The 55,183-nt window shown below is 35.1% G+C and overlaps 2 protein-coding genes, 1 non-coding gene and 1 pseudogene across 4 annotated transcripts; all 4 read right to left on the bottom strand.

Moving 5' to 3' along the window:
• Nucleotides 1-4,112: 4,112 nt before the first annotated feature.
• Nucleotides 4,113-10,636, bottom strand: LOC132269633 (chaperonin CPN60-2, mitochondrial-like; annotated as a pseudogene).
• Nucleotides 10,637-13,188: 2,552 nt separating this feature from the next.
• Nucleotides 13,189-40,403, bottom strand: LOC132269107 (CLIP-associated protein-like). 2 transcript variants are annotated; one of them, XM_059770143.1, is made up of 21 exons: nt 39,815-40,398; nt 36,047-36,202; nt 35,868-35,930; nt 34,546-34,614; nt 34,183-34,348; nt 31,420-31,581; nt 28,887-28,984; nt 25,254-25,328; nt 25,110-25,178; nt 24,901-24,986; nt 24,705-24,822; nt 21,221-21,319; nt 20,717-21,068; nt 18,774-20,533; nt 17,869-17,970; nt 16,926-17,030; nt 16,709-16,783; nt 16,571-16,639; nt 16,389-16,457; nt 13,879-13,980; nt 13,189-13,639 (listed from the first exon to the last, which is right to left on the bottom strand). In XM_059770143.1, the coding sequence occupies exons 1-21, from the start codon at nt 40,145-40,147 to the stop codon at nt 13,466-13,468; spliced, it is 4,302 nt and encodes a 1,433-aa protein (XP_059626126.1). In that variant the 5' UTR covers nt 40,148-40,398; the 3' UTR covers nt 13,189-13,465. The 2 variants fall into 2 exon arrangements, with proteins under 2 accessions (XP_059626126.1, XP_059626127.1); XM_059770144.1 differs by lacking the exon at nt 17,869-17,970 and having other exon boundaries at nt 39,815-40,403.
• Nucleotides 40,404-42,924: 2,521 nt separating this feature from the next.
• On the bottom strand, nt 42,925-43,041 carry LOC132271992 (U5 spliceosomal RNA). Its single transcript, XR_009469941.1, has one exon. It is a non-coding gene; the product is annotated as a U5 spliceosomal RNA (small nuclear RNA).
• A 2,503-nt stretch (nt 43,042-45,544) lies between these two features.
• On the bottom strand, nt 45,545-49,141 carry LOC132269106 (GDSL esterase/lipase At5g33370). Its single transcript, XM_059770142.1, has 5 exons — nt 48,830-49,141; nt 48,578-48,705; nt 47,305-47,553; nt 46,098-46,350; nt 45,545-45,919 (listed from the first exon to the last, which is right to left on the bottom strand). The coding sequence occupies exons 1-5, from the start codon at nt 49,065-49,067 to the stop codon at nt 45,687-45,689; spliced, it is 1,101 nt and encodes a 366-aa protein (XP_059626125.1). The 5' UTR covers nt 49,068-49,141; the 3' UTR covers nt 45,545-45,686.
• Nucleotides 49,142-55,183: the final 6,042 nt, after the last annotated feature.

Below are 55,183 nucleotides of genomic sequence, written 5' to 3'. Positions count from 1 at the left end.
TATCGTCCGACAAAATCAACCTTATCCGTCTTTAGCAAAGAGAAATTATCTTTTGACATTCCCTATAGCATTATAAATGTATGGATAAATTACACTGTCATTCCCTATCAAATGTCTAAATAACATTGACCCCTTGTAGTTCTGGTTGGTGTAACACTGACATCCCTGTCAAAAAATCCAAGGTGTTGTCTATTGTCATGCCTGATTTTTTTTTTTTAAATTACGTTTAAAAAGATATTTACTTCCATATGTTGTAATAATAAAAGCAAAATGAATATAATTATCATATCACACCTTTAATAAACCGACATCACTAGCAACGAGGTCGGTGCACGATGACGAGTCATGTAAAAGTTAAACTAAATTGTACTACAAATTTCTATATTAATCTTTTTAAATTGAAGTAGATTCATATAAATTTGAATTCACATTTTGGTGTCATGAACTCGTGTGGTTTATGTCATAATCCAAATACAAGCCAATCCTAATGAACACAATTCATATTTAACCCATATAACTAATCCAAACAAACCTTAATATATTACCATGTGCATGGTTTAGATTGCATCTCCATTTAAAACTAATTCATTACAATTTTATGTTATGGATATTTTAATTCCCTATAATTTAGTCAACGGTAGGCTAATGTTAAAAGTTAAATATCTCATTTTATCACACACAATGAAAGCATTATCACATCAATCACACAAGCATATACAAAGATAATAATCATACATATTCACACACAACACAATATTTTATATAATTCACCCAACTTTAGAGTTACATCTATTAAGAGATATTTCACTGTTAAGTATCAAGGAAGAGAATATACAACCCATGTGTTAAAAACCCACTCACTTTCACTCATCATACTCTTGAGACTACATCTTTACACTTGTATATTACATAAACACTCTCATCTCCCCACAACATTCACCCTTACATTTTTCATCTCTTTGATCTCTACCTCTACCTCTACCTCTACCTCTACCTCTACTTCTCACACTCATCTCTATTTTAGGAGTCTTCAAATCAAATTCCTTGTTGATCAAGAATTCCATAACTTACCAACAAGAAGTTACCATAATGATCACAATTATAAAAGAGTAGCTTGACGAAATCACCGTTCTAGAGCAAAGTCCATATTCTGCATATGAATTCAAGCCACAAACCAAACAATCTCCACCTTAGTTTGAATTCGATCTTCACACGCTATCCCGTAACTCCACCTCGACTGAAGTTCTCCCACCTCAAACCAAACACTATGATGAAATCGAGAAACACTTGATTGATCAACGATCTCCCACCTCTATTTATTAGTAGGGTTTCGAATCAATCAAGCCAAGCAAAACTTTAGTCTGTTCGGGCTCGACTCGTCATGATTTTGAGAAGGTTGGGCTCAATTTTTGTAATAAAATTAAGAAGTTGTTCAAGTTAGATTTTAGCTCGTAAACATGATCTCACTTTCACGAGCCGAGCTCAATATTATTCAAGATTAGTTTGTTTACTAAATAAGTTTAGAAATTGAAATCAAACTCCACTCATTTGCACTAAGAATGAATTCGACCCGAACCCAAATTGTTAATGAACGACTCCGTAGTAAATAAGACTTAAGTTGGGTTCCAAGAGAGGTAACAAGTTATTAGGGGGTAAGTGGGTAACAAAGTGAGTATTTCATGATATGTTAACGGCAAAATTTTACATTTCCTTGTAAATAGGATTAACGAGATCACATGAAGTGCAGCACCTTGAACAATTTATATTTTATTCCCAAGAAAAAAATAGAGCAATCATATATTATTAGCAATGAGAAGAACAGGAGTCATTTAGTATGCTTCGTGTCGCGTGCGAACGTGGCAAGTGGTGAGTCGTGCCATGTTGGCCCCTTAGCCGACAATCTGGGTTCCATGCGGGGTTGGGTCCCACTTATCTTCCTCCTCACCCACTACCTTGATTTTAATGAGTGGGTGGGGCAAAACCCCGCCATTGGAATGCAACATCTTATTCGGCAGCAGACTATGTACTACATGTAATGTACTGTATCTATCAATGTATGTATTCAATAACAAAAATTATATATATTCTAATACATAGTAGAGAGTAGAGATATCACTGTTTTCTTATACAATAATATATATATTATACACATAAATTGAGTGGCTGTCATCATCTCATCAATGATTTATATATGTATGTATGTATGCATACCATACGTATATAATTATGTACTCCAGTGTCCACTACATATTTGTAGTCTTATTACTAATTTAATATTTTAAATAGATCAAACTTTATTAAATTAGATAAGTGAAATTTACCATATTAAATTTTACACAAACATTTCCTTCTTGGTTTGACATTTTTTTCACACCCATATTGGTTTAAGTTCACCCAGCATGACTGGCATAGTTTCAGTCCGAGCAATACCTGCACCTCTATTATATACATATTTATATATGCATAGAAATACAGTGTGTTATATGTGTATTATTCTATATATGGCATATTTAGTAAAATAGATTCTCCTGGATAATATATATTAAGATTAGATAGATAAAATACAAAAATACTTAATCAATAAGCCGTGTGAATGCTAAAAGAAGCAAGTCACATGTACAAGCAATCATCCAAATGTGATAACAATGGGATTTGGTACTAAAAGAATGGTAGATAATAGGTTTGGTTGTTGAACTGAATATATTATATGATAATTAGGATTAGGGAAACAGAGAGAGCATAGGTTATTGATTAAATTAAAAAACTATATATAAACGTTTTAGTATCTTAAAACTTTAATAGCTCCTTATCACTATAAAGAAAACCTGAAAGAGACTGGAGAGGATTGCATCAGGTCTTTGCTAAATAAAAAAATGGAGAGATAAAAAATTAATGGAAGAATATACTGATTAATAACAAGATCAAGAAAGTTATTCGCTTGTTTCATTTCTAGTTACAACGCAAGAGTAAATTGTTTTGTTTTCATGCGGTCAAAAAGTAAATATCACCTGAAGTAGATGGCGAATCATGATTGAGTTGGTCAAATAATGTAAAAACAAAGTTTTATTTATTTATTTATTATTATTTAATCTAGAGTCATATATGTAAAAACTACCGTTCCACTTCACAGCTGCCGTCATAACTTGTCTTACCGCCCAACAATCGCAGCTCTACTTAAGGAGGCTCACCAGATGTTTGGGATTTGGAATCCAGTACAGTACAACAAGCCGTCTAATGTAATACAACACAAATAGAGGCTCTCCAGAAGCTTGGAGTCCCGTACAATATAACGAGTCATTCAATGCAGTAAATACCTGTGTTGTGCAGCGGAGGATTCACTGAAATTGGTACTTAAGTGAACATAACCATCTAATCCCATGATCGGAAATGTCCTAACTTGCCATGCCAATGCGGTTTCAACCCGAGGGTTATGGTCCCTCTAACCCTTAAACAAAACATCTAACCTCTATTGCCAGCCTTAGGTGCATCGTGCTGTGCAGTGCTTTGAACAATTATTTTCTTTGCACTCAGACAATCGATAATATTGTGAAAACTAACCGTACTTGATTATACTCTATCACGAGAACAGTATAGAAAGGGATAGCTAAGCAAGACTCCACTTGGATACAGGCACAGACCTATTAAGGGTTCAGTGGGTGCGGCTACCACATTGAATATTTTTTTTAGTAACAAAATTATCTATAATACCCCACTATATATCCTTATTGTTCAAGGCCGTCCCTACATTTTTTTAGTCCGTGAACTCTAGTAGAATCCAAATGAGCCACCCTTGAATTATCTAAAGAATAGCATTGTTCAGCTCCCTCTTTCACTACTCATTATTTGGAGAGAGTATCATTTCCTGCACACCATCAAGTACAATCATTTTCCTTCACTAAAAGTCACACTCTATATGTAATGAACTATTTTGACCCACCTTATGCATTGCTTTAATAGGAAACCATCCAACTATGGAAACACATATTACAACCATAAATGGCAAAGACCCAAACAAATTACCCACCTTACGCATTGCTTTAATGGGAAACAACCCAACTCTTGAAACATATTACAAACCATACATTGCAAAGATCCAACGTCAAACAAATTAAAATCATTCAATGCAACAGTGTTGAATTCGACCTTGCTCGACAGATGTGTCTTGTAGTTAAGGTCCCTTTTGCTTTTACAGTCGGGGAGTATCTATATCTGACCCTACGAAGCCATTACACATCCACTAGTATTACTGATCCTTGGCCCTTATGTCCAAACGTAAGGCTAGAATTCAACCTTTTCAGGTTCCTTAAAACTGTATCCCACTCAGGTATTCTTTACCTACTCATCCATATCAATTCTAAAATACTGGACAGGAATAGAAAGCTGGAATTGATTCTTTTACACAAGTGGGCAACGGAATAAGTAACCAAACAATAATAAATAAAATAAAATAAAATAAATAATGTTAAACAACATCCTACACTGACCTCTCACTATGAACATTGGTATTTGGTTCCCAATATCGGAAGCAAATAAAATAGAACAAAAAACTTTATTTTAAAGGCAAACTAAAGAATCGGATTTCTAGAGAACTTGTTACCTTCTAACCTAATATTCTTTTCATTTTATGTAGTTTGTGATTTTAAAAAGCAATTTGCTTTTTTAATGAGACTGGTATGGTTTCACCATCTATCCCCAATAATCCATGCCACCCATGTCAGGGACTGACTTCTCATCCTTCGGTTGTTCAACCACAATAGCCTCGGTTGTAGTCCACAAAGAAGATACACTATACAATAAGAAAACCCATCAATGCTTTTTGGGAAGGCTAATAAGCAACCAAAGGGTAAAATCTTAACAGAAACTTAGATTTACCTGGCAGCATCTACAAAGGCTGTTCTAATGACCTTCAATGGATCAATGATCCCTGCCTTGATCATGTCACCTGGTAGAACAAAGTAGGAAAATACTCATCAAAATGGAAAGATACAACTAATCTACACACACACAGGACCTTTAGCCGCATCATATCCAAGGTCAGGATTATCTTGCTCCAACAGCTTGCCAACAACAACTGCCTCCTCAACTCCAGCATTGGAAGCAATTAAATGCACCAGTGCCTACAGGAAAAGAGTTAATATAATGCGAGACAATACCATCTGCTAATAATATAGAATTGAAAGTAAACAAACTGCAGACATATATTTTAATTTTTTAAAGAGAGAAAAAAAAAAAAAAACTGTTTCATAAAACTGGAAATTAATCAAACGAAAATTTTAATTAGAGAATTAGAAGTCCTGAAGAATTTAAGAGACAATTTTTTGTAACTTCAGAATAAGAATAGGGAAACCAATTTTGCATTGAATTTAGGAGGCAGAGAGAGAGAGAGTGACCCAATTTAAAATGAGATGAAATTATTAGTTTTAAAAAGTTAAATATTACGGGGAGAAGGCATGTGATAGGAAAGAATGAAAAAAAAAGAATTCATGTGGCCAACCCCATTCATATGGGATTAAGGCAAGGATGAGGATGATGATGATGTGTAAGTTCAGAATAAATTTGAAACTCAACTTAGAATTAGCACATTCAGCATTTAATTGTAAGTTAAGTTTCTTTTACATAAAATTCAGATCCCATGTTTGGACAATGACTGATTGCATTATCAAAGACGCTTGATAGAAAAAACACTAAATACTCTTAGTTTTAAACACTTAAATGGGTTACTAAACAACATGGTTTATACTGTGACAATCATCAATAAATAACCTCTTACACACATCAGCATTTTTAGACAATTTTCTAAAATTTATTTGCTTAGTTGTGCATCCTGCGCAAAAATACTCTACAGCATTAAACTCAAAAAAAAAAAAAAAAACTTTCCGAATAGGTTAAGCAGACTAAACCCAGTCAAAGAAAGCAATTACCATACAGGCTTGAGGAAGAGACAAAATTAGAGCCTTAAAAATTATAGCATGAACTTGAAGCAATTGGGCAATTATATTGATGAGCAACAAGTAGAAACCTTAAGAGCATTCTGGATAATCTGAACACCGATATTTTGTGTTAGCAGGCTTTTCCAACTCCTTTGATGCATAAAGAAGAGCGACACCATCACCTGAGCATAAAGCTCGAGAATTACTGTTTGACCAGCCATCCGAGAGCTAACAAGATAGAAAGAAGGCTTTCATAAATCGACAAGCTCACCGGGTACGATTCCTTCCTCCACAGCTGCCTTATTAGCATTTAAAGCATCCGTAACCCTATTTTTCTTCTCACCTACCTCAGCTTTGCTGGCTCCTCCAATCTAGCAACAACAGAGACAAGTGATTTCTTATTTTCACAAATACTAAGTCCCATTTCATAAAAATCGAGAGCAAATTCTTTAAGAATCTTTGATAGGCCTAGAAAAGATTTGTTGTCCTTGTCTAAGACGGGATAGGAATGCTAGACAGTCTCCTGACCTTCAAGAGGGCAACACCACCAGATAGCTTTGCTAACCTCTCTTGGAGTTTCTCCTTGTCATAATCAGAAGTGCAAGATTCAATTGAGGATCTTAGCAATAAGACAAACTTCATTCTAAGGTATTTTACCTTTTTGCATGAGCCAACTATTTCTAGTCCCACCTTCTCAAGGTTCAAACCAAGTTCATCTCTTACGACCAGCAATTTACTCAAAACAAAATATTAGATAATGGTTCATGCAGTGCCAAAAAAATATATAACTAAAACAGTGAAGCATTGTTCATGCAATGTGATAATAACAACTGGACCCACCTCGCCTCCTGTGAGGATGGCAAGATCCTGCAGATTGGTCTTCCTGCTTTCTCCAAATCCGGGGACTTTAATAGCACAAACCTTCAGATGCATAATCAAATTAGATTCATCAAGAAAACTGTACCATCCAAACCAAGCTTGCATATGGTAAGTGGTCTATAAAATGATAATAAGAATTTTTTAAAAAAAACGTTGATTCCAGCATGAAGCTTCTTTAGAATGAGAGTTGCCAGTGCTTCACTTTCCACACCTTCAGCAACAATCAGCAAGGGATCTTTGCCTCTGAAAGAAGATAATTTGGTCCCATTTTCAAATACTACAATAACAAGCATTTCAAATTTTACAAAATAAATATTTAGCTTCAAGGCCAACTCTAATACCTCCACCACGGCATTTAAGCTGGAGATTTTTGTCTCATGGATTAAAATCAGTGGATCCTCCAATTCCTGACCAAAAAAGGATCTCTGTAACACCATGTGATGCAGCAACAATGCATACAGGGGCAGAAGTACTTAAAACAATGCCCAGAAACTCGAGCAAATGTAAGCCAATAAAAATTTCTTAGTATCCCAGAGAAGGTTCATGCATGTAAAAAATTTTTTTTTTTGGGGGGGGGGTGTGTGGTGGGGAATCACTAGTTCAGAGAAAATGAATCTGCTTATTGCCTCTGTCCAGCTTCATTCCATCAACTACTTCAAATTCATTGTATAGTGTATTCCCATCCTGCAACAGTTCAAGGGACAAACTAAATCCAGACATCACTTAGCAGCTTAATTCCATAAGACTCTTTTTGCAAGAAACAACAAAAGCATACTACCCTCCTAGAAAAGAACATAAATGAACTAGCGAAGATGAAACAGGAGTGAAGATCAATGTTCATGGGAAATGTAGGTATAAAGCAAATCTAAAGAAACAAAAGCAAAACAAGAGCCACTTGCTCCACTATCCTACAAGAAATGAGCTTTTCAATTCTTTTTCCGTATAAACAAATTTGTGTATATAAAATCTGATGACAAGATCAACATGGGAAATAAAAGCTGATGAATTTTTAAGAAAACAAAAAGACCGCAAAAAAAGAACATCATAGTAAGCTAAAATATACTCAGCTAACCAAAAATCAAAATAATAACAATAGTAAATGTAAGCAGTCTGCACCTTTAGCACTAAGGCGTCAAAGATGAAAAGGTCACCTATAGAAATTATAATAACACCCTCTTTGCCAACTTTCTCCATTGCCTTGGCCCTTGGCTATAAGCTCACCAATCTCTCTTTCTTTGTTTGCCAATATTGTGCCATTCCAAAACAGGCCACTTTTTAACTCCTAATTCCCAAAAAAAAAAAATCAAAATTTCAAATCCATATACTTCTGTCATTCTAAAGAGGTACTCAATAAAACAAACCTGTGTTATTTCTTCGGATGTACTGATCATCTGTGCTCTGCTCTACAGGTTTGTCACCACCACATCCACTGCCATTGTGATCCCACGTCTCAGGTCCTTGACATTCATTCCAGCTGCCACTGACTTGCACCCTTCAGAATATATAGCACGGGTGAGGATTGCTGCACAAGCGGTACCTGAAAACATGCAAAACAACTTTCATATCACCAACTAAGTCCGCCTTCGGATAGCTCTTCCATTTTACTCAAGATCTAGTACATGTCGAAACAATTCTCCGATTTCTCTCTATCAAGATACTACTGCTTAAAAGACTAGAAATAACAATATAAATGAACAAAGCACTTCAAAAGAACAACTATATCCAACTGAAGAAAACACAATTAGGTAGCCTTCAACAAATGTATAATATCTCACCATCGCCTGCAACATCATGGGTAGCATTTGCAACCTGCTTCACAAGGCTAGCACTGATATTCTTAACTCTATCCTTAAACTCGATGCTTTTCGCCACAGTAACACCATCTTTTGTCACTTTAGGGGCACCAAAACTTAGATAACTACATGAAAAACACCCACAAACAAACAACACTAGTCAACCATCAAACTACATAGTATGGGAATCAATGATCTAAGAGAATCAATGATCTAAGAGACACAGGAAAATAGAAGTACACTAGCCTCCACAACCACAATACATTAGTAGGAAAGAATATTACAGGAAAAATACCAAAAAATGAAACATAGCATACTTAGATAACTATATGAAAAAATGAAAACAACAAGCAGAAAGAAAAGGATAGAGACTGAATGCCATGCAATCACATCGTATAAATGATGTAAGGTACTTACATTTTCACCACCATCCTCATTGATTTTATTTATATATATTTTTTAAACCTATACTACAATTTGAAATAATACTGGCGGCTTCTTTCAAGAAAGTACCCATATTCTCATGATAATATGAAAAGAGAAAAAAGAACTTTACTCCCTTACCATACTTGTCATCCAATTTCATTATCTTAGTGGATATAAGGACTTTTAATCAAATTAAAAGACACCACATGGCCATAGAGGAACAAATATTTTGAATTCAAATTTCTAACTTAAGAGAACATTCTTTTGTAATTTTCTGAAAAATCGTTTCCAAAGCTTTTGAAATCGGTTCACAGAGAATTGAACCAAACAGAAAAATTAAAGGAAAAGTCTCACTAAGGGCCATCATTAGGTTTAGTGGTAGAAGTGCAGGCATGAGTTTAGGCGGCAATCCCCATATATATATATACATATATATATGTATGTATGTATAGGTAAGGGTAATTACTTCTTGCACAAAAAGTCTTGAAATTTAACTATGCAGCACTTGGACCTCGTAAACGAGTGTGCTTATACACCCCTAGTTACAAATTCCTACTTCTAAGTTTGAACCATATAGTAATTGCAAATTTAAACACCCACTAACCCCAATTTTGCATGCTAATGGAATATAATTGGTAACAAGCAATAACCGACCATGGAATATTGACTTTGTAAACTTTTATAATTGTCCCCCCACCCCCCACCCCCCCAACACACACACACACACACCCTTTTCCTTTTTGGGGCAACATTAAGGAAAAATTGTAAAAAGAAATTTTCTCTTTTGTTTTCCTTCTATTTCCATCTCTTTAAACCTAGGAAGCACGGAAACTCCATTGGGTACATTTTATATGATTATTTTTCTTGAGACGAGCACAGCTTGAAATTTAAAATTTAATGGGGTAAAAATGTAAAAATAAAAATTAGGCTTAAAAGCCTAACAACAAATATCAAAATGTAAGTCAAATCAATGAGAGAAAAAGCGAGGAGAAGAAGAAGAAGAAAAAGAGGAGAAATAGAATAAGGGGCTGTTTGGCATCTACTTTGTTTTTGTGTTTTTGTTTCAGGTCCGCTACAGTAACCCAAATGAAGCCCAAAATATGTTTGGTTGATTTTGTTTTGTTTTGCACAGTTAAAAAGTATTTCAATAAAGAGGCCCAAAACTAAAAACACCATTTTGGTGTTTTATCTTGTTTCAGTACTGTTTGGACAATTTTTCACTGTAGCGGAGGAAGTAGCCGGCCCAACTTGTTTCACGTATATAACATTTTAGGTCATTTTTTGGGCAAATTTTCTCTCTTCTCTCCTGATACTCTCTCTCTGCGATTCAAGGGCGATATCAAATACAACATCGAAGCTAGATTTTCATCACCACCGACCCAAGCCTACCTAAATTGAAGAAGATATGAGGTAGAAAAATTGAAGCGAAGAGTGAGAAACCTCAGAGAGGGCCAAACGGAGAGAAGCGAAGAGAGTGGTGAAGCTCTCGGCAACCGCCACGGAGTCCCTCTCGACCACTTTGAGTGCTCCCAGAATCTCTTTCTGACCAAATTTTGAGGGTTTCGATTCACCAACTCCGTTATCTTCTTGATCTTCATGAGAATTCATTCTAGTGATGCGTTGTTGATTGCTAATTCGTTTCGGTATCTGAAATTAGGGTTTCTGAGGAGATCGTTGTTGTTATTTGAGCTTTGTGTGCGCCTCCTTCTTGTGCATCCATTTTCAGGTGGTTCTTCGAAGGTCACACCAGTTGGCTGCGAATTTGATCGTGAATCTGTGACCGATTAATGTTTGGGCAAGTTTTCAGTCCGAGCCCTTAACTGGATTTTCATCACCACCGATACATGTGTGTGTGTGTATATATATATATATATATTTTAATTTTAGGAATAAAGATATTACATGTGTATATAAACTAGTTTATAGCAAAAATTAAAATATATATATATATATATATATATATATATATATATATATATTACATGTGTATATAAACTAGTTTATAGCAAAAATTAAAATATATATATATATATATATATATATATATATAAATATAAAAATATTTGTGTGCCCAAACATGTTATTCATATTTTTATTTCTGACATTTTCACAAAAAAGCATAGTTCCCAAATGTACTTCCGAATTTTCTCCAAAACGCTCTACAACAAAAATACTGTTTCTGTTTTAGCCAAAAACAAAACGCCAAAAACAAAACGCATGCCAAACGGGCCCTAATAGAAGAAAAAGTGAAGACATCTCCTAAAATAGAATACGGACATGGTGTATCAGTGTCCTAGTTTTTTTGAGATCTAATGTATAGCCATTTACAAAATGTTGATTTTAATGAGTATCCTCAAACTTGCACCTACCAGCTACTCTAAGGGTGACAATTTCACATTGTTGGCTCCATAAAAGGAGCAAAGGCAGCAAACGTTGGACTGATAGTTATATGGACACCAACACCAGTGCTTCATTAAAAACAATAGATAATTGTGTCCCTCAAATGGACAAATAATCACAATGGGAGTATGCGTAATTTATTGTGCCTGAATGTTTTTGCGCCTATGATTCTGTCATGTTTTTATACTCACATTAGTGGCAAGGATTAAATTACCACGGAAGGTATCACTTATATTTAACAAATATTCACAAAAGATGCAAAAAATCTACAATTTCCAGCACTTTGGATTTGGATGATATTTAGTTCAAACTTTGAACTAAATTCTCTCCAATTCAAATTTCAATTTCAGAGCACTGATTCGGAGCTCCCAAACGCAACATTTATGTATTTTGTTTTCTTTCCACTTCACAAAAGAAGCCTTCTTGTTTTAGTAAATTATCTCATAAACAATGGCATCGTCAAAAATATATATACTGCCAACGAAACATTAATCATGACTTACCTTAGGTCCCATGGTTACTTTAACAACATCGGCCAGTTCTTCAACACCCCTAAGCAACATATTTTCTGCTCCAAGCCAACCCTACTACCAATCTTGAATCCCAATATAGTCTATTAATACCCGCTGAACACTGTTCTTAGAGACCCGACCCTATAAACAACAAAGAGAGACAAGTAAGAGAGGGAAACAGATATTCAAAACATCATTTTCCTTTGTTGTTGTTGCACTTATTGAGTTTTAGAAGCAATATTGGTGACGAAGCGATACATCTTATAGGAATGCAGAGAGTGTAGAGGCAGAGGAGAGAGACAGTTCAGGTTTCGAAGGTGGGAGAGAGAGAAATGAGGAGAGAGAAGGGTCCAGACGGAGAGGTTTTGGTGGCCAGGTCTACAAACAAAGCAGGAAGACACAAAGCAAACACACTCCCCTATTGCCCATTTGGTATGAACTATTTTGTTGGACTGGAAATATCCAATTGGGCCTACACGAATCAAAACTAAATCAAGTAATCTGGGGCATTTTTTTCTTGCCATTCTAATAAATAGTATAGAATCTCTTTGTAAGATGTTTATTTCAATAATTGCCATTATAATTTATAATAAAAACTAATCAACAAATTTAACTTCTTTTTTTTTTTTACAACTGATAATTCCAACGAGACCAGTAAGAAGCCCAAGCAGATTACATATGTAATAACAAAAGAGAAGGCCTGTTTGGCCCAACAAATAGCAAGCAATTGACCTCGGCCCAGCCCATGACAAGATGGAGAATTACCCTTGATGACAGCCGAATTAGCTGAAATCAAAAGGAATTCAGAACAGTCCCATGACCTAGGTTTGAGACGTCGATCAACCAATCCATCAAACCACCATTCATCCGTTGTCCGACAACCTCGGTGGACGTGGACGATAGGAAACCTCCAATGTCCTTATAAGTTCGTTAAATGCGCCAATATCTGGGATAATCTTATCCTTTAGGGAAAATAATAATAATAATAATAATCTTTTTCTTGTTTACCACCAGACCAAATAGTGAAACATGAGAACGCAATTATTACGGAATTTTTGCTTTTCATCTAATCTTTTAGCGAAAGCAATTGGTTTTTCTAAGATTACTTCGAGCTCCAAGCCTCATTAGTAGAAAAGTAAAACATAAATGTAAAAGAATAGAAATAATTCTAAATTATATATATATAAAAAAAAAAAAAAGGCCCAGTTTGAACGATCGATTACTGTGACATCCACTACGCCCAAGACCAGTGCAAACTATATACAATTCATCAATTACATACAAGAAATTTCACATAATGTTCACCCACGAGAGGCATTCTCCCTTAATTCACAACCCAAAAATGAAAATTGAATATATAAATATTGTTTAAAAAATAAAAAAAATAAAAACACCTTAAAGATGCGCACATACCCACATATACAAAATACAACAAACATTGAATAACTATATTGACTCTGCACGCCCACAATTTTAGTCTGATCTTGGCGCACACCCACAATATTTAGAGGGAAGAAGTGCATCTTCATTCGCTTTTCCGAGCATGGTTAGCGTCCATTGTACTACCTGTCCGAGCTTGGGAGATCCTGTTAGCATAAATAGTCACCAACCTTAATTGCGTACTGTTAAGCCCCTCCAAGTACGGCAAGAATGCTTTCCCGAGAATGATATAGATGTCCACCAGACAGAAAACGACAGTCTGCCACCCAAGGAAATAATATTTAAATTACCAACTCAAATCAACAAACTAATGTTCATAAAAAAACAACAATTTTATTAATAAGAATATTCGACTGCACAATGTAATTTTGGCGCAAATTAGGAAAATAGCATTTTCGTCACATTTAACATACATTTGTTCTGCAGAAAAGCATTTTCGTCACATTTAACATACATTTGTTCTGCAGAAAAGAACCCATCCAAAGATATTATATTTACCTTACGAACATCAGCACTCTGATTCCCAAATGCATCAAAAAGAGCAGGCAAGAATGATGGTAACTTGGCCATCAGTTCATCATGTGAGAGCCTGCCCACAAGCTAAACCAAAGAGGAAAAAGTCTTAATATAATAAAACCAATAACAATAATAAACATAAAATATTATATGTTTGGCATATGTCTAGCAAGAAAATTAATTTATTTCCATCCAACAACATTCAGGTTAAGAAATTCAAGTCATGCAGAAGACCACAAGATTATGATGAAAAAGAAACACTTATAAGCGACGATATTGAAAAATCATTGAAACCCAACTGCCCAACTTCATTCATAGTATGAATACTCTACACAACACCAAAACTGTCAAGAGAAAAAAACTACACTCCTTGCAGCACCAAAAAATTGTCTGCATTTATTATTTCTTAGATGACCCAAGATCAAAATGGCAACTTTTGTCATGGAGAAGACCATTGGAGTAATTACAGTACAAAAGACAATCATCCATAGTACTATAACAAACAGGGTATCCACAAAGAATCCAGAACAGGAGAGTTACAGAAAGCTTTCCAATGTGCAATGGACCTCCAAAGGCACTTCATGTCTAAGTTATAACTAGTACCTAAGAAGGTATCCCCTCTATCTAATTTTATATATTAATTACAAAGAAAGAATTTTTTATAAAATATGGGTAACTCGGTACCCATGATTTAAGGAAGGTGATACATCTTGTAATATTTTCGCATTTCACAACAGTTGTGTAAGTGAAAGCAACTTCGACAGGTATAATTTTCAAAATATAACATGGCACAAAAATACAACTTACAAGAAGAAAAGTGTGGTGTATATACAAACTTCCAAGAGGCACAAAATGCAAATTGGATAATGATAATGACAACAAAATAAATCAATTGAAGCTTGGCAGAGCTATTCTAGAATCTATTTAGCAGCATAGAAACATAACTAGAAGGAATTCATATTCATTGGTGTTGCTTACACAAGAATAAATAACATTCCGTTTTAAAGAGGCAAACTTCAAGCAGCTTAGTATTTATGAATCTGAAGGTAGAAGGTAATTATAGTACTTCGAAAGTGGAACTGAAATAGAATAGATGATCTTTTACGCTATAACTTGCTGTGTTTTCAGAAATTAACTAGCCCCAGTTTCTGATAGCAATAGGAAGAAGTAGAAAGAGAAGCACAAGAAGAAGATTGTCAAAATAAACTAGAATCACCAATCTTCAACAAAATAACTCTTCAAAAGTTTAATCTCAGTGCAGTCTAACTTATTTACAAACTCGAGAACTTCCTAAGAAAGTAAAAACTTATGGAAAGCCAGAGTGTCCAATAACAGTAACCAAATAGGATCCAAACATAAATTTCGTGTATGAACAGTTAGTCTTACAATCCATAGTAACTTCAATGGAAAGAATATTTTGCCAAATTTACTGTTAGATTAGAAACCGCATTAAGTTCAACATGCACAGCATATTTCAAGTTAGTTGGATAGAAATGTACAACCCATGAACTCATATTTCTCATACTAAATTTTAGAATAGAACTTTAACTTGGAGCATTAATTAATGGGACAGCTCTGAAATTTTTTTTTTTAACCTGATTTAAGCATGCAAGGCAACCATGAAAGGGACATCCAATCAATTGATTGGAATTAAAAAAGATGAATCCTACAAAGAATTATTGAGGAGTGTAAAAACAATTATTGATGGGTGGGTTGGGTTGCACCGCACTTTAGTAAAGAATTATATTGATTGTATGGTACTAATTTTCCAATTAACTTGATCATTGACATGCATTACAGCCGTGAGAGAAACGATGACTCCAACAGTTAGATTGACAAACGAAGAATCCTGTAAAAGATTACTAAAGGGGTTCAAGAATGGTTAACCATGGATCCTACTCTGTTGGTGCTTTTGAAGAAACTGTTTATCTATAAAAATAATAGCACAAAATAATTTTTGTGCCTTGCATCTAATCTTCAAAACTTTTCAAGTTGAGAGATGATGCAGTGTTGATTGAGTCAGAGTACTTGTACAAAACATTGCAGTTACTTACTAATGATTAACTGCTCTCAAATACAACCACAACACAATGTTTGTATAAGAACAATTAATTTCCCAGTTACTGCAGAAACCATATCAAATATGGAAGATCTAGCAGAAGAGAGAGAATAGGATCTCAAAACCCAGCTGTTCCTTCTAAAGATGGATTTCGTTAAACTAAAACTTTGCCCCTAATTATTAAGCTATATCAAGCTCTAACATCCTCCCTCCCTAATGTCCGTCCCCATCTCGCAACTGGGGACGCAAGCAGACAGACAGAGAAACAAGATGGGAGAAAAAATGAAGAGTTGGAGTCGTGGGGACTTGAATCAAGATCTCACAGAACCAACTCTTCAATAACATGTTAGAATACCACTTGTGCCAAAAGCCTATGCTATTAAGGAATTTCCCCAACAATGTGTATCAAGCTCAAACAGATATCTAAAATTACCTTTGTTAAACAGTTTATACATGTAACAAGACTTTTCTCGTCTTCAGTAACCAATAAGGGGACAATAACCTGCAATACCAGTAAATAAGAAAATTATAAGACACATGCACATAAGGGAAATTAAAGCCAAACACGTATTTTAGGGATCTTGAGAAGCAACTTAAAATTTCAGAATCACCTACATTTAGACATCTGAATGAATCATATTGAGATAAGACAATATTCAAGCAATATTCTGCTTCATTTGCAACCTGGGTTGGAAAATGAATATATGAGACAGGAGAAAAAATTGAATAATTAGTTCAGTTAAAAAACGTTACTTTGGGAAGAATATCCTTTGAAACATGAAGAAGTTTTTCAGTTACAATCTCCACAGAATCCTCCATGCCATCTTTCTGGAGAGAACACAGAAAAATCACGTAGACCATAAGGGAAGAATAAAAATGCTATTTTGAGAGGTAAAAAACTTGTGTAATGCTAATAGATTATCCCAGATTTTTTCTATTTGGCCTAACAATAAGATAAAAAATCCCAGACCTGATTCTTTAGCATTTCAACTGTCAATGAAAGAGCAAGTTCTCTGACTGAAGACTCAGAATCATCCAAAACATGAAGCATGGCCATCAAAATCTGATTGAAGTACTGAAAATATACCAAACATTAGATACGGATATATAATTTCAAGGGAAAATTATCGATAAAGTCCTTCTAATGACCAAGAAGTCCTACCAATTTTCAAAAAGACTATCAAGCCCTACTTTTTGATAAATGTTGCCATATTAGCTCTAAATCTCTTAAACTCCCAACTTCACCTTTTACAGTTGTAATTCTAAATTATTTTTGGATATTTATCCTCTGTTACAATGAGGAAAGGGTTACAGCAAACTAGCACTACTTTAGTAGGAACTTGATGGGGTTCTGGAAGTAGGACTACAGTTATTAGGGCAGTTACAATGGGTTCTGTATGATACCAGTCTCAATTTCTAGAAAGCTCAAAGCAGAAAGATATCAAGGAATGGATTGATGACCAAAACACCAAACGGGAGTTTATAAATTGTTTTCCCTAGTTGAAACAAAATACCCTAACGAAAATTAAAATTCTCAAGAACTCAACAACAGGTGCAACAGATTCTGAACTTATTGTCACTCAGATATCATGGACAACTCTTGAGAATACCATTGATTAGAACAATAGTAGCTGAGAGAGAAGTTGTTCAAAGATTGCCCCATCGAATCCATAAATGCATTAGAAAGTTGATGCTCATTGCCGGAGAATTACAAATTAAATCTCCATAAGGAACTCCTTGAGCAGTTATTGAAATAAAATAAAAAAGCAATCTGAGAAATTGATTACATACTTGGTAAGGAATCAACAGTAAAAATAATTAAAGAAGCTTAAAGAAGGAAAAATTTAAGATCTATTCAACCAGAACAAGAGAGACTTCCCACCACATACACGATTCAAAGAGAGTTATGATACCTTGGTCCAGATGGATTGATCATTTGCCACAGAAGCTTCAATTAACAGCTTAAGTGCATCACACTTGCTTGCAGTTGGGCTTTCATCATCCCCACTGCAAATCTAACCAAAAATAAAAGAAAATAGGGTCAGGAACCCTCATGACTTGCAATGATATCTGCATTTTCTTGTATAACACAAGTAAATACAAATTAATTCAGCTTATGAAATTTGATCAAGCATCAAGGTTGACTGCAGCTATGTTGAGATGGCCCAACCCAACCCGAAGTTCGATCGGGCCTGGACAGTCCTATTTAGACCTTGGGTCAGGCCTGGGGTGAAAGAAGAAGGAAAAAAAAAAACTGAATTTGGGTCAGGTTAGGGCAGACAAGAGACGTATACCAAGTCTATGAGCATACATATGCAATTGTGCATATGTTTCAAATATAGTACATAAATGTGCATTCCTACAATTGCATGTAAATTTAAGACTTCAAATTTTCAGGCATGGGCAAAGAATACCACTAAATGCACAAGTTAAGAAGATTAATATGGTCTGCATTGAGGGTAGTGGTAGGGGGACAGGAAGACCAAAATTAACATGCGTAGAGCTAGTAAGGAAAAAAATAGTAATGTAACGTATGCTATGATTAGGCTATGGCTTTAGATAGAGCAAAATGGAAAATATGATTCATGATTATGTAAAATGAGATTGTAGCATGCATATATGCACACACATACTCCTATCCCAAAATACTTTTCCCTCTTTCCATTTTTGGTTGTTCCAAAATTCATGTCCCATTCAAAATGTCAAAGCAAAATGATTGCATCTTTTCATAGATATCCTAAAGTTCTGAAAACTTTTCAAAATTGACATCATAAACTAAACAGAAGGAGACAATGCATTAAACACATACAAAACATACCAGATGAAGAATTTGAGGAATGCTTAGTCCTGTATCTGCAGCAGCGATGATCTTTAAAGCTGTTAGGTTTGAGTGATTAACCTCCGGTTCAGGTGGAACCTCATTATCAAGTCTAAAGCCTGAAGTAACCCCTTGGAGGTCAGAGCTCATAGGTCCATTGATATCAAAACGTGGTGTAGAAGAGGTCTCCATGTTTAAACCGCTGTCGATTGTTTCTAGGTGCCTAGTCCAGGATCCCACATTTTCACTTTTGGTATTAGCCATGTACCTCAGATCATTGGTATTGGAATTGAGAGACTCACCGTTGGAACCAGTCCCAACACTCTGATGCAAATGGTCCTGAGTTTCAACGGACACAGCTTGACCACTATAACCAGTGATCTGATTTGACACTTGTGCAGAACTCCACTTCCTGCCACCATCACTATCAAGGGAACCCGCAGAATACCTTCCAAGGAAGTGACTTCTCTTTGGCATTCCAATATATCCTTCTTCAGAAGATGTTCCCACAGCATCGGATGGGTCATAAGAGGACTTAGGACGCTGTCTCTCTTTTTTGTTCTGCAAATAGTTCATCAAGTCCACTTCTATTCGAGGTGTGTATTGCTTAAGGGCTCGTCTCAAGGAATTTTGTTCTTCAACAGATAAACTAAGAATAAAATTTAGGACTGCCACAGAATCAAAGTGGGTGTAAACTGATATAATGCATGTAATAGCTGCTTCCTTCAGTTTTGTATTCTTATCATGGACCAATGGCGTCAATTTAGCAAGCCATAACTTTAAAATGCCAATATTACCAGAGCCTTCGGAGTTCAGTGAGTGCTTGTTGAAGGAACTAATGGCAAACTCAATAACAGCCAATTTTGCCTTTGGCGACCGTTGTTCATCTAGTGAACGAAGCAAAGCTGGTAAAAGAGAATCTATACCATAAAATTTGCTAACAATTTCCAAAGTTGTTGAGCAAGGTTGCCTTACTAATTCCTTTGGATCTATTAACCTCGAGAAAACATGAGGTAAGATCCTCTCCATATAACTTTCAAAGGGCTTCTGGCAAGCTGGAATAATATCTGTAAGTGTTGAAAGAGCTGCCTGGGCAACTTTGTGGTGGGGATCATCCAGGTGCCGGAAAAACAACTTCATTACCTTCTCAAAACTCTGTGTAACTTCTTGAATACCTTTTGGACCTTGCTGCAGCAAGGAATGGAGATAATTAAATGCGGCAACTCTAGCATTCCAGTCCGAACTTGGACTGAGTCCCTCACTCAAAGCATCATTAAGAGAAGTTGGACCATCCACGTAGCAAGACATCTCCCCGACTGACAGCTGGCTGTTGTCAATACTCCTCCTGCCCACAGACATTCGTCCAGTAACATTTTTTCTCAACAGTGGCCTCTGAAAATTGGGAATGCAACTACTCTGCGAACCCCTGAAATTTGCATCCTTATATGGTGTGTCCATGTATTGCCTATCAATATGCAAGTTAACAAATCGTCTGGCCTCCCTAGCATCAGTGTTCTCTTCAACAGAACCCCTTTCTTTTAGTTTTTCAGTTCCCACATTACTATGATATGATAATTTACTGGTTTCCTTGGAAGCCTGAATCTGAGTGATGACGTCAGACAATATCGAGCCACCATTACGCTTATTGCCTCGAGACATATCAGATGTAGTTGTATCTACCGCTAAAGAGTTTGTGAGATTACTGGAAGAAGGAACGGCAAGAGGGAATGGTGGATCACGAGATGATGGAGGGTCAACTCCTGCACTAGGGAAAATAAGAGCAAATTTCACTGTTCACGAGAGTTTCAGAAGACAAATACAGTTCAATTTTTAACTCATTGATCATTCAAACGATACTTCACCATTGCATCAATGGATTACTTTAAAAGAAGATGCTCTAAATGATATCGTGGGAATAATTTAATTGAGAAAAAACTGAATACCTAGATCCAAACTAGATGATCGTAGAGTTGAAGTATTGTGTTTCTCAGATACATCCAGACCTCTAAGCATGCTTTCAATAGCTGAAACCTTCTGTTTGCTTGAATGCAGCATGCTTTCCAGACTACGCTCTGTGCCTTTACTAACTGGCTTTCCCTGTGATAAAAGTAGCCCAGAAGGGAGAGATTTCCCAGAAGATAAGTTTGCACTTCTGTCCACGGCAACTATAGCTGAAGTTCCATGTCCAGGTAGATTCGAAGCAGATGTTTGAGGGGTGAAAGGCATTGAACTTCTCTCATGAAGGGAAGGAGAAGCATGTCGTCTATGCATACTCCCATCTTCATCTTTTATTATCTACACAAACATGACAGCATTAATTTAATATTTCAACAGTGACACCAACAGATTTTTCTCCTTTCTTTTTCTATTTATTTTTTGTTGGTGTTTGTGTTTTTCAATGGGGGTGTTAAAGGAAAAGAGTTTTTGAATAAAAGAGAAATATATACCCTTTGAATGACAGGATCAAAGGATGAAAACAATCTCCGGGAACGCTCGGGCCAAGTTTTTGCAAACATTCTGTAGCACGTTCTTGCAGTTGATCGCACCTGTTGAGTTTGATGTCTCTATCAATTGTGGAAGAAATTCTAAAGACATGTCCAGCAGCAAAGGGCATGTTTCATATATATATATATATATATATATAAACAGTCGAAATATAAAAAGAAAAAAAAAAATGAGAGAATTGTGTAAAGGCTTGAATGAGATAAATCACTCATTCACACCTATACTATTTATAGATAAAAAGAGCACATGCTCATATTATAAGAAAAGAAATTAAATCAAATCTAAATCAAATCACAGCATAGAACATGCCATGATTCGTGGCTATCAAATCTCTGCTAATATAGTAAGTCAATTCATAAATCGTGGCTACCATATCTGCTAACACTCCCCCTCAAGTTAGTGCATGAATATCTGAGACGCCCAACTTGGACAATGCATCTTCAAACACGGTCTTGCTAGCACCCTTCTTCAGAATCTGCAAGTCGCAGAGTGCAAATCTAACTAGCGATGATTTTCTCTCAAATGAAGTGCCGATCAACAAATCAAAAATGTCTCCTCAAACCATAAACAATCAACAATGTCTCCTCATATTGTAAACAACCAATTATGTCTCCTCATACCGTAAATAACCAACAATGTCTCCTCGAACCATTTCCCTTCATACAAATGTTTAAAACATGTAGACGGAAGAATCAACAATGTCTACTCAGACCATTCTCCTTCATACATATGTTTAAACAATGTAGATAAAAGAATCAACAATGTCTCCTCAGACCATTTCTAAATAGGTGGTGCCAAACTCGCAACACCTTCATTGAGGTCGGACCACCCTACCTACCTAGCACCTCCCGGATGGACGATGTCACCTTAGACCATCCCTGAATGGGTGGTGCCGAACTCACACTCATTGTAATCGGACCACATTGGCTCTGATACCAAGTAGAAATATAAAAAGAAGAAAAATGAGAGAATTGTATAAAAGTTTGAATGAGATAAATCACTCAATTGGCTCTACTATTTATAGATAAAAAGACCACATGCTCATATTACAAGAAAGAAAATTAAATCAAATCACAGCATATTTTATGCCATGATTCGTGGCGATCAAATCTCCGCTAATATGGTAAGTCATTCCATATATCGTAGCTATCATATTTGCTAACAATAACGTTACTTGACAATTACCGATGAACAATACTTGTCTCCTCACTGGTGAGGAGGAACCACCTCCACACCACTGATGTAGCACAATAATAGAATGACAAACATCTTTTTTGAATTTTAAATATAGGAGATGGAAAGTTTAGATTTTTATTTATTTGTTTCTCTACATATTTTATATTTTAAAATGGACACGTGCCATTCCATCATTGTGCCACATCAATGGGGTGTGAAGGAGGTTCCTCCTCACCAGCGAGGAGGCAAGCATATATATTTATAAGACAGATGGATATAGATTAATAATAAAAAAACTCCATGATTAGTGAATGCATTAAGAACCACACTAGTCAAATTTCTCCCTAGACACAAAACCCACTTTTCTAACTCCAGGTACCTCCACAGAATTAACATGCACACTTACCTCCATTTTTCTAATGGTCACTTATTTACCATAAAGGCTAACCATGCTATATAAGATTTGATAGGAAAAAATATATATATCAAAGTTTTAAAGAACCAAACAATTGGCACAAAGTTAATAAAGAAAAAGGAAACACAAATAAAGACTTTCCACCAGGTAATAAAACCAGACCCAAAATAAATGAGAGAGAGAGAGAGAGAGCAAAGAAAAACAGATATCCTGATAGGATTTGTATGATCATTGTTGCAGAATAGCTGCAGACTAGTGACAATAAACCACAACTTTAATGTATCTTAGATAAGCTTGTGAGTGACCAGACAAATTGAAAACGACTGCAGTAGAGTATTACAACATAAAGAGAAATAAGTTCTACATCCTTTGAAACTCGTTGTGACTAGAGATGTATCTGAATAAAACCTTACTTTTATGAGAAATAGGAAGTATCATGTGGTTTAGCCTATTTGAAGGCTTTCATCTAATATTATATCTCTCATAAAAGTTAATTAAGGAAATTCCTTCATCAAGAGAGAATCCTAGATTTGTACCTGTGGTGACGACACTACACCAAAGTACTCAGTTTCTACATGCGGTGAAGCCACCACACCAGAATCCTTCAGCTCCAAATTTTTTTTTTTTTTGATAAGTTAAATAATTTATCAGCAACATATCCATTTTCTTCCCCCATTTTTCAATAAATAATTAGCACTTTTACTTACTTGGCTGTCACAAGTGTAGACAGAACCAGAAACTATGCATACTAACTCATCAGTTTGCAACTTTAATATTTATTGTCTAGCAAAAGCACACATGCATGGGCGCATGGGCACACACAAGTATGCACAGAATCATGGTTTCTTGCTAAGAATATTGATAGAATCCTTTTCAGAATAACAGTTCTGTTTCACACGGTAATAACAACATCATATAATTTAGAAATGCACATTCATTGAGAGAGATTTAAACGAGGTCAATTCTGATTATGAAAATTTTACAAATTCCATTTTGAGAACCCACCAAAGAGAATCTTAACTTCATTTTAAGAAAAGATACCAATTTCTCAGAAAATAAATGTTCAAACAAATCTGTCTACATCGTCAATCATTTGTAGCATTTTCTATAATAAAAAATTATAACAGTATATTTACTATATTAAAATTTTGATTTCAACAAATAGAATTAAGCATGAAAAGGGTTTCAGTCAACAAATCGTAAATTGTGTATAGCATCCAAATCAACATATTGAACCACTATATCAATATCAAATTCAAAATTAAACAGCCACGCTTAAAGGTGTACATACAAGCCATTATTTGCTGCTGCGATGTAATATTCAATATTGTACAGTTCACAGGGAGCTATTTAAGTGCTGAAAAGGAAGAGGCAACCCGGGATGGATCTGTGTTTAGAATCCACAATGCATTCCTATCCTAGCCTTGAGGATCGCGGTGGTACACGCAAACATACAGGATGAAACATATTTCAGCTTCATCTCAATGTTCCATTTCATATGAGGATCATAAGAGCACGCTATTTCCCCTTTTTGTGCTACCAAGAATTTAAGATCAAAGTTTCTTTCTGAGGCAAAGCTACAATGATAAGTAAAGCAAGAATCACCACTACTATGAGGTTACCCTTCTTTTAGAAGCATATCTGAAGGAGCAGAATTGGAACATTACTTGGTACTAAAAATGACAGCTAAATTGAGCTTCAGATAATTGAGAACACAAACAAATGTACATCCAAATATCTGTCCACGTAAAGAACCTCACTGTGAAAGTGGTGATTGTGATTATAACTAACATGCCAGACACAAGACAGAATCTCCAACATAAAATCATCAATACCTCACTCATTGCATCTCCAACACAACATTTTATAAGGTCTTCATAGAGATTGGCTGAACGCTGTATTTCGGGTGCATCAGCCCAATATTCTAGTATCAAAACTGCATACTCACAACACCTGCAATCCAAGAGAAGAAATAGTGATTGAAACAATGTCATGCACTCAAATGTACATAAAGAAGAAGCGTAATCATACCTTGCACGAAGAAGAGCATTGCGGTCATTCTTTGCACAATCAGCAATACGAGGTATGACACGGCCAACCTTGCAGTTACGCAACATCTGAAAATTCAAATAGGTTACAAAATGAATTAAGAGATTCAAAAGAATAAAAAAAATACACAATGAGCGACATGCAAAACAAAGAATAAAAAAATACACAATGAGCGACATGCAAAACATTACTGTTTTTATGCAATTATCTGCAGACTCTGCAATTACAAGTACAGTTATCACAACAAGCTTGAAAAGGACCTGAAAGTCAGACCATAGTCAGAAGAATATTTGAGCAAATTTAGAAAATAATAAGCAAGATAATGTTGTACTTACAGGAATGAATGTCTCAGCACATGCCTCGAAATCTGCCAAAAGCTCTTTAGATAAAAAATTTAATAAGTGGCAAGCCTAGGCCAAAAAAAAAAAAAAATACTCAATAAGCTTAGAAAGTAATTAACATTTTATGAAAGGTGCACGAAAAAACATTAGAACATGAGGCAGCAGTAGCAACTTGTTCAGTGACGATTTATATCAAAATAACCTGCTTCAAAAATAGTCACAGTTGGATAGGCATGGATGATATGTTTCCAACCGCGCTGGACTTTATAACTTTCGTGTTACGGTTAGAAAGTTATTGATGTTTTATGAAAGGTGCACGAAAAAACATCAGATGATGAGGCAGCATTAGCAACTTGTTGAGTGACGATTTATATCAAAAATAACCTGCTTGGAAAATAGTCACAGTTGGATAGGCACAGATGATAAGATTCCAACCACGCCGTTCTTTAAAAATTCTGAGTTATGTTAGAAATTTATTGACATTTTATGAAAGGTGCACGAAAAAACATCAAGAAATGAGGAAGCAGTAGCAACTTGTTGAGTAACGATTTATATCAGAAGAACCTGCTTCGAAAATAGTCACAGTTGGATAGGCAAGGACGATACGATTCTAGTTGTGCCAGCCTTTATAACTTTGTGTTACGGGTATAAAGTTGTCGACGTTTATACAAAGGTGCATGAAAAAACATTAAAAGATGAGACAACAGTAGCAACTTGTTCGCAGACAATTTATATAAGAAGAACCTGCTTAAAAATTATTACAGTTGGATAGGCACAGACGATACGATTCCAACGGCACCACCGTTTAAAAATTCCTAGTTACGATTAGAAAGTGATTGACGTTTTCAGAAGATAGCATTACCAACTTGTTCACTGACGATTTATATCAAAAGAACCTTCTTCGAAAATAGTTACGATTGGCATGAATGATACGTTTCCAACCGCGCCGGCCTTTAAAAATTACGAGTTGTGGATAGAAAGTTATTGACATTATATAAAAGGTGCACGAAGAAGCATCAGAAGATGATGCAGCATTAGCAACTTGTTCATTAACGATTTATATTAGAAGAACCTGCTTCGAAAATAGTCACAGTTGGATAGGCACGGACGATGTGATTCTAACCACGCAGGCCTTTAAAATTCCGAGCATTTTACGAAAGGTGCACGAAAAAACATCACAAGATGAGGCAGCAGTTGCAACTTGTTCAGTGACGATTTATATCAAAAGAACCTGCTTCAAAAATAGTCAAAGTTGGATAGGCACGGACAATACGATTCTAACCACGCCGGCCATTATAAATTCCATGTTACGGTTAGAAAGTTATTGACGTTTCATAAAAGGTGCACAAAAATACATCAGAACATGAAGCAGCAGTAGCAACTTGTGGAGTGACGATTTATATCAGAATAACCTCCTTCAAAAATAGTCACATGGATAGGCACGGATGATACGATTTAAAAATTCCGAGTTACATTTAAAATTTATTGAAGTTTATATAAAAGGCGCACGAAGAAACATCAGAATATGAGGCAGCATTAGCAACTTGTTCACAGATTATTTATATCAGAAGAGCCTGCTTCGAAAATAGTCAGAGTTGGATAGGCACGAACGATACTATTCCAACTGCACCAGCCCTTAAAAATTCTGAGTTATGGTTAGAAAGTTATTGACGATTTATGAAAGGTGCATGAAAAAACATTAGAAGATGAGGCAGCAGTAGCAACTTGTTCAGTGGCGATTTATATCAGAAGAGACTACTTCGAAAATAGTCATAGATGGATAGGCACGGACGATACGATTCCAACCGCGTTTACCTTTAAAAAATTCGATTTACGGTTAGAAATTTATTGACGTTCTATGGAAGGTGCATGAAAAAACATAAGAAGATGAGGCAGAAGAATCTTGACATTATTTAGTTTGTGAAAAAAAGATGAGATTGTCAAGAATTTAATGGTGTATGCATAGAAGATGCTTGTAATGGATTAAGGGAGAGTGGGCCTTGGCATAACGGTAAGGTTACTCCATTTTGACCTAGAGGTTGTCTGAAATGGGAACCAGCCTCAGAGTATCCGGAGAGAAGGCTGCGTAAAATTGATCCTCTGTAGGCCCCGCAATGGCAAGAACCTCATGCATTGGGCTAGCCATTTAAAGTAGTTACTTAAAGGATTTGCTAGTTCAACTTGGTCAATATACTATCATAGTTGAGGTACTCAGAACAGAAGCATTTATGGGTTTCCTACTAAGAAACAAAAATTTGAGGGTTCGAAGGGGGAAGATAACAAAAAAATAGAAGAAATTGCAACCATGCAAAGGAGGCGACCTTTATTTAATGGATGGTACATGTATAGCCATAAGGCTCCAAAATAGAGGATCCTCGGAACAGATGATTTCAAATTATTACTATTCTTGAGACTTGGCAAGCTTCAAATTCTAATGAGATGTTGGCATTCTATGAATCCTTGTTATGGGCTTCGTTTCAGATTATACATTTATAACTACTTCTAGGGATAAGTTTTTGTTATAATCTATTATCTTCCATTCTAAGTAACAAGATTGAACATGAAGGACATCTTTTGGTGGATATCTAACCCCACCTCTCCAGTCCCCACATGTCTCTGAAGTGGCAGCCTACAGGAGACTTTGCATCTCACCACATGGCACCATCATAAAGACATAAATATCCCCTCATCAGCTGGCTACTTGAAACTTTCCAGAAGGATGATTCTTTGTTCTTCTCCTGCACATGGACGTACCTCCATGATTTCATGCTCCTCTTAATCATAGTATGGGACACACCTTCATAACATCAGCCACACAATTGCCATGTGTTACCTTAGACTTCAACAGGTGAGCAAGGACTGTTTCCATTAAGGCTGCTTGCACCACACACGCTTTGACCACATGGTACCATATCTCCATATGTGGTTTGAATATGCAATATCCGATAGTCAATTTTCGTCAAAAATAATCTTTGCCTTGGTATATTCGACCAAAAAGTCACTTCAACAGGCACACACCCTGACATATCCTATGGTTGCTTGGGTGGTATGATGTGGAGATGCCGTCAAATTTTCAAACAATTAGGAGTTTCCATTGAAAGAATTAAACATATTGCTAGCAGATAATCCTCTGGGTTCTCTACATCCATGATCCATAAGACCAATCAGGCTTCCTTCACATATTTACTGACAGCTATAACAATAGTAAAGTGTTTGTCATATTGGTGTATACTAGTGTTTTGATATATACAATTTTGAATAAAAATCTAAGATGAATTTCCAAACTAAACAAATAAATACTTGAAACAGTATTAGACAAACTAAGAAAAAACAATTAATAAAAACATCATTGACACAATTTGGAAAAGATAAATTAAAATGTCCAAAGAAACATTTTAGCAAACCCAAAATTAAGCTGCTTAAGACATCAAAAAGGAAACAAAGTAATTAGAGAAATCAAATGGAGCTGCAATTTACCATTGGTGGATCTTATCCTCCCACCTCCACCGCCCCCCCCCCCCCCCCCCCCCCCCCCCCCCCCAAATATATATATATATATATCCAAAAGAAGAAATATCTTTCAACCAACATTCGGAATTTAAATATTAAAAATATTGCTAACCACACCTGCTTCACTATGCTAGATCTTCGGTCTGACAATTGTGTGCTAAGAGGGCCAACAAGTTGCTTCAGAAGTCCACGGAAGCATGGGTAATCAGCTGCACCTGAAAGGATGATATAGATGATGGCAGATACAATGATATCCCTTCCCATATATAGTTAGAGAGCACGTTTACAAGCCCCGTGTCATATTCTACTACTCTAAAAAGAACATGAAGTGTCACAATTGTAATTTTCCATTCTGAACACAAGCAAATACACAGCCGTGCAATGGTTAGAAAATTAAAAACAAAAGCAACTTTCACAGATCAGGCAAAGAAATTAAATTACTTCCATACTCAAGACCTTCTAGGTGTATTACTAGTACAAGGAATACAAATATAACAAAGTTTTAGTATCAAAAAAAAAATTTAGAAAACCCAGCTTTATAAGATTATTCACTAGATTGCATGGGAAGCACGAGATAAGTGAATCTTTAGTTTTTTTCTTCTTATTTTACAAAATAACCCTATGGTTCATTAGCCTTTTTCAGTTCCCGTCATCCCACAAATGGTGGCCTATCTTTTTGATGCCCAATACTATCAATCCTTTGTTCGAAACCAACAGATGAAGTTTTCTCAACTTTCCACCATACCCTTTGTCATTGAATAAACCAGTGAGCATGTAAGCGGTGTGATGGTGGGGGAAAAATTTTATTTAAGGTTTTGAGTCATCAACTGTTGTGCTTAACTGAGCCTTTGCACATAGGTAATCCTCAGAGACACGGAATATTTATACTTTCATTCGTTTCTTATTCTCTCTGCAAGAGGAGGGTTTTATGTATCAAATAAGGTAACTGGATAAAGGGTACATCAGAAGGACATATAACAGAAAATGACGCCTCAAAAGGATGCAATTAAATAATTAGGTTTGAGATCTAAGAAACTCAATGGGTCCTATCGAAAGTCCATCTATTCCTAATCTCCAATGGAAATAAATAATAAATAAATAAATTTGATCCATTTATAATTCTCCACTAGTTGGATTAATGTATCGTCTGACTGGAAATGATAACAGAATGCATAGGTTGTTAGGAGTTCTAGCATACACAAATAGTATACCACCTAATTACCCAATTTCCTCTATGGGGAAGAACGAAAATTAAAGAACCCACAGCTATTGGCAGACCTAAAATTATTGTTAACCAAGGAAACTAACTTGTGGTAAGGACAAGATAACAAGTGAGTCACTTGGAAATAGTCCATGCATGAACAGGAAAGAAGCAACCACATACAACCCAGTTTTCCCATACATGTTGAGTGAGACAGAATAACTTTCTGAGTGTATCACATTTGCTTCCTTCACCACCATGGTAAATGGAAAGCTACAGGGGTTTTCTCCAATTATCAAACCACTGCATTCTTGACTAAAATTATAATTGAGACTCTGCATGTGCTTTTTGAAAAGCAAGGGTGGGTATCTTTCTGGAGGGATTTTAACCCAGTATCAGGGCTTTAAAGCTATTTTTTAGGACCATTGTTAAGTGCTGGTCTTGGCGGGGTGCTGTGAGGGGTCCAGACCTAACGTTAGAATAGTTCGGTCAAAATGGATGCCCACAGTCTTGAACCAGCATTCTGATGCTTAACAGCCTGAAAGTTTACCACCATAACAAGCAATGACCCCTCCCAGCACCCCGCATAGGATGGAACAGCACTAGGGACAGCCATTTGCCTTTCTGAAACTACTGAGCAACATGTCCGAGATTGAAACAGGCAGCTTGTGGAGACTATGAAGTCGTGATGAGTAATTTCAGTAAGGGTATGGTAAAGGTACTTGTCTTCCTCCTCTATTAAATCCATTTCAAAAGTCATGGAGGATTCCAAAAAATGCACTGAATCAAACAAAAGGACGGATGGGGGAATTTTTTTCTAGAAACGTATTTTGGGGGGAAGAAATATTCCACAGCCTGGTAAGCTTGTACCGAACTACAACTTGGACATAGTTGTATCAAGAAAACCAGTAGTAGATAACAAACATTGGCATATAATTGTGTAAGCATAAGATAAATAATCTTGCATATAGTCTATGACAACCTTTCAATAATACAGAATGACTAAAAATGCCTAACAAGTGCCATGATCAGCACTGGCAAAAAAACTTCCACATTAGTCAGTTTCATTTTGCATTTCCCGGCTTTCTGTTGAATTTACCTTATGAAGCACAAAACCATCTATTCACCCACCACTTTAAACAACACAAAGCATGCTTGTCCCCTTCTGGTATTAAAAGCATTCTTGCCACCATTATTTCTCTAACAGATTAACACAGTCTCGGTTTTCAAATACATTTTGAAACTAAACCCATATCCATCTCGCTCTAATGCTTCATCCACATTTTACAGCTCTTTCGACTCATGATTTCCCATTTTCAAATTTTATTTTTTCCAGGAAAGCACAATGAACAAGTAAATCTTATTAAAAGATCACAAGCCACTCACACAGTATAAAAACATCAATTTCATATTATATTAAATTAAAGGAGAGGGGACAGGCAAACAAACCTCCGACAACAAGACCTTCAACTCTCTGCATGGCATCAATGCGAATAGACCAATCTTTTTCTGGTACAAGAGTTAAAGCAATTTTCTCAAACTCCCTTATTAACTCCTTTTCTGAGTACACTTTTATTGGGTCAATTGGTTTCTCAGTGACATCACTGTCTCCTGCACAGCAAAGAGAACAAAGCAAACACCAATAACAAATACAATTGCAGTATCATCAATTTTGAATGGAATTATAATAAATTTCAAACATCATTCAACGACCAAAAATGCTGAATCGAAATTCACAAAGTAACAGCCAGAGTTCATATATTTCAGGCATATTTTCAAGGAAGGGATGTAGTGAAATCGATAGTCAATAGATCCAAAATACAAGTAGTTTCTTCATTTAGGATTTGTTATTCAGGAGGAGGACATAGGAGGTGATGTTACTCATAAAAGGAATTGAAGTGTGAAGGGTTAAGTGAAGGAGTGCTGCAGACATATTTAGTGATCAACAAATACCTCTAAAATGAAGGAAAAATTATATAAAATAACTATTAGACCAGCCCTATTTTATGACACAAAATATTGGATCTAACAAATATATTCATAAATGAGTTTAATCAACGTGCGGATGAGAGATGGACAAGCAGTACGACAAGAAGGATAAAAGTAGAAACAAATACATTCATTAGGCGGTGGAAGTGGCACCCAATACCACCAAGGCCTTAGCTCAAGGAGTATCTCAATTCTAACTAGAAGGTAAAAGATTCTAGGGCTCGATGAGACAAATGAGTGTGTGCATGAGTGTGTGTGTGTAACTTACCTACCAAAGGGAAGGAAAAAAAAAAAATTCAAAGTGGCACTAACTAGAGATAAATTGAGACAGAACCAAGTGCAATGAAAACAAATAGTTATGTCAATGAGAAAGAGTGACATTGTCCACATTAAAGGGAAGGGAGGACGAAAATTGATTTGGATTAAGATAATAGGAAATAGTATGATAATGGATGACTTAATTGAAATTATGGGATCTGATATAACAGAACAGTGAAACAAGAATTCATCTAACGAACCACAAATAACAGGTAAAAGGCTTTGTTGTGTTGATTTGAGTACTCCCAACCATCATCTAAATGCATGCTTCCTTTCAACCATTATGAATGAATTCACACACACATGTTTAGAAAAAATATAAATTCACAACCACCTAGGATCATATAGGGTTATGGAAACTCTCCACTAAAATCTTTAAAATATCCTCCACAAATAACTATAAGTTTGCTATGTGAACACATAATACGGGGGAAATATGACAATTCACCACCTCATAGCTCCCATTTGATGCAATTGTACAGTTTGATCAGATATTCTTAAAAATCTAGCATTCTAATTCACTTTTTTTTCCCAAGACTTCTCAAAAGTTTTCCCTGCCATCTAACTAAGTTAATAGATTTAATCAGATGTCGAAACGATCAAACCAATTGATATCTAGTAAAAGTGGCCTGATAAACAAGGCCCGTCAAATGGTTGAGCTAAATCCTTAACCCTAATAATGAGAGAAATATTACACGTCAGAAGGCAATACTGGATGCTCGCAAGAGAAGAACAAACTCAAACTGACAACAATATAAACTATGCATTACTCAAAGAACTTCATAGACAACCCCAGGGGTTGGCTCGGGTGGGTAAGAATTTGGCCCTGGTGCCTCAGGAAGCATCACATCTAAGGTTCGACTCCTCTTGGGTGCAAACAATTCCTTGAGGGGGGGATGTGTGTGTGTGTGTGAGTATCAACTAGGAAAAAAAAAAAAAATTCAGAGACAACAATACCACAAATTCCAAAAAGCCAAAAGATAAAAGCAATACAATCTACAATTTCTAAGCAAAAATGCTTAGACAAAGTTCAGATACATCAAGTCCATTTGGCATGTAAAAATTTGAATTGCAAAAATTATAGAATAAACATTACCTAGTGTGCAAATATTATAGAATATTTAATGATAAACAGGGCGTCCAATTTCAACAACTAAAACAGACCAGTAAATAAAGTGATAGAGGCACAAGTTAAACCATTAAGTATGTAAAAAATAACTTCTAATAAAAAAAATAAAAAATTGCAGTTCCCACTCTAGTGAATTAATTAGAAAAACAAAAGAAAGCTCTGGAAACCAAATAAATAATTGAAATCATACTCTTTACGGCATCTAAGCATAAACTATAATATTATCCAAATGTCACAAAGTTTGGTGCAACATTATAGTACAGTGCAGTGACTAAACCCACCAAAATATGAAACAATAGTTATGGAACAGAATTTCAAACCATCCACAGAATTTATTGGATAAAATTTCCTTGTCATGAATAAGGCCCATCCCAAATTGACAACAAGAAAAAAATAAGGCCAACTGTATAAACATCTGACAATCCAAGGCACAGAGTCTTCCCCTTGGATGTTCATCTGTTCCTTCCAAATAGATTATAAATTCACTACAAATCTCCAACATCCTGCAGAATCATTGCTCCTAACTTCAGGATGCCAACCATAAAGAAGATCATAAATATACTTTTTGGCATAGCCTGATGCAGATTCAACAATTCACGAACTGACCCAAAGACAAGAAGCTAACTGTCTAAAGTTACCAAGATGATGAATTCAAATTATCATGCGAATGGGAAAGAGGCCAATGACATGATAGAAGATGGTGAGAAAGAACTTTTTCATATGAATTTACATTATGTGTCAAATATCCACAAAATTTGAAGTTAAAGCATGCTAACCTACAAAAAGAGACACCTCACGTGTAGAACTCTTGGCCTTTGGACTGCTCCTTTTGGGATTGGGATTGGAAGACTTTATCTCAACAGCGGCATAATTACTTGCAAGTCCATCTGAAGAGTGATTTTTTGGTTCTATACTCTCTAGCCTAGCATTTATATCATTTACCTGCAGCTCAATATCATTTAAGAAAGACAATTGAGTAATAGCATCAACTCAACAAGAGTGGAGGATTTATTATAATATTGCAAACAATCTGATACTCGTAAATATCAGAAACTCAATTCCCTTCAGTAGCAGGAAGTAGGAGATATTGGGGAGGAAATGGCAGATCGAAATATAATTATTCACAGCTATACAATTACCATTGATGTAGGAATATGATGACGCTGAAGTTCATCTCGGAACTGAGGCCCAATCTGGGTATACATCTCCTAAGAAGGGAAAAAGAGACGACATAAGCAGGTGTCAACCCCCAAATAAACAAGCCTTAATAGCTAACCAAAAATCCCAAGAGTTCTTATGCGTGGTTGGACTTCGTAAAAAGATATAATAACACACAGTTACTGATGGTATCTCAAATAGTACAATACAAGCACTGTTAAGCCATCAAAATCAGTAACAATAATCATTCAATATAATAAATCAGTAAACAAATATATTAAAAACTAAAAGTAAAGATTAAGGAATTCTAGAGAACCAGATTAAGGAAGTCTAGAGTACCATGAATCATATAAAAATAAAATAAAATCACGAATAAATCAAATATAAGTTTTTTTTTTTTCAAAACAGCACATCAAGGATAACTGCAACCAGCTGTTTTAAGATATCCCAGTTCAGGTGAAACACGAGAAACATGATCCCATTTCTTCAATCAATTAATAAGACGCATTAACTTCAACATCATAGGCTCAAAGCTGTGCATATGCTCAACTATGTTTTCAACAAATTATCAGAATAACTTATAGACCTCATCCATATATCTTAATAAGGTAAGCTCACTGACTTCTGTACAGACCTCATCTACCATTTTAGGGGCATGTCTAAATTTTAACAAGGGTTTCCAATTAATTTCATAGTTGAAATATGATAAAATTGTTATATCAGTAATTTAAAATGCCTCAAAGCTGCAACAAATCTTCCAAACAGTTCTTTTTTCAGTAAATAAGGTTTAGCTGGAGTGAACAGTATAGCATGGGCAAACTGTAATTTTAGAGCCAAGCTTTGGCCATGAATTTGGGCTGCAGTGTACCTTCTCTATACGTTACTTACTTAGGGCTACTCTGATTTTACTCCTGTGTACCTTCTATTTAAGTAACTTAACCTAGGTCTAGTCTGATGTTACTCCCTTCAATACTTCAAGCACTATGCTGGAAAGGACTAGGTAGGAGAAATCTATGAGCCTGTGAGATAAAACTGGCTCTTAAAAATTGAAAAAAGTTTCTTAGGATGAGAAGCACACCCTTCTAAAAGCTCCCACATTAGCATTCCTATCTAATTTAACTTGTTCAAGCTAAAATGAAAGCTTATAAATTTAAAATTCAGTAAAAGGACAAGAAAGTTGTAACAACGCTAACAGGGTATGAAATATAATGAATCCAGTTCAGGACTTATTAAGCTCAATGAAAAATGCAGCTAAGCTTTAGGGGAAATGCTATACAAACAACTATATTGTGAATCTACAAACCTCAATGCATAATATAGCCGCTTCCCTAACACTATAATTTGGATCATTCAACATCTGCAAAGTCTGATAATCAAAGAAATTTAAAGTAAGTATACAAATTCTTTACATAAAAGAATTGAGAGAAAAAATCATACAATAAAAAATATTCCTATAACTGAACATGCAGTAAATGAACATACAGGGGGAAGAATAGCACGTTGAAGAGGAAGCTCTGTAGATGCAAAAAGACCAATTGCTGATGTAACAGTCCGTGCAAACTCTTCTCGAACTCTCCAGCTTTTGTGTGTCCAAGCATAGGACCCTGCTCTTTCAACAATGATAGTTGGTGAAGAAACCTGTGTACACATACTATTATGTAACCCATTTTGAGTTTCTTTTCCTTACTTCTTCTCTTAAAATGGCATAAGATCTAGTACATGTTCACCCTATAATATAAAGTAGACTGACTAAGCATAAGGACAGGAAATACAATCAAAATAAAACCAAAAACAAAATTCTGCACAGTGTTATTAACACAAAATGAGCACATCTTCACCTATGAGACATTAGAAACAAACAAATATAAGCAACCTTAATTGAGGAAGAGGGCAGCACCTCCTATTAAGATATATTGCCTAAATGGTCAAAAACCAAGTGAGGACATCATAACTCCTAAGCTTAAAATGAAGCAACATGACTTTCAGTGTGTACCATTGATAAGTGCTTAAATGTTGCACATTTCAGCACCTAAGCTACGGTATTTTAGTCTTTGCATTTATCTTTTTTTTATGTTTTAGTCCTGATTTATGTTTATGTGTATTTCAGGGCAATAAAGTTCAAACGGGTTTAAATCGGTCCATTACCGCAATTTTGGAGACAAGCAGAAAGTTCCAGAACATTTCAGAAGAAATCAAAAAAACGCCAAAAGCTGCGTCCGGACGCCATGCTACTGGCAGCAGACCAATTACAGGATCGTCTTATTTTATTGGTTACGGGATTAACTTATTTGGGCTTATTTTGTAACCTATTTGGCTCTAATAGGCTTGTTACTTAAGGCCCAGTGAACCATTATTTTTAGGGTCAGTTTTTCATTATTTTAATAGTTAGTTTTTATTTATTTTTTTAAGTTTTTTTATTCTGTATCGTTTTTTTTACGCTCTCTCTGTGGAAAAACACGCGAAAGAAAGAAAAAGCAAAAACAGATTAGGGTTTTGAGAATAAGCTCAGAGATGATGAAGCAGATGATGGAACTTGTTGACACCTTGAGTCCATCAATCATGAGCGGCAAATTCTTCAACTTAGGGTTGGATAAACCCTAAGCATGTAACCTAATTCTTAACTCTTGACTATTGGGGATTTATTTATGTAATTTATATTAGAGCCTTGAAATATATAAATTAATTCTTTCATTTGATTATCTATGTCAATCTCATATTGTCTTATATTTTTTAATGATAATTAATTTCTACACTTGATATCTTTGTGAATTGAATCATGTGATGGCTATACATTGTGTTAATTAGATATAATTGTGTCTTGATTTGATGGAAATTGCTTATACTTGATGGATAGCACGACATGTTTAGGTTAATTCATTGTCTAATTAGTTTTGATTTCATGCTTAACTAGTTTAATTTAAGTTTAATTAGTTAATTGCACTTTAATTCCTAGGTAAGTAGACCATTCATACTTGTGCTTGAATTACATACTTTTTGTCTCAATTGCATTATCCTCTTGATTAATGTAGGCTAAATTGTAACTTGAATTGATGGATTATGCTTTGAATTGGCGAATTGCACTACACTTAGTTTAATTGTCATTGGGTAGGCAATTTAGGCTTGACATTGATGCTTCATACTTTTCATTGCAATTGTTAACCTCATTTAGAATTACATTTCATTTTTCGCAATTAGTTGTAAGTTAGTGAATTAGGGAATGTGCTTAGTAGTGAATCCTACACCCTAAGTCTCTTTCCCAATCTTTTGAACCCTATTCTTTTGTTGCAAGTATTTAAATTAAAATTAGTTCTAATCACAAAACAAACCTCTTTTCAGCAATCACATAAGTACTAAAGTAAAATTCAATTCTAAAAACCAACATATTTTAGATCTCTTGGGATTAGATCCCTGCTCGCTTCATACTCCATAGTATAAGTGTTTAGTGGTTTTATAAATTATAAAATATGGTGCCCACTTGACATTATTTCTAATCCTAAAGTGTTGTGCATTATTTTGTACACACGCTCGGTCGCACCAACCATGTAGATTCGTGGTTTGGTATTTGAACCTCTACAAAGGCATGATTTTACTTACCATTGGGTGCGAGGATGACATATCAGTAAACAACAATGAGGAAAAGAAAAGTAAAACACTTAAATTAGGCTTTTTTAAACAGTCGAGTATTGAGAAACGCCTGTATGAAGTGAGGTAATGCAAGCAAAAGACTATAATTTGTTCATCAACAACACCATCAAATACAATTAACTTGTTTACTTTATCAGCACCAAGCATAAAATCCTCCTACTCTTACTGGAAAGCTTAAAATCTAATACCTGACTACATGTCAAACTTCAATAAAAGGCCATTACTGTGTGGTCCCACATACACAATGCTAGAAGGAGAAGGCTATAGATAGACCTAATATTTGGCATTGTTTGCACAAAGTGACTACTCTCGTACTCAAAATTGTGTGCTCAGCCTTATCATCCCAAGCTTTTAACCCCCTACCAAAGTGCAACATAGTTTGTTATTTACGTTTAAAAAAAAAAAAATTCTTATTTATGGCATGAATAGGCAACTATGAATCACAGATACTTCCAGTCCTCTGCCAGCAATTACACCTGTATTGTATTCACATTCGATACTAACATTCCTCAAATAATCGCATGTATATTTCCTATACTTCCTTAATGAATTCAAAATGCGTCCATATTTATTGGATACTCCAAGACATGTTTTCAACGTGTCTTAAAAATTGAGGTGCAACTTCTCTAATACTTAGTTGAAATATATTGTTATGAAAAGCCAAAAAAAAAGTTTAAATACTTTAAATATTCTTAGAGAAGAAGGATTAAGGTATCATAAGGGTAAATTGGGTTGAACTTGTTCAAGTTCAATACCATGCTACATGACTTGATTTTTTTCATGCGAATTTAAATATTATATGTTTGAAGATTAGAATGTTTTATAGATTCATAAAAAGGATTGTTTGTTAAAACAACTTAACATATCATGTTAAAGAGTTATTTTCTACACACACAAACACAAAAACCGATAGATTGGCATATATATATATATCCATGTCCACAGTCCAGTTGTCCACAAAATGTCTGTGCCCAATTTTTAGAGTCTTTTGTATCGGCACATCCATCATGTTGTACCCGTATCCATCTCCATGCCATGACTTGTAGCTCCGCAACAAAAGGGGTTGCACTCATTCTAGTGTTTCATTTGCAAGCAATATATATATATATAGTTTTTATTTTTTTGATAAGTAATATATATTTATAATATATATATACAACAATTAACTCGGAAGTCATAAATTACTGACCAGTAAATTCAATTAAACAAACATGACTCGAATAAACACAACCAACATCCATCGGCATGAATTAGTAAAGCAAACAAAATCATAGGATATATATGGTTCAAGAAATTGACTGAGAAATCAGTATTCAATTCCATATCCAAAGTTTGACTGTTTTATATAGCAATAGACTTTACCAGTACTGGATTTCCTAGACTGATACTAATATAGCGATGTCCTGACAGGGGATTGCAGATTATTATCGAATATACTCTTCTAGTGGGGATGATTAAATTCAATTTCATTTACCCCGAATTCAGAAAAGAACAAATATATTAGCAACAGACAATGAAAATTTGTAAGGTTCTTCGAAAGAAAATAAAAAAGAAACAATTCAAGTGTGATCAACTTCGATACACTAAAGAGAGAATGAGAGTGACCTCCATGAGAGTGAGCAAAAGACGCCTGGCCGCGTCGCGAACAGGCTGTTTGGTGTCGCCTAACCGATCGGCGATTGCAGGAACTAAAGCATTGAAATGAAGCTTCAAGTGGTCGCCGGAGAGAGCAGCGGCGGAGGCGAGAGCCAGTAAGGCCCCCTGAGAAACCCTAAAATTGTTGTCCTTCAAGAGATCCAAGCAACAATCGACTAGCAAAGTGACCTCCGAAGACGACAGACCCTTTCTAGAAGCCTCAAGAAGTTGGTGGAGACGCTCCACGCCCGCCATTCTCACCTTCGTGTCCTTGGCACGAGCCATCTCCAGTGCCTCCTCCATATCCTGGATTAGGGGTTTTTTTTTTTTTTTTTTGTCTGTGTATTTGGATTTCGTGAATTAACGGTTAGATCGGAATAGATTTAGCGGATGGTTTGCAAAATTTTAGAGAATCTGGGTTTTACATGGCGTTCTTGGTGCAGTGACAGTGAGTGAAGAGAGAAGATGACTTGGGTGGAAAGCTTTATGAGATTGACGGGATATTTTATATTTATAGTTGTTACTTGCTTTGTTTGTTTATTTTATTGGATAGTATTAATCTAATTTATAGACCTTTGCAATATAAAATGACTGGAAGTTGCTCCTTGAAATGACTCGATTACTCTTTTATACAGACAAATAAAGTAGTAAAACTAACTTTCGAAATCGAAAAAATAGAAAAGAAAAAGAAATAAAGAAAAAAGAGGAGGGTAAAGTACACTAACACCCGTTTCAGGTTTGTCAAAAGATCATATAAATGAAACTTAGCTTGTTTCAAAACAAAGACACCCCTTGTTATATTTAACAGCCAAACAGAGCCTAAAAACGTGTGAAAAATCTAATTTGCCCTATATTATTTGATTAATTTTAATAGTAAAATATCAAAAATAATTAAATGACCTAATTGCCCTTCTCCTTTCTCTCTCTATACACCGATATATATATATTACTCGCAACAGTGAAATTGTCTGGCAAGGCTCTACTAGGCAGTGATGAACCCACCCATGGTGGAGCCGTGGAGGTGATCTGCTTGGCAGTGATGAACCCACCCATGGTGGAGATGCTCTGCTCGGCGGCGGCAAAAATTATTACGTGTGTGTGTGTATATATAATATACATAAATTTGTTGTAATGGCCAAATACCAAGTACTGTCTCGATCCACAACCAGAGAGCAGAGAGTTCACGGCGACGCAAGGATTAGGTCGATGAGGAACGACGGTGAATAGCTCGGCCATGGATGGTTCCGTTATGGAGATGGCAGCATGGGCCGGCGAACAAAGAGGCTTCGGACAGTGGTGTGAACTCAGCCGTAATGGGGTGGTTTACGGCGAGATCAGCCGGTAAAGGGCTCAGTCGTGATGGTTTGATAGGCGATGGAGGGGTCGGTTGTGGAGAGGTTGGCCGGTGAGGGGAACGGTCGACAAGCTTGGAATTGAATCGGCAGTGCTTATAATGGTTATGCCCGGCAGTGAAGTGGCGGCAGCGGCGGTGGACAAGTTTGGCTGTGAGCTTGCGGCTTCGGATGATGGCGGCCGACGGGACTGAACGGCGGGACAGTGATGGGCTCGGTACGGCTGTGGAGAAGTCGGCTGACTTGGCCGTGAATGACTCACGGCGTAGAGGCTGCGGCTTTGCTCGGAACGCGCGAGGTCGGCTGAGATGGAGCGACTGCAATGGTGGGCGACGGATTGTGGAGAGGAGTTTGATATACATATAAAGCTGCAAAAATTATTATATTACTTAAAAAATAATAATGTGTTTAAGACGAAGATGGGAGAAGGAAGAAGGACGGATTGGTTTGTGAGTAAAGGTTAGAAATGTAATTTCAACCTTCAAATTGGTCAATATAAAGGTCAAAGGGCAAAAATGTCAATTCGTTACCATTGGGGTGTCTTTGGTATCTGCATCAAACTTGAGGGGGTGCCTTTCTTTCAAAATATGCTAAATTTTATTTGGGTGTCCTTTTAGCAAACATGAGTATGTGTTAGTGTACTTTACCCAAAAAAAAAAAAAAAAAGAAAAGATGTAGTAAAATAATTTCAGACCACTTTTAACCGAATCTCAATTCTTGTTTCCGCCCCTTTGTCTAAATCCATAATTAAATGGTTAACAAATTATTTTTAAGGTAATCCATCGCATCTATAGATACTTACCCAAAAAAAACAATCCATCACATCCATAAAAGTTGTTGTAAGGGTAGTGACTTGTAAGTAAATGTCTAAATGCAAACTAGTTGAGCAAACTTCCTTTCTAACCTAAGTAATTAACATTGTTATCGTTAACTATTATAGTATTGGATTTTTTCTATATATTCACTCAGTTTCATGATTTGTTTTGAATTAAATCACAAAATTAATATCAGCAAAAGTTAACAATTTAAAATTTTGTAACAACAATCTTAAAATTCAATCACTTTACATTATATACATAAGTTTGATTTAGGATTTCATAATAAAAAACGTGATCATCCTAAAATTAATGACTCCAAATAAAAATCTATATTTATTTTGTCCTTTTGGCACACAGTTTCCCCTAATATAACTTGAGAAATTAACCTTATACTTGAGATTGATGAATAATAAGTGTTAATTATAATCAATTTGTTTTTATTTTCATTGATGCTATAAATCAATTAACAACAAGACATTGGTGGAATAAAATAGGGAATGTCTCGTTCTTTAAAGGACTCTTGGTGCCGAAGGGCTGACAAGGCCTACATATGCCCTTTTAACTTTTAAGAGGCATGTCACACCACTATTCAAAGCTCAAATTATTTGATGTGACCATGTGGTTTCACTTCCCCAACAAGAGTTAAAACAATTTGTAATTGGTAGATCACATAATCCAAAAATATATAATAATCAATGCTTCGATATGTTTTATACACATCAGGAGTTTCATTCCTTTTATAGAAGTGGTTTATAAAAGTGGTGACTATACTGTTGGGAGCAGTCAGAGCCACTTAACGGTCAGGGGGTTGCCTCCGAATTTTTGATATTATCCACCCTTGAACAGAGAAAAGATAGTGCCATCCCTTCCTCCAAATAACTAAAATAAAATTTTGACTTATAATTGTAGAGGACCTTCACAGTGAAGATCCCTCCAAAAATTGGCGTATGCCGCTGTTTGCGGCGCGCACACGGTATTCTTTAGTAAAAGGCGAAAGAATAGTTCGCTTTGTGCTCACCGCGCGGCTGCGTACTTTCCAAAACAAACTGAGCCGCTTATTAAATAGCCACACTCTCTCTCCAACCCTCCCACTCCTTATCGATGTGGGACAAACTCATCTCTGCTCCAAAACTCCAAAAACTCTCTCTGTCTCTCTCTCAAAAGCACACCCCCCCCCCCCTTGTCCGCTACTCCAAAACGCATCCTCATATCGACTCAGTCACCTTCCACAACATATACACACCAGGTTTAAATCATACCTATGCATCGATCAGTGTAATATGAGCTGGTTTTGGGTATGAATTTCACATTCAGAGTTCAATTGGTAGCCAAGATAATTGAGGAAAAGATGAAAGAGAAAATGGGTTTTGAACATGGGTCTGCTATGGTTGTTTGGAGGCAGAGAAAATGGAACCATCTGTTTCGATTGAGATTGTTGTTCAGCGTAGCTCATTTTTTACTTCCATTATTTGAATCTGAAGCATTACGAGCAATAAAGTTTCCCAATACTACTGTTTCCTTGACTAATTCTTGTTTTCTCAGCAACCAAAATTGCTGATAAAGATTTAATTTTTTCCCAGTAGTTTTTTCATGATCGAGTGTATATTAGGACCTAGACGGCCACTTCTTTTTGGGTGTGTTAATCGAACTAGTTGGGCATAAAACACAAAGTAGTGAAAACACATCGATAAACTAATGTCTAGATGGTATGATGTCTCATTTTCATAAGAGAGAGGAAGTGTCCGAGTTCGGTTAGAAACAAAAAAGGTAGTGTTTTTACTGGGAGGACTATTGAGTATTGAGTGAGAATGAACGGAAATATGATGAAGAGGGTGGGCATTGGGTGTCTCAAGTGAGGATTTCACCGTTTCATCCTAGTCATGTGAGTAGATATGGCAATAAGATCGCCATGCTATGACAAAACTTTTTCAAACCAATATGGTTGAGGATGCTATTTTGGTCCATATCCCGCTCAATTCTCAATCTCGCTCAGCGAGATGTTTTCGATTCTAATGTATTGTGAGATGGCCTGTTGTTTGCCCAGAAAAAGAAAAAAAGATGTGGATCATGGCCTGTGGGAGTTATAACAACTGAAGGGTGTAATGTCCCAAGTTCAAGCAATGTGTTGACAAAGCAGTAATGTGGGATGGCCTTCAGCTTGTTTGTAATTGATATAAATGAATCAACTTTTGATCTATATACATATATTGTTATGACAAGTGCAACGATTTATACGTGGTTCGGCAACAACTTACGTCCATAGTTGGGATTCGGTAAAAATTTTCACTATGTGTAAAATCGGAGATTAGGAATTCATCACTGAGCCGGTCAGTTCGCTATGAATCCCCCACTAACTAAGCAATATTGCCGTTTTTCTTCCAAATCGGGCCGGTCATACCAACTGGTGTGAGTAGTTTGAACCTTAAACCTCATGATGTAGCTCACTCTATTCACTACTGAACCACGATGCACCTCGTTGTATTATGCTATAATATATATATATCATTTTTAAGAATTATTTTAAGTATGTTCGACTGCATGGAATTAGAGGTTTGGAATTTAATTGGTAAAATTTGAAAAAGTTTAGTTCAATTTTTTTAATTATTTTTTTCAAATTTTACAAATTTTAATTCTAAGACTCTAATTCCATACAGCTGAACGTACCTTTAAAATATTCAATCTATTTTGTTTATTAATATAATCTACATATATCTAATACTTTAAGAACGGTATAATGTTCATTGATATGCTAAAAATATAATTAGTATCACAACTTAAATATTATAAATAAATTATTACTTGTGTTAATTGATCTTTAAAAATTCAAAAAAATTACTAAAATTTACTATAAAAAACTATGTTTGTGCTATGAAAAGATGCGCATGGGTATATTTTGGGGACAAGGATCCTCTTTAGCGCTCCAGCACATAATTGAGTTGTTGAGAATGAATTGATAAATGGAACCCATTAGTGATGATGCGATCTCAACTAGTGAATTTTGTGCTGGAGCTTTTCAACGCTGGAGAGAATACTTGTCTATATTTTGGACCTTATGTGAATAAACGTGCAAGATCCAAAAAATTTATAACTGTGATAACAGATTCGTTAATTCAAACTGAGTTATTGTATATAGGAGCGGAGCCACAATTTTAGAAAATTAAGTGATAATAATAATTTTAGGGGGCTATATAATTTTTTTTAAAATATAAACGTGTAAAAAATAAAAAAATTAACTACCATGTGTATGCAAGAATGAAATGGTACAAGGGAGAATCCAGATCAGGATCGTTAAATAGGTTTTATCTTCAGTTCTTATAACAACCAATCCACTTGACATTCACATTATAATAATCGGAATATAGATTAGAACAGGAAATGCAATGTGATCGCTAACTACAGAAAGATCACTAGTGCATGCCCCCCATAAGTGCCCTGAAACATGGCATTGATCTACTGAAGACAAGATCAATACTTTATATATATATATATATATATATATATATTCACCCCATCCAAATGGAACTCTATAGTTAAGGTCTAATAGCTTAATTTGTATTTCAACGGTGACACACAGAATTATTACATTTAAAAAAAACAGAGTACTTGACAGGAAATTGAAAGATAGATTACATATATTTAAATATATATATATATATTCTAAGACCTTATTTGTTAGGTCATGGAATCCATGGCCATGATGGTGCTTAGATTCATGGGGTTCATGTACTTGGTAGTTCCAGACAAGATTGATTGGACGATAATTTTGTTTGCCTTTTCAGATGGATGGAAGGGGTCCCAGAACGCGTAGACGTCTCTGTTCGGACAGATGTTCGATGCAACTGTGCAGAGTCCAAGTCCATTGTACGGTCCTTGTCCGCAACATGCTATCTTTGAGGTAACAAAACCTATTCCAATCAAGAAATTAAATGAGATTTAGCTGAAATTATTTATTTTGTTAAACAATTAAGCATATAAATATGAGTCACTGGTTAATTTTATATGAGTGGTTATGATGTCATTCTCACTCACATAAACAGCTATAGAAATATGTATTAACAGCGATGGCTATGTTGAATAAATTACCAAAAGCTTTTGGGTTTGTGATGAAAGAATTGCTCATTTCCATTGCATTAACAGCAATGAACACGTTTGATCCTAACTCTTTGTTGAGGCTTTGAATCATTTGCACCAGTAATGGGTTGAATATTGCTGCGGCTTGTTGAGGCTCCTGCGCACATTCTCCGTTTCTGCTTCTCATGGCCAACTCTGCCGGGACACAACCCAACGGTCCCGTTCCGGTCACAAGAACCCTCCGGGCTCCCAAATCATATAGCCTCTGCATTCAAGAAACACTCAAGTCTAGCTCTCTCTGCCGACATTGTGACTTTTATGTTTTTTTTTTTCTTTCACTAATAACATCCCCTCTCACATTTCATTTCATATCTTTCGGTAATAAACTTTTTTTTTTCTCTCTAATATATATATAAAAAAAATTCTTTCTTTCTCTAGTATATAAGTTTAAGTGTGTATACATTAAACAAATGAAAAGGTAAATAGATTGCACTATAATAAGGTGTCAGAGTAAGTAATTACTACGAAATTATTAAGTAGTCCGCCACAAATCATAAGAAGTTGATTAAATAAAATAGACACTTTTAGTGATCACATGCCTTCTTGACTACCTAAACAATCCGTATAATCCCAGTTCTAAACAAATCCCAATGAGGCAAAAACAAAGAGAACAGAAGGCTGCTGTCCAAATAATGGGAAGCACATAGGGTCAGTTTCGGAATTTGGACTCCAAAACATTTGCAACGAATATTTTGACTTCAGGCCGGTCCTCTTTTATTGCACTCTCAGAGTTTTCATTTCTCAACAACTCATAACTAAAAAAAAGAAAGAAGAAACCAACCACATTGTGAGTATAGTAACTAATTTGATGTGGATTTCATTTCACATCAGAGTTTTCATTTCTCAACATCTAAAAAAAGAAAAAAAAAAAAACCGAACGACAAACCCCAACCACATTGCGAATATATTAACTAATTCGATGTGGATTTGAAGGAAAAAAAAAAAAAAAAAAAAAACCGAACGACAAACCCCAACCACATTGGGAGTATATTAACTAATTCGATGTGGATTTGAAAGAAATGCAATTAATGTTTGTTAACATGTCATTGTAATCCCTCAATTGGTCACGAGGCTAGCTCTCGTCATTGCTTGCACATATAGAGAGTAGTACGAATCAGTGAACAGACTGAGTAATTAAGAATGAGTGAGTATTACGTACCTTGAGAATTTTCTTATATTCAGAGATAAGATAGCGGGAATAAGCGGGGAGAGAGCTCCTGAATTGCGCTCTTCGGGCAGAGTATGGGGTCAAGAAGTAGTTGTTAACAAAGTCATTGCCACCAAGTGTCATCAGGACCAGCCCTTTGCTCACCAGCTGCTTCGCCTGTTTCTGTCCAACTACGGCGCTCAACCGTTGCTGGTATTGGCGAAAGAAATCCAATTGCGCACCGATTCTTATTATGTTTGCCTGCCCATGAAAACCAAAACAAAACTTACTGAACAATAAATACTACTATAATTAAAGCTTCAAAATTGAATTAATAACATAAAAGTTGATGTTTTGCTTAAGAGCATAGGAGACGAAACTGTTCCATACGGCAAAAATAAAAATAAAAATAGTAATACTCTTAAGCGAGCTTTCATGTGACAAGAGTCACGAACTTGTCATTAAATACAATTTTTTAAAATTTATAAAAAATTAAATGAATTATTTAATACATTCCTATAATTCATTGGTTAAATGCGAAGAGCTTAAATCTTGTGAGAGGAATGATCTGTAACAGACTAGGAAATGGATAGGAATGTCCTTTCATCTGGAGTTGTGGACCTTGTGTAGCTGCTGGCCTCTATCTCATGAAAAGCAACTATACAGATGAACTCATATGGTGATAGATCGTGCATATACGTTGACAGTTGACACTCAGTAAATAAAACCACCAACTTGTTAAAAGCAGTTGACGACTATTAATTATTTGCATGTCCTTTATATGAAGGATAGATATGGAGTAGTTGAAGAAATTATTGTACTCTTTTGACTTCCCTTTCTGCATGTACTTACTTGTTTTGCTGAAGTCAGTCTTCAACGTAGCCGGTGATAAAAATGTAATTTTATTCACGTGGGCGTGGGTTTCACCATTCAATTTAAAACACCAAAGATATCTGGGAAATGGAACTATCATGTATTCATGTCCCCGAATCACTGAAGCTGTAACTTTACAACTCTAATATAACAACTACATTACATCGTCATTATTTTGTGATTTAACTATTGTATTACGATTGTAATATTTTGCAGTATAAATAACTCTTCATTTCTCGTGTAATAAGACCAAATGACAATTTCTATGATTGTGCATTGGCTACCCCTGATATTGTGCCACAAAATCGGTGGAGGGATTCAAATTCTTACAAATATTCATGTACATTTTAATACATACATATGTGCTATATATATATATATGTGTCGATCAGTGCACACAAGCATTACTTACAAACTGAATTCCTGTGTCATTGAGGATTCCGATTCCAGCAGAAGCGAAGTTTGCACCGACGAGTAGTTTTTGGCCGGTGAGTTGTGGGCTCAAGTATGGCAATGTGGACTCGGAGCCGATATGCTGGCCTACATGGTATAAAATTAACAGACATTATAATTAATGGTATGAATGAAGTCAAATATATATGTAGCATGAGAAAGAAATTAACTACTTGAAAAAAGAAAGTGATGAAATGGAGAATTTACGTACTGATGAGATCGGGTATGTTAAAGCCGTTGGAGAAGCGGCCGGTGGGACGGTGAGTGGGATAGTCAATGCCGTAAGGCGGCGAGTCGGCTCGTGCAGAAGTGGCCAAGTAGTTGTTGTTGCCATTGTCGACGAGCGAATCCCCGAACACGAAGAATGCACGAGCAGCCTCGGCTTGTGGTGCAACTGTGGCTACCAAGGCAACAGCCAAAATGGTGACAAAAACTGAAGGACTAGACATGGACACTATAATGACTAATGAGGACACTTGTTGTGAACCTCTCTCCCTCTTAAGAGATTTAGTTGTGAATAGAGAAATGGAAATTGTAGTGGTGTTATATAAGGTTTGTGGATGGTGAAACTTAGCAGAAAGTGGTTATTACCCTAATAAATATTGGCCTGTCTTCACTGGCATGAGGAAGAGCCTGGAGCCAACTAAGCAAATTGCAAGGCTTAAGGAAGCCCTGGGCTCAACTAGCATGAGACAAGTGTTCTAAAGGTTTGTTAGCATTTGACATTTTTTTTTTTTTTTAATCCAAACTAATCTTTTGTTAGCATTTAACTTTTGATTAAAAAAAAAAAAAAAACTGAAAAATTAAGTATTAAAAATAGGTGAATTTTAAGAGCTAGATTTTTCTAACTGATCATTGTAAATTGAATTTTTTTATAATATTTTTAAAAAATTTAAGTATCTAGGGTTAAATGATGTACTTGTGATCTAAAATTTATTTTGAATTTGGAGAAAATTTAGTTCAAGTTAGGATTGTGACGTTTTTCATGCCCTTTCTTGTATACGATTTTCAAAATGAATTTTCACAAGATGATGTCATGGAATGTCATATAATTCAATCTAATTCAGTACACTAAAACACAACATCACTCACATAAATAGTACAGTGGTTATTAAATAAAAAGAAAAACACTTTGAATATATGTTAACTAGTGATATTAAAATCGTGTCATCCATGGGGGGCCTGGATATTAACTATCAATACAATTTAAAAAAAAAAAAACTAAAAAATTAAGTATTAAAAATAGGTGAATTTTAAGAGCTACATTTTTCTAACTGATCATTGTAAATTGAATTTTTTTATAATATTTTTTAAAAATTTAAGTATTTAGGGTTAAATGATGTACTTGAAACCTAAAATCTATTTTAAATTTGGAGAAAATTTATTTCAAGTGAGGAGTGTGACGTTTTTCATGCCCTTTCTTGCATACGATTTTCAAAATGAATTTTCACAAGATGATGTCAAGAAACGTCATATAATTCAAGCTTACCTTTTAACAAAAAAAAAAAAAAGTCATATAATTCAATCTAATTCAGTACACTAAAACACAACATCACTCACATAAATAGTACAGTAGTTATTAAATAAAAAGAAAAACACTTTGAATACATTAACCAGTGATATTAAAATCGTGTCATCCATGGGGGGCCTGGATATTAACTATGGCGTGGAGTACACAACAAACATACTTTGCGAGTCAAAGCTTCTACCAACTCTGTAGTCTGTTGGGGCTGGCAATTATGACCGAATCCAAACCCAGTGCCCAGGGATTAGTCCCGACTTGATTGTAAACCCGAACTCAACCGAAAACCAATATAATAAAGCGCAGAGGTTATACAACTTGAGTTTAAACTTTAAACCCAGACTCAACCAGGAGCCAGCCAGATCTTGCAACTCATTAATAAAAAGGACGGGTGTATGAGGGCCGGAAGAATTGCATATGCTTATTAGTAGATTATTTATAGGGTGTTTTTAGAAGCCTAACACTACCATCATCGTCGACCATTAGTTCAAGAGTTACACCCGAATTTAGATCTTGATAATTACTTATGATGCAAATTATTGTATCATCTAATTGATCATTTCTTATAGATTTTTAGGCACACGGCTAGACATAAGGTTTAGTTACATGTCAATATTATATATAAATGGCAACTAATAAAAATTTGCAATAATTACCGTTAAAGTTGTTGGTTTTAGTTGCACCTTCAATAATTTAAAAAACATCCTCCTACCTTAATTATAGCACGTTGAAAGATCTCTATCATGAAAGTGAGAATATCTTCAAAATAATTTTTTCTTTCATAAAAGAGAGAAAAATTAAGGAAGTGTACCCAAGCACAACATTAAGATTGATTAATGTCAATTAATTTTACAATCCGTTAATCAAACTCAAATACTAAGCATTCAACTGTAGATACATTATTGATTTATTCGTAAGACACACAAAGCATTTTTTTTTTGAAATTTTAAGCAAATCGTATAAATGAAAAAAGGATTACAAAAGAGGCCTTTGGCCAAACAGCCCTGAGAGAGAGCAAACAAAGCCCAAAGGCAACCAACCCTTAGCATTGTCACCCGGTTACAGAAAGCTATTTGGTGTCAGAGACACCACCATCAGTCGGTTTTCTATACATACATATATATATATATATGTGCACCGTAATATTTTGGTGCAAGTCAAAGTTTTACAAGGGAGAGTGCATTAAAAACAGAGTACCGGAGGTAGTACACGTTCACTTTATGTTTGTAGAAGTGGTCCCATGATGGGTATTAATACATGGTCGGGAATTAGGGATGGCAAAGTGGAACAAGTAAATTTTGGTTAATTTTAATAAGATTTGGATCTTAAATTGGTCAATACAATTATTTAATCATATTATGGTAGAGTTGAGGAATTCAACGGTATATATTCATAAAATTAAAATTTTTTTTTTTTCTTCTTTTGCATAAGTCCCATCTAACTAATAATTTCGTAATCTTGTTAATTATACCTAATTACTATGGACAATTAAGTCTTTTTAATATAAATCTTAACTTAACTTCTTAACTAATATTTCTTTTAGGTGATTAAAGTTACTTAAACAATTATACTTTTGTCTACTTAACTATGGGGGTATGGGGTGTTTGATACTTTTCTTCTTCCTTTGAATATTTGGATTCTCTAATATTTGGTTGAATTGAGATTTTTTTTTTGGTAGTATTGAGTATTATAAATAATCTAAATAATATAATGGATGGTCTTGGTGAATAAGTCATTAAAACGATTGACATGTGTAACCCGTTTATTAAACAAGTTATGTTAATGTTGAGAGTTCGCGATATAATTATTAAATGAGATGTGTTCGGATTGACCTGTTTAGCAGAGTATCCTCGGCGGATCCAAGGGGGGAATGGGTGGGCTTGAGCCCCCCAACATAAAATAAAATAAAATAATGAATAAATAAATTAGTATAGGTAGTATTAGCCTCCTTAATTTTAATCCATCCAAACAAGTCTAATATTTAAACCACAATTTTAAAACAAAGGTCTAACCAAATAGGCCCAAGCCAAACAAATTCTAAACAATTACTAAGCTAGAGCACAGAGAACTCCTAAATTCCTAATCTTGCACAAATCAGTGAGCTCACTCTTTTGCCTCTTCTAAAATCTAATCCTATTTCCTCTAAAATTTTCTAACTCTTTAATCTTTCGATCCCCAATTTTTCCTTGTTTAATATTAGCCCCTCCATTAACAATTCCTGGATTCGCCCTTGAGTACCCTTACATTGACATGACGCGATTTTAACCCATGTACACGAATTGTCACTCCTACTTAAAACATTAGTTCAGATCCATTACTAATTGACACGTAGATAAAGAAATAAAATTAACACATTTGCTTACGTAAAATCATGTAATTATTTCTCAATAGCTGAGTTTTTAATAATTATCTGACCAACGACATGCTTTTACCATGCATATGGTTGGAAATTTGGAATGTTTTGCGAGTGTTGATATATAAACTTCATTTCTTACAACTATATATGAATCTGTTTTCGAAACTAATTATGAGAAACATCCGGTATGCCTAAGTAAGATTAAGGGTTGTATTAATTATTTAATTATGTTAATTCGGCCCAAAATTATAGACATGTTTGTGTCATTAATATATTCATTTAATCAAATATAACATATTATCTTGTATGACAATTTTATAAGAGATCACATTTTTCGAGTAATGAATATACATACATATACATACATATATAATTATATACATAGAGAATTGTTTGCTTTGTGTTAAATTTGAGAAAGCAAATATTCTGGCTTCGAGTTCCTTAATTCGCTTTCAGACAGCCTCATAGTTTTTTTCCAAAGTTGACAGCCTCATAGTTCCCTGAACAAAAGTCGGTGTGCCTCATCTCAAATACTACATATGTTAGTTTCTCTAAAAAAAAATAATAATAATAATAAAAAAATAAAAAAATGTAAATAAATAAATATTGCATTTTCCCCCTTGTAGAAGCAATTAACCAAATTACCTAATTGTTTTAATTGCAATTTAAAATGTTTTTCCTTAAACACCTCAATTTCAATGTAAATATAGTGCGGTAAACTTTGTTTTTGTTAAATTAAAAATCAAAACAGTTTATCAAGTTGTGGCACCACTTTAAAATAATTAAAAAAATTAAATAGAAGAAAAGAAAAAATCCTAGCTCTATCCCTCATAGTGATGAGTTTTTTTAAAAAATGATTAAGACATTGATTTATTGACACCCACAAAAACACACATTGAGTGCCTTTGGTTTGAGGTAGTTGATGGAAAGGGAAATAATGAAAGCAAAATAATGGGGTGCTTATCTCATACACATATTCACAACTTTTTTATTTTTATTTTTTATTTTTATTTCCAAGGTCCATTTCCAAATAAGATGTAGAGAGCTACTATTTCTTTTTTTCTTTTCTTTTTTATTATTCTAACAAAAAGAGACCTTAATTTTTTATAAGTATTTTCCAGAACTCTTTCCACATACAATCAGTTGTCCAAAGAGAATCCCACAATTAAAGTAGGCAAAGCATGGTCTTCACCTTAATCTCCAACGGCTGATTCACCAGTTCGATTATGCTCTTCATTCATATAACTAATCTCATCAGATAATCATAAATAATCTCACATGTATTATTTATTTATTTATCATGAAACAATTTTATTTTGATTATAAAAAAGAATTCTTATGACAAGAATGCAATCAGACACCTAAATGGTATACTAACAATGAGAATACTTTATTGCTCCGACTATATTAATAACATGATATCTTATAAAAAAAAAAAATGAGTGTGTTAATATATTATAAAAAAAAAAATTAATAAAAATCTAAAATAAATTAAATTATCTCGTATTAAATAGACCAAAATCATCTAATAATTAAATAATATGTTAGGAAAAAAAAACATTAGGTCAAACCTAAGTCACAAAATCCTTTTCAACAGATGTCGTTCTCATGTTTCGAACGCGTTCTCAATCTCACACTCCACGCATGCTTTCATTTAAATTCTTCCTGTTTATATGTTAATTTTATCACTCTCACACTCCCGCTCTCGCCCGGCTTTATATAACTTAATGTCAGACACACTCAAATTTTTAAACTTCCCGGGTAGCAGTTGAGGGCTTATTTATGAGCTTGACAAAGGAAGTGTGGGTAAAGTTAGTAGCATTGCTGTATGCCATGTGAATATACATAAATGGGCGGTTTCAAACTTTCAACTCTGATATATGTACCGTGTCAAAACCAAACTAAAGTGGCTAATTAATGATACCAACAACTCATCACAAGTCAACCAAACTATTAAAGTGCCCTTCCTCTACTTATCTATTGTTGGTGGTAAATCCTACCCTACTATTAATGTACTGTACTACCACGTTGACCGTCCTTCGAATCCATCAGCTCTCTAATCATTTATCCCTCCAGTCATATTCTTTACAAAATTTACAGTCGGTCAATGGTGAGTGCATGGGTTTCTGTTTTACTCAGAAAGTAACATGCCCTTTCCTTTTCGGATGTTTTCTATCTTCCTTTCGCAATTATTTAAAAAATTTCGTCCTATCCCTACCCAAAAGAACTCATTCGCGTCCCGTTTACTTGTTTTTTTATCCCCGTGAATACTTGCCCCGCTCAGTTTAGTTCCATAATTTTTATTCTTTTTTTTTTTTTTTTTTTCTTAAATACAATTTATATAATTATTGAAAAAATTCATAAAAAATTGTATTCAATAATTTAATATGAAATTAATTGGTATGAGCGATCTTAATTTATAGAGTTCTACCGTTCTCTAAAATGATTGTGAAAGTGAGTAAATATAATTTAAAATTTCTAGAGTTAATTATATATACTAATAAAATAAGAGTAATTTAATAATTACCTACCTAAATGGGACGAGGTGACCTCCCCCCACCTCTGTCCCGAACCTGCTGAGAATTTTCATTTATAAAAATCATTTCTATCCAAATAAATTAAGCGGTTCCCCAAACTAACTATAAACAGGAAACGGGGCAAAGTGGGGTGGGTACCCGTCCATGCGG

Source organism: Cornus florida, unplaced genomic scaffold, assembly GCF_030987335.1.
Source record: "Cornus florida cultivar Cherokee Brave unplaced genomic scaffold, ASM3098733v1 CherokeeBrave_3.0.0_Hap2_Chr08, whole genome shotgun sequence".
NCBI classification, from domain to species: Eukaryota; Viridiplantae; Streptophyta; class Magnoliopsida; order Cornales; family Cornaceae; genus Cornus; species Cornus florida.
The sequence above is the reverse complement of the archived record's forward strand: the minus strand, read 5'-3'. Positions and strand labels throughout refer to the sequence as shown.

Bases quoted from the DNA above. Each gene is read 5' to 3' on its own strand.
- LOC132269107 (XM_059770143.1), bottom strand. From the start codon at position 40,147: ATGGAGGAGGCACTGGAGATGGCTCGTGCCAAGGACACGAAGGTGAGA. The intron at 25,179-25,253 runs GTAAGTACAACA...TCTGACTTTCAG, and splicing joins GTGCTGAGACATTCATTCCT to GTCCTTTTCAAGCTTGTTGT. The intron at 13,981-16,388 runs GTAATTTTAGAT...TCTTTGGTTTAG, and splicing joins GTATAAACTGTTTAACAAAG to CTTGTGGGCAGGCTCTCACA.
- LOC132269106 (XM_059770142.1), bottom strand. From the start codon at position 49,067: ATGTCTAGTCCTTCAGTTTTTGTCACCATTTTGGCTGTTGCCTTGGTA. The intron at 48,706-48,829 runs GTACGTAAATTC...TATACCATGTAG, and splicing joins TAACATACCCGATCTCATCA to GCCAGCATATCGGCTCCGAG. The intron at 46,351-47,304 runs GTACGTAATACT...TCTTGAATGCAG, and splicing joins AATATAAGAAAATTCTCAAG to AGGCTATATGATTTGGGAGC.